Source organism: Lepisma saccharinum, chromosome 17, assembly GCF_977018435.1.
Source record: "Lepisma saccharinum chromosome 17, izLepSacc3.1, whole genome shotgun sequence".
Classification (NCBI taxonomy): Eukaryota; Metazoa; Arthropoda; class Insecta; order Zygentoma; family Lepismatidae; genus Lepisma; species Lepisma saccharinum.
The window spans coordinates 48236050-48303094 of record NC_139245.1 but is presented as its reverse complement, the minus strand read 5'-3'; the positions used below and the strand labels follow the sequence as shown (position 1 = coordinate 48303094).

The following is a 67045-nucleotide window of genomic DNA, read 5'->3' as shown; positions in this document are numbered from 1 at the left end:
CACCTCTTTCAGTGCTTGCCTGATGCACACAATAATCACGGTCTTACTTCAGTACCTAACATTCGGCGCTCGATATGACGACAAAACTTAATATGACACTCTAAGGGATAGCGTTTTCAATTTTGAACGTAGAGGATGCTGAAGGGGGTGCATACAAAATTAAGGGGTGCGCAAACTTCCACCTCGAGCCCCCCTCGCGCCGCCCCTGGTTATGAGCTTTAAAAGTGTGTATACATTTTATTGGAACACCCTGTAATGAGTCACAAACATTAGTCTGGACAAATATTTTCTTTGCACAAAAACATCCTTATTTTCTTACATGTACTCGCTGCCAGACAAAAAATGTTAGAGAGGATAGTGCAAATTTCAACAACAAATTAAGGATACGACTGTACTTCTTCAATCTTTTACAAACTTTCAGGTTATTTTTCACATCGACTTTCTCTGTTCTCAAACTATTAATTGTCCTACATTGCCAATCTCCCACATTATGTAATTTTCATTAAAAATATTTATATAATGTTATAACTGTAAGAAGAAAAATAAAACGTTAAAAACCTATAACATGGTCGTAAATATTCAAATTTTTATACTTGTATATACGCCAAGTTTAAAGTTCTAATACATATAATACATATTATCATATATCAAAAGATCCATTCAAATTACAGAATATGCTGTAACCGAACGAGAAATCGGAAGAACAATCCAAATTATAGAACATGCTGTAACCGAAGGAGAAATCGGAAGAATAATCCAAATTATAGAACATGCTGTAACCGAAGGAGAAATTGGAAGAACAATCTATATTATAGAACATGCTGTAACCGAAGAAGAAATCGGAAGATCCATTCAAATTGTAGAACATGCTGTAACCGAAGAAGAAATCGGAAGAACAATCCAAATTATAGAACATGCTGTAACCGAAGGAGAAATCGGAAGAATAATCCAAATTATAGAACATGCTGTAACCGAAGGAGAAATCGGAAGATCCATTCAAATTATAGAACATGCTGTAACCGAAGGAGAAATCGGAAGAACAATCCAAATTATAGAACATGCTGTAGCCGAAGGAGAAATCGGAAGTACAATCCAAATTATAGAACATGCTGTAACCGAAGAAGACATCGGAAAATCCATTCAAATTATAGAACATGCTGTAACCGAAGGAGAAATCGGAAGATCCATTCAAATTGTAGAACATGCTGTAACCGAAGGAGAAATCGGAAGATCCATTCAAAATGTAGAACATGATGTAACCGAAGGAGAAATCGGAAGATTCATTCAAATTATAGAACATGATGTAACTGAAGGAGAAATCGGAAGAACAATCCAAATTATAGAACATGCTGTAACCGAAGGAGAAATCGGAAGAAATTAGTAGGATAAGCCTGCTTGAAAAACTTCAAGTGGGTCTCAGTGTTGCCAACCCACCCCAAGAAAATTTCACCATCTGATATTTTACAGGCGAAGCTAACCTAAAAATAGGAGTTGGCAACACTGACTAGTTGCTTCTCAATGTCTTGGAAAACGTCTTAAGACAAATATCTTAATCTTTAAGAAAGTCGACTTTCGGTATGTCAAGATGTTACTTCTGGCCTGTCAAGAAAATTTTCTTAAGACAAATATCTTAAGACGTTTTCCAAGATATTGATTTTCTTGGCTCCTAATTGAGCTAGGATGATGATTTTAGGTTTGTTGGATAGGATTCGACGAGAACTATTCGACTGGCAAATAAAATCGATTTTACCCCCTCTATTTTTTTCTAGCATACTGATCTATTGCATGCTAACCAAACCTCTTGGGAGGCAGGGCTCTTGTAACGCCACGGGTCCTCCACATGTATGTATGTATGTAATGCAAGAATAGCATATACATAAATAATACACACCAATCCAGCACCATCGAGAATTACCCTTCCAAGGTTTTTATTATTATTATTGCAAAATATTTATTTTGTGACACTCCACTAAATATATAAAATAACATACCCCACAAATATTTTTTCAACAAGATGCAATCTGTGAAAATTTGCCCTATGTGTGAAACTGGTGTTTCAAGTAAACATTTCAAAAGACACTGCCGTACCTGTGTACCTGGTAAGCATGTGACCGCTACAGAACCATGAATCAGGTGCGGTAAACATATTACTATTGGTAATCTGAAAAAGCATATAACAACATGCAAAGTCGTCGGAGCACATGTCCCACGCTCGACCAAGAGAAAAGCGAAAGCCGACTTGCCACCATCCACCAAACGTGTCAAGCCTGTGGCGAAAGCGAACCAGTCTGCTTTCGAGGGTTTGTTAGAGGACTTTGTCCTCACTTCGGAGGGCACATGTGACGTGCGTAGCTTTTTGGAGAACGTGCAAGCCAAAATTATTTCCATCCTCAGCGATGCGCTTGCAACGCACTCCACCAAATTCTGCGCATCGCTACGTTGCCAATACAAGAAGCCGTCTGATGAAATTTATAGCTTCTACCACAATACCAAGGCGAAGACGCTGCATCTGGCGGATGTCGACAACCTAAAGACCATCTACAACGAGTTTGCCGAGGAGCTGGTGGCCAAGCAGGAGGAACATCAAGCTGTGGGCTCAGGAGATTCGCTGTGTGGTGAACCTCACGAACTGTGTATCAAACTTAACAAGGGCCTCCCCGATGGCGCAGTGGTAGCGTCGTCGCCTTGTAGTCAAGGGGTCCCGGGTTCGATACCCGGTGGAGGCACATGGCACAGTGGTTCGGATCCCACTTTAAACCGTAGGTCCAGTCCCGATTAGCCTTACTGTGCATAAAGTGGACTTAAAAACACCAACTCAAACCCAACTCAAACTTAACAAGTTTGTGCCTCTTTCTGCGTCCAGCTACGTCCCCTTACCACGTACCATTGTGGCAAAGAAGGCTGTCCTGAATATTCAGAACAGTGACGCCAAGTGCTTTCTTTGGTCGGTGCTTGCAGCGTTGCACCCTGTCCACCGGAAAAAACAACCACACCGAGTTAAGCAGTACGAGCCAGAGCTGGAAGATGCGAATGTTGGGATCGACTACCCGGTGGAGGTCTCGGATATTCGCAAGTTCGAGGCCCGTACACACAACTCGCAGTTGGCTATCAATGTTTATGGCCTCACTGAGAAAAATGTGGTGTACCCTATTCGGGTGAGCGATGTAGACGACGATGGTGCGCAGGAAATTCATCTCCTACTCATCAAGGACGAGACCCATCACCATTACACCCTCATCCGTTCCCTCTCCAGACTTGTTTCTAGCCAAACAAGCAAACAAAAACAACACATAGAAGTTTGTCGCAGGTGCTTGTCAATATTTGACGGACGGGATGAACGCAGTTACCAACATGTTCGAGGCTCCAACATCGCTGCCGAGAAGCTCGCTCGCCACAAGCTCTATTGCAGTAACAACGAGCCAGGGGTGGCAGTCTTGCCCAAACCTGGTACTGTAGAAATATTTCACATGCACAGTGCCATGGTAGAGCACCCTGCTATCATCATCGCCGATTTAGAGGCCTTCCTCAAACCTATCTCCACATGCGATCCCAATCCCAAAGTTTCCTTTACTACCCCTCACCAACTCCACGAGGCTTCGAGTTATGCTTATGTTGTGGTGTGGCGAGACCGACTTGTTGACCCCGAGCCCTATGTGTATCGCGCTCCCGACGCAGTCAAACATTTTCTAGAAAGAATGGTTGTGGAAGCCAACGAGATAGGGGAGTTCCTGTTGACCCCCAAGTCTATAGAATCGCTGTCTCCTGACGACGAAATCGAGCACGAGGAGGCTACTACCTGTCCTGTGTGCACCTGGGAGTTTAGCACCAACAACCGTAAAGTTCAACATCATGATCACTTCAACGGTAGATACATTGGTCCTTGGTGCAACCGGTGTAATTTGTTGGCCCGGGACCCTCCCTTCATCCCTGTGTTTTTCCACAATGGCTCGGGGTACGATTTCCACCATCTGGTGCCACATCTTGGGTACGACGACATGCAAATCAACGTCCTGGCACAGAACGAGGAGCTTTACATTAGCTTGAGCAAGTGGGTGCGAATCCCAGAATCAGGCTCTCGCATCGACTTCGTTTCCTCGACTCCCTAAGATTCCTCCCGGCCAGCCTCGATCCCCTGGCGAAAAAGCTCAGCGACGAGCAAATGCTCATCACCTCTGCCAACTTTCCAAACTTGGATGCCGGTCTCTTCAGGCGTAAGGGGGTCTACCCCTACGAATACATCGCCGACTCTACCAAGTTTGCGGAGAAGTCGCTGCCTCCTCGAGCAAAGTTCTACAGCAAGCTGCGAGGCTCAGGCATCTCTGAGGACGACTACAACCATGCTCAGTCCATGTGGCACGAGCTGGATTGCCAAAATCTTGGGGACTACCACGATGCCTACCTAAAACTCGATGTGACGCTTCTCGCTGATGTGATCCAGGCGTTTCGTGCAACTGCGAAGACCATCTACAAGCTGGACCCTGTATACTTCTACAGTCTTCCTGGACTGGCATGGTCGGCCATGCTCCTTGTTACAAAAGTTAGGCTTGAGCTTCTTTCGGACGTGGACATGATGCTGTTTGTAGAACGTGCCGTCCGGGGTGGAATGGTCCAGGTGTCGCAGCGATACTCGCACGCCAACAATCACCACATGGCTACCTGTTACGACCCCTCCCAACCGTCCAGCTACATCATGTACACAGACGTCAACAACCTCTACGGACACTCTATGATGCTGCCACTCCCCTCCGGAGGGTTCAGCTGGGCTGATCCCTTCAAATTTAATGTTGAAGGTTTCAGCGATGTGGAATGCGGTTTTTTGCCGAGGTGGACCTTGAGTTCTCCGACGAGCTGCAGGATTTGTTCTGCGACCTTCCCCCAGTCCCGGAATTTAAATGCCCGCCTTGCTCGAACCAACGAAAACTCGTCATGGACTTCAAGCCCAAAGAGAGTTATGTTCTGCACTACCAAAACCTCTGGTGGTTGATGGAGCAAGGGGTTACCGTTCGCACAGTACATCGAGTTCTTATGTTCGAGCATTGTGTATGGTTGAAACCATACATCGAGCTCAACACCAAACACCGCACAGTCGCTACTTCTGATTTCGATCGCGATTTCTTCAAGTTAATGAACAACGCAGTGTTTGGGAAAACCATGGAGAATGTGCGAAATGGTGTGGATGTGAGGCTAATATCAAACAAAGCACAATGTCGCAAGCTTGTAGCAAGCCCGTTATTCAAGTCACGTACTATTTACAATGAGCAGCTTGCTCTGGTGCATATGAGGAAGAGCGAGGTGATGCTCAACAAGCCAATCTATGTTGGTGCCACAGTATTAGACCTGAGCAAGCTGCACATGTTTTATCTATATTATAAGATACTACGCCAGCACTATAACGACAATATCAGCCTACTCTACACGGACACAGATAGTTTGGTGTACCACGTTCGCACGGACGACGCATATAGGGATATAGCCACGGTACCAACTTTTGTGAACCTTTTTGACACGTCAGGCTATTCCCAGCCGAACCGATACAAAATCCTAGCTCGCAACAAGAAGGTGCCTGGCAAACTCAAGGACGAGAAGGACGGAGATGTAATTCTTGAGTTTGCCGGTCTTCGCGCCGAAGCCTATGCTATTCGGGCAGAGGTTTCCATCACAAAAAAAGCTAAGGGTGTGGGCAGGCAGGTCGTCCAAGAGCACCTCAAGTTCGAGGATTACGTCGAGACTCTTCAAATTAGGAGCCAATTCTAGGAATGGAGCAGCGCATCCAGAGTGTGTTGACAACCAACAAGATGAGAAAGGTTGCCCTGGACGCACGCGACGACAAGAGGTGTGCTCTGAAATGTGGGATTCACACGCTCCCGTGGGGCCACTATAGTCTAAAAACTAGTAAGACATGCCTCAAATGTAGTAGATAGTATGTATGAAAAAAAAACAACCTGATGTAACAGAAGTTCCAATTTAATATAGCCAAGATACTAGAACAATAGTGTTTATCTTCAAATGCAAACAGGTGGAGGTTTGGGATTTTTTTTACGGAACTAACTCCCTGCCGTGCCCTACGGGGTGAAAAAGGGGCACACGCAGGGCCAAAAGAGGAAGTTTCTTTTGAGCGCTCAAGTGTGATTATTTCTAAAATGCATCAAAATTAAATTTTATTATTTTTTTCCAGATTATCCTCAAAAAAATTTCTCCACAAATGTAAGAAGATGTTCCATGAAGTATGCTCTTCGCAGTACATCCTGGACACTGCGTTGCAGGTTAACAAAAAATCTAATGTTTGAACCTACGGTCAGTATAATTTTTATAGAATTATGCAATTTTTTTTCTTGCATTTAAAACTGTTCGGTCACTCTTTTATTCTTGACATCATACACAAAAGTTTTCTCTGCAATGAGGATGACGCTGCACAGGGTGTTGGCGGGCAAGGCATCGTGGAACTCACAGACAATCTTGATGTTGGTGCGATCGTTAACAACCACCTGCTTTCTCTTCGATGTGTTAATGACGAACATGGGTCTGCGAGCTATGAACTCATTGGGGTTGTAGTACACGTCCACATTGCAGGAGGTCACTCTCTTGTAAGCTGTGTATGCCTCGTACAGTTTCAGGTAGTCGTTGTTTGCAATGTTCAGGTTGTAGTTCTCACGCGGGAATATCTCGTTCCCGCGATTTTTTGAGGTAGATGTTCTTGATCTTGCAGTTGTCGAACTGGCTCGAATCTTTTTCTTGGTTGTTGTCCTCCCCCGTCTGGAAGAGCACGACCACAAACTCTGGCATATCGTACCGGATGCTGTTAAACTGTGTGGTCACGTCAAATTCAAAATGGTTGCCGGAAGCAGGTTTCTGCACGCACTGGTAATCGTAAAATTGGATGGGTACTTGGGGTTTCTTCAAAATGTCTGCTTTGTACTTGAGAGCGTAGTTAGTTTCGTATTCCACTACGGGCATGCGCAGCTCCATGGACTGGATGATGCACTTGGCAGGATCGGGTAGTGTGTTGGGAAGTGCTGTAACGCATCAGCGCATCGTTGTCGTTTGCGCTTCTGCGAAAGTAACGCGCAAACCACCCTTCCACATAATCTCTGTGTAGTCGGAGAAGAAGCCAGGAAGCAGGCGCATGGGAAACAGTACTGTGTGAGCTTTGAGTTTTGATTTTTGTACCTGCTTCGAATCCCCCTGCCTGGTAGTATGCTGCGTCGGTCTTGGAGAGTTTCAGTGTTCCCACAGCTGTAGAGGTAATCCCGGGGTAGTCAACCCTATCGATGACGGTGCCATGCTTTCTAACTTCCACCTGCGAGAACAGGTGCGGCACAAAATTATCTACAAGTCTTAAATTTGCATTGGCAAGAAATGCTTCGCCGTTGTCGCTCTTCACAACATCAAACTTAATATACAAATCAGCTCTGTGAGGGAGAATGAATCCATCCCCGACGTCCACGTCGTATTCTATATCTCGATTAGCTTCATTGAGGTTGGCAAACGTGCGACGATTGGGAGGGAGGGAAGGACTGCAACTCGTAACTTTCGATTTGCTCCATGATGGTTATTTATTATATGTTAATCTCCACGACGGCAGTGGTCGTGGCTCCTGCAAAATCAACCACCTCTCCCTTCTCGTTGGTAATTGCCAATTCTATGTTGTCTATGCGATTACGAGATACAGGAAACTATATCGGTGGGGAGGGTGTGTAGATAATTGGCTCCATGAACTCAGAGTTTGGTTTGAACGTAGCGATAATACCTGTCTGCTTGTGACTCCCTGGGATGCCGTCCGAGGATTTGGTGATCATACCTTCTGCCACATTGCAATGTATGTTCAGAGTCTCGATGGCTAGAAATTTAGGAATGTTAGCACCGATGTGCTTGATGCCAGGTTCGAGCTTTGTGTTGTTCTCGAATCCCAAGAGCTCTCCGATGGTACCCAGGTCTACGGTTTCCGTGGCAGACACCAGTTCCACCCTGTGAGTTACAGAATTTTGCGACAGCAGCACACTTCTTGGCAATTGAGCCTGCAAGGTAGACAGATTGTACTGGCTAGGGGTGATGCTGATTTTTTCGCTGCCAATTTTGATGGTATTGTTGTGTACCGTCACATTAGGTATCAGGTACATGCTGTAGAATGCACGAAGCGCAATAGATTTAGGATAGATGATATCGTCATGCAATGTGAGTTTCAGAAGCGAAGTCTCGCTTGTGAGATGGAATACTCCCATAGTGTTTTAGGTGCCACAATGCTTTCTGGAAATCCTCGATTGTTGGGTTATTTAATTGCGAGAGGAAGACAAGCATGGAAACGCAGAGATGGCCACAGTTCACATCGCTGAAATCCTGGATGCGTTCGTCATTGTAGTAGAGGTTGACAACACTGAGATACTTTACCAACCCAGCAGGTGGTATGCCCCCGAATGAATCGAAAACAAATGCTTTGTTGTTGTTGGCTTTGAGGTAGCATATCCAATGTGTACCTGGATTTTCGTAACTGTCTAGGTTAACCAAGCCACACTCTTTTTTCTTCACAACAGAAGGTAGAGAATCAAACATGAAAACGCCCCTGAAGTGCTTGACCCCCAACGATTCGATCAAAGATTCAATATCGAAGTTGGACAGGGGCTCTTCTTTTTTTTAAACTTTTTTGAAGCTTCGAGGTTCTTTTTTCGCTTTTTGGTCACACCTTTCCCCTTCTTCTCCATAGCCAGGTTGTGGCGTTTCTGCTCTTCCAGCTCGGCCTTGTTCTTTTTTGCATCGAAGACAGTCTTGGCAATGGCGGCACTGCCTCCTGCCAAACTGCCTACAGCGCCCAAAGCTGCTAAGATAGCCGGGATGCTGAATATGAAACCTCCAGTCTTCTGCTGCTTTCGCGAACCTTGTAACCTCCTCAACTGAGGTATGCTAAGCAGAAATTTCATTCGATGACCTTCTTCTCGCGCTGCTTTTTGGTGAGCAATCCATCAAGCGCTCCGAGAGACTTGAGGTTTGCGTAGGGTATTTGGTAAACGACACCTTTGGGCTTCATGGTGATAGTATGTTATTTATATATCGTGAAAGGGTAAGGCTTTGCCCCCCTAATGCAATAAAGTGATGATAGGTTGGTTATACAAGTTGCTTTTTTTCCACAAGGGTTATTTAGTTACAATCCCCACCCTAATTTTTGTTTTGTGTTCATAGTGATGGTCGTACCCAATGCAGCAACCCGTTCACCTAGCGCGGCATCTCTGCTGACGAGTCTCCCGAAAGCTGCATGCTCCAACTTCCTGTCGGCATCGTGACGTGCGTCGAGATCTGTGTGAGTATTGTAGGCAATGTCGTGAGCCTTGCATGCTGCGTCCAGTGGGTTCACTCCCTTGTCTCCTCTTTCCAGACGCTGTTCGAGTTTGGTACCGGGGCCGCAGTACTGATAACCTGGCAGGTGCATCTCGAAGGGTAGCTTGTTGATAATATGGTTCACGAGACCTCGACCCTCGGCTACATTCCAGAATTTGGGAGGCAGGGTGTTGATGATTTTTATAAGGTAACCTATACCTTTGTTGTCGTTGACAATGAAGTTGGCAAGCTTGGTGCTAATCATGTCCACGATGCCCACCTTCTCGTTGTGGAAGTTGCGATTGCCTGCATTTTCTTCGCCTGCGATAACCAGCAATCGATCTACAAGCTTCCTTACGTCGTCTACCCAAACAAACTCTTTAGGTAGGGTATTGTAGAGTTTGACACCGCTGCCAGTCTTGAGCTGGGTCCATATTGGCTTGATGAGGTTCCTGTACTTTTCTCCACTGCTAGATTTCACGCGATTCTGTGTTGCATCGTTGTTTTGGTACAGGGCGTCCGTCATGATCAAAATTTCTGTGTAACTTTGGTAATCCTCGTCTGTATAATCTTTACGTTGCTTCTTAGTGATAAGTTCCCACAGTCCCACGGTGCAGGGATACCTAGTCCAGCTGTTCTTCTCGCCCAAATTAACTTTAACGTCGTCGCCCTCGAACGTGACTTTTGACTTTCCAATTTTCCAAACCACACCCTCGTTATGTTCCATGGTCGGGTACAATCCGAATACCTCGTCTTTTTCGAATTTCCCGGTGCTTAGGTAATCCCTCGCCAACGGACCCAGCTCGACTAGCTTGTCCGAAGAGGTACTGCCTAGGGCCTGACGTCTCGGAGCCGGAGCAAGTTCGAACGAAGTAGTGTGAATGCTGGATATCGGTGTGGGTATGGTATAATTTCGAGCAGTAAGTGGCACAAGCTCGTTGATTAACTCTTTGTTTTGCTCGGTGACATCTTTGATTTCTTTACCAAGTCCACTGATGGCATCGATGATAGGTTGGTCCTGACGCTTTTTCTCTTCGTAAATTCCACGATTCTCGGATTTCCAACCCTTAAACCGTTTTGCCAGGTAGCTACGCAGCTTCAGGTTGTCATCTGCAAGTTTGCGTTTCATTTTTTTTTTTTTGTATGTAGTTATTTATAATAGGTCAAGACGTTTCTTGCAACGTTGCAACGTTTAGAAAATTATTAATTTTGTTTCTGTATTTTCCGTTATTGGGTTTCCTCGTCATGTCTATTGTGGCAAATCCGAAATCATCTTGGTTCCAGCATGAAGAGCAAAATTTGGTAAACTGATTGTAGTTTATGTCCCCACCTACATAATCATCGTAAGCGTGTTTTAAATTGGTGTAGTCTTGACGAAACAAACAAATAAAATTAGCATTGTCTCGGAGTAGCTGCTTGGGGATTTTGGAAAAAATCTGAGCAAGGTAGAAGCAGTCCATGCCTCTGTGCCGACCCTGAGTAAAAAAATTGCGAATTTCGTTCTGGTTCTCCAGGATCACATCTTCAAAAACCACCACCGAATTCTCGAGACAGCAGTCTAGTGGTATCATTTCAGAAGCAAATATAGCTATGCCTAGTCCCTCGTACAGTTTCGACAGCTGGCGATACTTCGATTGCTCCAAACTTTTGGAGAAAACATACAGATGTCTGTTCTTCCAGTTTAACCAGTTGGGTGCAAGAAGAAAATTATCGATAAGTAACGTTGTTTTTCCACATCCAGAAATCCAACAATAAGACAGCGAATGTTGTCGGGTAGAAGCTCGCCGTTTTTCCTATCCTGACGTTCCGATGGAAAATCTGTGTGTCGCCGTACCACATCTCAAGCACCCGTTACACAATCACCTCGTTTGCGTCTATCCAACTTTTTTCCTCGAGTCCCAACCATTTCACCAACAGTTTGTCACCTTTTCTACGTAATACTTTTTCAATAAGATACGTGTAGGGGTATTTTGTTTTAGAAAGTTCCTCTTCGTAAAATCTTCCATTCAGAATTTCGTCGCGATTATCTTTTATTATATTCGTGTGACGGTTTCCGGGTAAGACTCGAACTACGGTGAAAAGTTCCGTACTCCAATTTTTTGTGAAGCCTTTTTCAAACGCACGTTTAACTTCACAATAGCCTGCCTAGACATTGCGCGAAAATAAAAATATAGCTTGGATGGGATTTCTGGCCGCAGACAATGCCGGGTTTTCTATGTACAGCTTATCACCTATTTCTATGTCGATAATTTGAGTGGCATCTTCGGCATAGGCAGTCTCGCGAGTTTCGGGGTGGGTGAAATCGGCCAGCTCCACTCCTCTTATTTTAGGCTCGTCACTGTCATGTTCGTCAAGGTCATGGTTGGGTAGTGGGTTGCGTGAGGCAAAGACCAGTATGAAACCTTGACGAACTGAAGTGTGCCAGCGATGAAAAACTGGTGATAGGCTTTGGCAGGAGTCAGCATGTAGAGTTTGGCACCCGGATGGAAGAGCGCGGAAAATTCCCTGTTTGGAATGCTGTACAGTTCGATGACAACAGTGGACTTGAGATTGTCGATGCTGGCATTCAGGGTGTTTACATTGGTTCGAACCTCGCTCTCCACATCCTCCAATCTACCGTTCACCGATTTCAGGTGTTCCTCGATAGCACGGACAACAGTGTCGTAATCGGGCTTGATCTTCACATCGACAATTAGCCTCTTGAATTTTTCGTTTAACTCATGTAGTTGGGTACTGAAATTGGTTATGGCCAATTCCTGGCTCGCCTCGATGCTGCCAATTTGCTCTTTCACATTGGCGATAATCTGCTGTAGACTTTCCACGAGTGTCAATTTGGAACTCTGGGTTGCTAGGTCGTGGACCTGGGTTCTAATTTCCGCAAACAAGCCATGTAGCTCGCTGATGTTCGGGTTGGTGGGTAAGGTTGCAACAGACTCCCGAAGCAATTCAATTTCGGTTTGGATGTTTTTGATGTCGTCGGATTTGAGTATTCGGTTGAGAGCCCTCTTGACACTTTTTAGTTCCTGCGAGGTAGGTAGGGTGGCCAACGTGTTTTGGAGCGACTCCAAAGCTTTTTTCATCGCGTCCAACTCTGAGGCAGCAGCAGCAGCAAGTATGCCTTCTTGTAATTGTGTTATGTCGTCCTGGGTGGGGGTGGATTGTTGCAAAGTTTCCAACTTAGCCTGTATGTCGTCGATCAAGTGATGAAAATGCGACAACTCTGATTCGGTGTTTAGATTTTCCAACTTGGTGATCTGCTGTTGGACGCTGGCCAGAGTATCCCTGATGCCAGGCAGTTTGGATTCCAGTGCTTCGTGTACGTTTGCCAGATCATTTTTGATGACGGCGAGAGCATCCTCAATATGGGCTATGGTGCCTTGCAACTTCCCGAAATCTTCGTAGGTCTCAAGTTGGAGTTTGATGTTGGCCACGCTACGGGCAATAGCGTTCAGCTCGCTGGACGAAGGTAGATTGTCGATGAAGTCCTCTAGCGTTTGGAGTTTAGTTTTGACTTCGTTGATGGCTGAATCCAAAGCATCCGTTTGAAGCTCAGCCTTGATGCTTTCCAACGTAGGAATTTCGAACGATTGAAACTGTTCTTGCAATTTGGCAATACTGGCATTCACTCGATCGTAGTCATCTTGAGTTTTTATACTCTGGATAATGTTTTGCAGTTCAGTCTGGATGGTGCTAGTTTGGTCCTGCAAGTGTCGCTTCAGCTGTTCCACATCGGAGGTCTGCGCTTGCTGCAGCTTCAAAAATTCGTTCTGCAGCTTGCCTATGCTCAGCGCCAAGCTGTCGAAGTTGTGTATTGACGCGAGGTCGGTGTACTTTTGCAGCAGCGATTTAAGCTCGGCGTCAATTTTGAGTACGTGGTCCAGGCACTGAGACTGCAGGCTGGCTATTTCTGACTGGAGACTTGAGTTGAGCGTTGACTGCAGGGCCTGCAGGTCGCTTCGCAACTTCTTGACCCTGACGTCGAGCATGAGAAGCTCGTCGCCGTGATCATCGCGTTTCGTGTGACCAAAAATATCGTTAGGCATTGTTACCACTGTGGTTATTTATTATAGGGTAGGTGATTTTCATTTCTATGAAAAGAGGGATGAGTTTGTCGTAGGCGTCCAAGAGCTCCACGTACAGGCGATCGCCAGCAGACACATCGTACGTTGTAGTCGCATCCATCCTATCATGCTTGATGCGATAGATGTTCTTGCCAGAGGAAACCTTGGCCTCCCCTTTGTTCTCGGGATTCATGTTGAACTTAAGTTTGCCGGAGATGGGGAACCGGTAATAATTCAGTTGTTGTTGAATACATAGAAAGTTTTGCCCACATCCTCGTCGTACTGGGTCAGAATGCTATTCAAGTGTATAATTAACAGACCGTTAAGTTTAGATAGCATGGAAGGCAGGAGTTCGTTGAAGTTCGTAGGCTGGACGGGCACTTCCATAGCTTGCTTTTTGAAGCCAAACAGATTCATAGGCATTGTTATTTTATAGAAACATTTCTAGCTGTAAGTTCAAAATTTTGGCCCCCTCTTCCCCTCCACAAATCGCATTACATACATACATACATGTGGAGGACCCGTGGCGTTACAAGAGCCCTGCCTCCCAAGAGGTTTGGTTAGCATGCAATAGATCAGTATGCTAGAAAAAAAATAGAGGGGTAGAATCGATTTTATTTGCCAGTCGAATAGTTCTCGTCGAATCCCATCCAACATACCTAAAATCGTCATCCTAGCTCAATTAGGAGCCAAGAAAATCAATGTCTTGGAAAACGTCTTAAGATTTTTGTCTTAAGAAAATTTTCTTGACAGACCGGAAGTAACATCTTGACAAACCGGAAGTAAACTTTCTTAAAGATTAAGATATTTGTCTTAAGACGTTTTCCAAGACGTTGAGAAGCAACTAGTCAGTGTTGCCAACTCCTATTTGTAGGTTAGCTTCGCCTGTAAAATATCAGATGGTGAAATTTTCTTGGTTTGGGTTGGCAACACTGAGACCCACTTGAAGTTTCTCAAGCAGGCTTATCCTACTACTGAAGAACAATCCAATTTATAGAACATGTTGTAACCGAAGGATAATTCGGAAGATCCATTCAAATTGTAGAACATGCTGTGACCGAAGGAGAAATCGGAAGATCCATTCAAATTGTAGAACATGCTGTAACCGAAGGCGAAATCGGAAGATCCATTCAAATTATAGAACATGCTGTAACCGAAGGAGAAATCGAAAGAACAATCCAAATAGAACATGCTGTAACTGAATTAGAAATCGAAAGATGCATTCAAATTATAGGACATGCTGTAACCGAAGTAAAAATCGGAAGTTCCATTCAAATTGTAGAACATGCTGTAACCGAAGGAGAAATCGAAAGATCTATTCAAATTATAGAATATGCTGTAACCAAAGGAGAAATCGAAAGATCCATTCAAATTATAGAACATGCCGTATCCAAGGAAGATATGAAGGATCGAAACAAATGTTGGAACATGCCTTAATCACGCAATCAAATGTAAAATTTTGGTTATACAATTGGAGAAAATTAACCCTAATTTTGAGGATGATGGCACAGTGAACCTTCTATACGTCTATATCCATTGAACATATCACAATTGTTTGGTGAGAATTGGTGAGATTGTTTCGTGCAATAGAAGCCTGTAATCGTCACCATGGAAAATATAAATCTATCCCTATATGTTTTTTTTATAATTTATATTATTTGTTAAAGATATAAATAAATTTTTACATTTGACAGATTGTTCATTTGTTCCTAACAGAAAATATTTAAATTATAAACCATTTTGTAAAATTTTGGTCTGGATGGATTAATCTCCGCTTGTTGAGGTAATACTTTTGTATTCTTTCTTTTTTGCGGTTGTTGAAAATTTTAAACATATTGTGTAAAATTTCGAATGGAATTATTAAATTTGTTTCATTATGCTTTAACATGTGTTAATTATATTTTATGTTTTATATGTATATTACCAGAGCTTTGGTAATTGTTCCTATATTTTATTATATGTTTGTGAGTTCTGGTTGTGACATCTGTTGGCTGCTATTCTTGACATCGAGGAATATCTTTCAATGATTGATTTGGTTTATTATACTTCGCCTTTCTGGAACTCTTGGCTAATCGCGAAGATGGAGATGAGTGATGACATGATGAAAATGATCAAGGGACACTCACAAGAACACCCATGCCCAGGCTGACCACTTTACCACGGAGGTCGGTCATCTTTAAATAAGTATAAAAGATAAATAATTGAGTTGTATTTTTCTTATGTGTTATTGTAACACTGGTCATATTCTAACTTATAATATTTGTTTTGTGCATGAATTAGTAATGAGCATTATTTACTTTAAATGCAGTCCTTTCCAAACTCATTGAGATAAAGAAATTGATTGTTATTACAACTACCATTGCTTTTATTGAGGTTTAATGCAGTAACTGGCTGCGACAGATGTTTGTTTACAAGGATTTCAACCATGTTGTAATGTCGAACTTCTTTATCTCCTCCTAAAATTCTGGGTTCGAATCTCAGCCTTGGAATTGGCCTTCCATTGCTCATTCAATATTCACCATTCTTCGTCACGATTGATGTGGAGAGGTTGAAAGGTGACAAACTAGGAAGCTCAAAAATTATAAACAAAGAATGTTGGGCACAAAATGCAATCCAAATCATCCATACGTTGCATTTTGTAGACTTATTCGTGTAATAAACATTATCTACCAAAATACATCGATCTAGATGCACGGGTATAGCATATAATATATGGTTTTGAACAGTGCTAGGTTTCAAAAAGTATATACAATTATTACAAGTAGGGCGTTATAAAATTTGTGCCCCAGACTGTCCTTTGTTTTGGGTACTGCAGACACTATTATTATTATTAACAGTTTTGTTATAATGGTATTCACTTCTACTAATTGCATGTTCTTTATTAATAACACTTGTATACTTTAAAATATACACAAAGATTAAAAAATATTCATTACACTCCCATATAGCAATATACCTCGATTTAACAAGCGAATACTGATCTAATACAGTTTCCTTCTGTCTTTCATGCCAGCACACTTACTAGGCATCAGCATTCGCTGTGCAGGATGCCAGAGTAGAAAGTCTGCTATCCAAGGCTGAGGCCATGTACAGTTTATGGCTTGAGATAAAATGAATACCGGGTGTTTAAAAAAAATTGATATCATTTCGTAATATAATAACTTTACCAATGTTCGTGCAAATGGTCTGAAAATTAACAGTATGTGTAAGTTAGAAACACCTAAAAAGTCAGTGTGTAATGTGGTATGAATATAACTTTGATACAAGTCTTGTTTTTAGTTATGAGGCCACAATCCACACGAATGGCAAACTCAACAAGCATAATGCTGGTATTTGGGGCGAAGAAAATCCCCATGCCAGACTCGAGCAACTGAGACACTCATTAAAAGTGTCTTTTTTCTGTGCCATCTCCAAGAATCATCCTCATGGCCCGTTTTTCTTTGCGGGAAATGTGACCGGCGATGATTATCTGCAAATGCTTCTTACCTGGCTCATGAATACACTAATTGCAAATAAACATGAACACTTCATTTTGCAACAGGACGTGGCGCCACCTCACTGACTGGAAGTTCACTGTGCGGGGATATCTCGTTGGTCGTATCTACTCGGCACAACAGTTCCGCAACTGTTGGGAGGCTACTGCAGTGGATGCACTTGCGGCTCAACTTTTGCTACTCAACTCTCCCAACTTCCTTTCCCTGCCCTACTTTTCTTCAACTCTGTTGTTTCAAAATGGCGGGGTGGAGCAGAAGACATTTCACCGCGCCCTAGCAGCGTTGCTAACCGTACATGTAAGAGAATTTCATAACGTCAGCTTAACCCCTCTTGAAAATTTGGTTAGGTCTAATTATAATATTGTTATCATTAGTGTATTGTTACGTATTATTATTATCTATTAAAGTAAGAAGTAGTTATGTACCCCCGTTGAGTCCGATAAATCAATTGATTGGAAAAGATCGATCAAAGATCAATTGATGACGCAGCAGTTTTTTTTTTTTTTTTTTTTTTTTTTTTTTTTTTTTTTTTTTTTTACGTCATAAAAGGGGCGGGGCTTATTTTGTAAGGATGAATTTGATTGGTCGTGACGTCATAAATGGGCGGGGCTTATTTTGTAAGGAGCGTTTTGATTGGTTGGAGGAATTCGGGTTTTTCCCGCGGGAGTTTCCGGCGTCTGAAAACAGATGGCGTTGATGTGTCAGAAAGTCTGGGGTGGGGAGGAGGAAAAGTACGGGGTGACGGTTGGTTTTCTCGGAATTGAAGTACGTGTTTTCGGGGTCTGAAAACAGATGGCGTTGATGAGTCACGGGTTTTTCCAGTGACGGTTGGTCGGTAGTTTCCGGTGTCTGAAAACAGATGGCGTTGATGAGTCAGAAAGTCTGGGGTGGGGAGGAGGAAAAGTAGGCGACGCGGTGACGGTTGGTTTTCTCGGAATTGGAGTACGTGTTTTCGGGGTCTGAAAACAGATGGCGTTGATGAGTCACGGGTTTTTCCAGTGACGGTTGGTCGGTAGTTTCCGGTGTCTGAAAACAGATGGCGTTGATGAGTCAGAAAGTCTGGGTTGGGAGGAGGAAAAGTTTTTGTTATGTTATTTTGGCATGTGACGTCATATATAAATTGGAGTACGTGTTTCCGGTGTTTGAAAACAGATGGCGTTGATGAGTCATTCTAGGGAAATTCCAGGAATTGGGCGTGTCTGTTTTCTGTCTGAAAGGAACATGTTCGAACATGTTTTAGGTTGATGAGCCATTCTTGGAAATTCTTGGAATCGGGTGTGGTTATTTTCTGTCTGAAAGGAACATGTTCGAACATGTTTTAGGCTCGGTCTTCTAGAGGACTATTTGAAGTATGTTTAACGGAAATTTGACGTAGAAAAAAGGAAGGTATAAATAGAAGGGATACATGATAATAGCGTCATGCGAGGATGGATGTGTGCGGTACAAGACTGTCTGATAATGGCGTGAATTTCTACGAGGTTAGCTACGAGGAGTTCTGGGAACTTGTTCGATCTTGCGGCGACCTGGACAACGATCGAACGGCCCTGCATCGGGTGCTGAGTTATTTCCCGTTTATGTATGTAGCGATACCTGAATCTCCCTGGTGTGGATGTTACCTGTTCAACGGATTAGGAAAAGGAGTCCATCATCACTGCGAGACGTTGAAGGAGATAGAAGAGAGGAAAAGAAGAGCGGACGAGAGAACAGGATTTCCAAGTCACAGGTGTATGTGCGAACTACGTCGCAGGAAGGAAGAGGATAAGATCGGTGAAGCTTTGAAGGAGAGAGTGAAAGAGTGGCTGTCTTTGTTGGCGAACAGAAATTCCTTGTGGTGTTCTGGCTGTGATCGTCCTTTGTTACGTAAATTAGAAGGACATCCCTGTTTCCCTGTGGTTCCTGCAGAAGGTTTCGGTGTCCGCAGACGTCTGTTCCCCGACGATCCTCTGGCTGTTCCTTTATCGCCGATACCTGGGACGCCGTCACCTACAGTATCCGATTACTTCACCTTTTATGACGTATGAGAGTGTTTACTTATCACGTCTGCAGGACTCACGCCGAGCCGTATGTTATCAATTACTTATCAGTGAATTCGAGATACAGAACATACAGAAAGTGGCCTATAGGATTACGTCAGACTCCGGAAGAATTAGTGACTGCAGGATTTTACTATTCAGGCTTTAGCGACAAAGTATTATGTTTTCATTGTTCGTACGGACTTTGCGATTGGACATCCAAAGATTGTCCGATTCTAGGACATTACATGTTGGTACCCCAGTGTCCTTTTATACAGAGTGTTGCGGCGTTACATCGTAACTCCAAGAGCTGCAAGTATTGCGACAGTATAGAGACTCCTGAGAAAACGTCCGATAAACCTAGTGTGGATTCTGTGTGCAAAATATGTTTTGAGAATCCTAGCAGTGTTGTAATTCTCCCGTGTCGACATTTTGTTTCCTGCGGATCCTGTGCTTCCCAATTGGACAAGTGCGCCGTATGCCGGGGTAGCATTGAAGATACGTTGACAGTTTTCACCTGATGAACAAAATGGATGTCTGTTTTTTGGACGTTCAAGGTCTTCGAGGAGCAGGAGGAGAATTTGTGTGGAAAGAAGTCGGAATTTTAAAATTTCCTTTTGACAATGCATTTGATTGTTTAGTGAAATCTCCATATGGTTTACACTGTTTGAGTGAAAAGTATCGCCGAGTGAATTACTGGCTCCGTGCCAACAAACACGGTCTCAACTGGGGAGATGGATGGCTGCCGTATGAGAAATTAGGAGATCTGTTATATGTTGTGCTTGTGAATCAAATAGTGTACGTTAAAGGTACGGAGAAAGTGAAATGGTTTGAAAAATTACTTGGAAAAAAAGGTAAAAATAAAATATCCGTACGTAACATCGAAGAACTTGAATGTCCAAAATTGAATAGTGTGAAAAACACTTCAGGAAGATGCAAAGAACATAGCAAATGTGAAAATGTAAAAAAAACCTGTGCAGTTGAAAATGTCTGGAAGATGTACAGTTGCTATTGTAATAAGTACAAGAAATAAAAGAGTTTTTTAAAATAACAAATGTTTTATTTACAATCGGTAATATGGGTTTAAATACATAGCATAACACAAATGTTGTATTTACAATTGAATATGAAAGGTTTGCAATACCTGAAGGGTTATACTACAATACATAAAATAACAGCGGTTGATGTACAATACATAAAAGAACAATGATTCATTTACAATAGCTATTTACAACATCAGATACATGAAAGTAACAGAACTTATTTACAATGTCAATGTCTGCCCAAGATTGTTCTCAAGATATATTTCAATCATCAGTTCGTTGTACCAAAGAATATAAAAGTAGTTCACTAAATTGGGCACTTCTTTTCTTTCTGAAACCATATTTTTCTTGATGCAATATACAAAAGCTTCCATTTCGGGTTGCAATTTATGATAACGTTCGTTCTTTAATTTCTGTTGAGGCCAAAAAAGGTTACACAAAAATAAGTGTAGTTCAGAGGCTGTGAAAATAAAAGCATCGGATGAATGATGCTGATACATCGAGATACAACGTTTCCCGAAAAAATTTACAGCACTGACGGTGATATTTCCTGTAACCAAGTAATTGAATCGACGACCTGTTTCGACGTAATTCAGTAAGTCAGATTTCAAAGCCCACAGTTCTCTAATCTGCTTAGAATCGATGCGTACAGGTGATCTCCCCTGTTGCGAAAACTCCCACATCAAATTGAAAGGGGATTGCTTTTCGAATCCTATTGCCACGAACTTGTTTTTTTCCTTGTTCAGAAAATATGTGTTAGCAAGATAGAGATCTAAACACGCCTCTACGTTGTGTAGTCCAGGACATTCGATTGTATCTGGGGAAAAGCCGATCTCCCTACGACGTTTCATGAAATCACAGTCAGTAGTCAAATCTATCCCCTCGTCCATCGGTTCGTTCTTGATAGGGACAGTTTCGATTTTGAGGGGCTGCACACGTTTGCGGGTTTTACGTTTGGAAGCATCATCCTGATGGGTCATGCGTTTCACTAGTTTATCGTGTTTTTCCATTGTAGAATCCTTAGTAGGCTCCATGATGTTTTCACTAGAGCTGTCTCGACGACACTGAGAGAAAGCTACAGCAGCACACATTTATATAGCTTTTTGCATAACACGACACCGGATCGTGTGGATGGAGCAACACGATTGATCCCCTCTCGGGCACTTGGAATGGGGTAAACATTTGAAGATCTGACGAAAACGGTGTAGGATATATCCATCTTTACTGACACCGGGCGGAAATGCTTGAATGAAATCCTTGGTCGTAACATGGCGTGCTTTGTAATAAGCATACACGCAACAGTAATGTCCGCACGTCGTGGCCAATACCCCCTGTAAGGGAATGTTGTTGTAAGTCCAGACCGAGGAATGACGGTTCAGGAAAGTTACGAATTCTGGATAGAAAGGATGAAATCCGTATGAATCGAAATATTCAGCAATATTGTTTTTGCCAAAATAGAAGGCCACCCAGTGTGTACCCTGGAAGTTGGAAGTGTCAGTGTTTGCGATTATCAAGGCAGGGGTAGGAAACGTCCGAGGTAAAAGATCTCTCGAGTAAACACCGTAGAAAATGTTCTTCGTGGAACAGTTTTGAGATAGAATCTCCCTGATCTGCGACGTGTTCATGCTGCCTATGTTTCCGAAAACGTAAAATGAGAGTAAGATGATATTCTTCTAATATTTTGGGGGACGGTTGCGTGTCAACAGGTTTGGCGGACAGTACTTCCGAAGAATCACTATTATAAATATCATCACAGGTTAACAGTTCGATGAGTTTTCCCATCTCACGTTACATATGTTTTCATATGTTTATAATAATATTTCTGTCTTTGGTTATTTCTATGCTCCCAGGGCTGTTGTCAAGTAGTTCGGGAAACGATTGTATGTTCACAGGTTTTGAAGTTGTCACTTTCGAAGAAACACTACTATGCTTAATAGTACGGGTTATCACTTTGGTAGGTTTCTCCATCACAGGTAGTATAATGTCTACGTCAGAACTGTCTCGATAACACTGCGAGCCAGAAACACGAGCACACATATTTATAGACAATTCGGTCTCACTGATGGAGGATAACACTTCTGTCTTTTGTTATATCTACTGCACATTCGAATTCAGCATACAGAAGGCATGTTATATTTTCCGACAGCTGGGGAGAAAATTGCATCTCGGCTCCGATGATACCTTGTTCCTGGAGACTGGTGTGCGTGTCGTTTCCTGAAGAGTCAGGTGTTATGTCGAAAATCAGGAAAAAGGATCCGTTCTCGAACATTTTCCTTGTGATCTGGTGTCCGTAATTGGCGTGGTGAATGCCTGTACCGGAAAATAGAGTTTGATAGGCACGTGTTATCAATCCTCCGTTTCCTCCTGTGGTGACCCGCAAGGGTTCGTAAGGTACGAGTTCTCCATTTTTCACAAGATGGAAAGAAGATAGATTGAAACTTCTAAAGTCGAACGGATTTTTCTTAGAGTCTCCGAGAAAGCTGGCGGTGGATACCATAGCAAAAAGAACAACATTCGGAAAAGCACCTTGAAAAGCATTATCGATCGAAATCTGCTGCGTTCCGGCAACGTAAGAATAAGTTTTGATGACGCTTCTGGTGAACGGATAATGGGCTGGAGCGTAAGAGAGTGCTCTGTCTATGGCCAAACTGGTGGTAGGAGTAGGAATGATGTGATTTATTTCGAGAACAGCCTTTAAAATTTTTATTCTGGTGGTTGGTGAAGTCTGATCTCCCCAGATGTAAAAAGCATCACGTGACCTGGCTAGATCGATACGTACTTCAACGCCGTTGACCAGGTATTTAGGCTGGTGGAAAAAATCTATGTGCAGTTTTCCCATAAGTTCGACTACGGCAGACACTTCCGTAGGACTTCCGGTTGTCGGAACGTGCTGGAAAAAGTCTTTTCTGGTGGTGAAACCTTTGTTGTCGGCTGTGATTGTATCTTGATGTCCAGGTGTGTCCAAGTACCACAAGGCATTTGTGAGATGCGTGTTCGCAGCATCGCTGCCGTAATTGATTTCTGCTTCGAAGATTGATTTATATGCGTAATTGTTATCGGCAACTGTTACAGCGATACCGTTGAGAGCCACTGTAACTTGTGAAAAAAGTGAATGGAGAGGATAATTTACGACCCCGCAGTTTTTTGTGAGGGCGTTGGAAGGTTCGGAAGCACTCATGGGAGACCCATCTTGATTGACCATCTGCGTTAGCAGACGGAGATAGGCAGATGAAAGATCTAGAAAATCTGTTCCTGCCGGCGGAACGGCAAATTGAAGTATGTTCTGATTATCGATGGAAGTGATAGGCTTGTAGGCGACCGTGTAAGTTTTTTCGACATTTTGCTGAATAGGTTTTTTGCTGAAAAGATCGAACTGTGAGATCATGCAAGTGTTATTCTCCATCATTATCCAAAAATATCTTTTCCTGCCGCCTTCTGTTTAATTTTCCTTTTGCGTGTTGTCCTAGATTTTGTGGATGTTTTTCTCCGCTTTTTGGATGCGCTTTTTTTACGGATCGCAGATGTTCTAATACGGGTGGCTGAACGTTTTAACATCGACTGAGCAATTTTTGTTGCAGGTTTTGTTCTTATACCGGAACCTACCAGAGAGTCGATTTTCAGTTGTGCTTTACTTTGAAGATTTTGACCCGCTTCACGTACACGTTGACGAACGATAGTTCTTGGAGTTTGCTGGCTTGTTGCAATGTCGGTGACAATGTTAGCGCCTGTTTTCAAAGCTTCTTTTCCGATCGCTTTTGCACCACTCCAGAGTAGAGGTTTCACCATTCTAAAGAGTCCTGCGAAGAGAGACCCCAATCCTCTCCCTTTTTGAATTCTAGTTGAACGATAGATGGGTCCAATTCCCCCACGGATCTGATTACTGTAATATTCGGTCTGCGAATTCATGGTGATTCATCAGCTTTTCGACATAGACTGAGCAAAATGATTCCTTACTGTTTTTTAAAAGGACTTTGCTTTCCTACGAAAATGTAAAACAGCTATTGTAGGTACGGAGCCGTTTCTCAAAGGCAGAAAATATCCTTTTCTATCATACATCGCAATTTCTATTGTTTCGAAAGAACCTTTATCCAGAGAAACGTAATGAATCGGATTAAATGTATGATGGGCTACGGGTACTGTGCAAGATGATTCTGTTTCCGAATACTGTTTTCGGGCAAGACGTAAAAGACGTAGCATTTCTCCTCCGACCAATTGCTGTTTCACGAGATCGGAATAAATGAATATGTAGGGGTTTTTATCCACGACGTTATTGGACACCACGTGCGTAGAATAAATAGATTTCAATACGTCATATCGAAATTTAGCGTAGTCATCAGTTTCGTCTATGGGTGTAACAGTATTTGTTGGAACACCTTCCAATTCAGGATCGGGAACCCCTATCACGGACAGATGTTTGTTCACAGCCTCTTTAAAGAAAAATCTGAGATGAGTAGGAACAACGGCGTTAGCAGGGTTTGTTTTCAGGAACTGAATGAACTCCTCTATTGTATATGTTGCTGCAGGAAAATAAAATGGCTGCTCGTTAATATAGAGTGTATTATCCGTAGAAACAGAAGATCCCGATGCGTCCCATTGCGCTTCCAACAGAAAATGCCAGAATTGCTTAAGAACGTTTCTCCGTATTTCCAGGTCGTTGGGGAGGGATTCTTCGATGGTAGAGATCAGGTCCTCAGCACTTGCATACGTCCGAACAGGAAAGGTCACCGTTCCGTAATCTGTTTCCAAAACATTGTCGTATAGAGTTGAATAATGCAGTTCTGCTAATCCGACTTCCCACAATTCTGGAGGCAGATCGATCCGTTTTGCAAGTTTTACGTTGAAATGGGTCAGCGTGTTGTTCGGAAAATAATTCTCCGATGCAGATGACGGAAGGTAAACATAGAAATTATCGTCCATTCTCGTCGAACACAAAGAATTCACTGGGTCGTGGTGACGATATATTTTGATATAAATATGTTTTGGAAATTATTTTTCTGATAACTGTTTTACGGAAGATGCCTTGATCCACGAATCGAAACTAGGTGGATATCCGAGCCAGCGAACCAGGTATTCCAAATTTTTACCTTTTCCCCGGCTGTTCAAAATCTTATCAATTTTATACTCTTCGTCAGGATCCGAATAAACTTTTTGCAGTTCATGTTTGTAAAATGTACCTTTTACAGGTTCTTCATTTAAATCGTCTAATATGTATACAGGTACAGGTGATCGCTGAACAAGGGAGTGGATTTTGAAAAGTTCTCGTGACCACGATTGTTCGTATCCCTTCTCGAAATGTCCTTTGACGACGGAGATTCGTACGATATCACCAACATTCAGATCTGAAGATGGCTGTGAAATATGTTTGTCAGCTTTGTTGAGACGTTTCCACACGATGTAAACGTTAGACTCGTTCACATCTCGAGGTGCCATTCCTATGGAACTGTGGATAGTTGTATTGTAACCTTCGAGAAGTTGCGGTAAAATGTCTACGTAACGTCTTGTTTGTTTCGATGTGAAATATTTCCACATTCGTTCTTTCAATGTTCTGTTGAAACGTTCCACTACACTTGCTTTCACAGGATAATTTGAAGCGATCGAAAAATTTACATCTTTATTTTTTAAGAACTTCTGGAATGTAGAATTCGTGAATTCCGTTCCTTGGTCGGTCTGTAGTGTGACGGGTTTTCGTCTGCTTCGTCCGAAAATAGTTTTGAAAGCTTCGGTTACCGAATTGCTTGTTTTATTTTTAGCGGTAATGCAAAAGCATATTTTGAGAATACATCGATCACTGTCAGAAGATATCTGTATCCATCGTTATGTTTTTGTATCGAAGTCATGTCGTTGAGATCAGCTTCCCAAAGCATGTCTATGTTCCACACATTGTAATGATTCCGGAGGAACCTTTTTCTCGCAGGTTTGTGGAGAGTGTACGTTTCCTGGTGCATCAGCCATTTTTTCACCGTATTGCGGGATATATTTTTATCCCGTACCGCGTTCCATAAACGATCTACAGATGAGAATGAAGCACGGTGTCGGGGATCGTAATATATTTTGGTGAGGATTTTATCGTGTTTTAACTTAGGGACTCCCATGACTGATCTCTCTGTCTACGGCTTTTTCTCAAAGGAACCAGCTTGTATGCGTCAGGTGTTCTCAGAAAAGGTGTAGTTTTTCTGGAAACACGGACGGCCACTTTCTTCTTCTTTTTCTGTTTCTGTCGATGAGACGGTCCAGGGCTTTCCGTTGACGACGCTGAGAAGTTCAACGTCTTCGGATCAGGAAGTGTTTTTTCCTGACCTTCGTCTATCAAATGTTGAGCCGTAGATTGGTACTCGTCGATGATATTTTGTAACTGATGACGTGTATTACGGGGTAACGTCTCTGCTAGGTTCGGAGGAAAATACGTCGATCCTGGCGAAATAGTAGAAGAACCGTCGTTATCTTGAACAATAGGAATTTGTAATGGTTCTTGGGATTTTCGACTCAGCCATAAATACTCGTCCAGTTATTTTCTATAAAGCCGCCATTTTTGATCGTCTGTTATATTTTTCATTTTCAGAATATCATTCATTTTCTTATCCAGAACGGATAATTTTTGAGTTACAGACAAGTCGGAACCGCGAATACGTGCTAGTTGTTCCGGTGAAAGGACGATCATCTTTTTGTAAGAAGATGCCATTTTTCAATGAGGAATGAGAGTACCGAGAAGACCCGATAACAAAGACCCTAGAAGTAAGGGTAGAAATCCTCCTTTCTGCACAAGAAGCTTTCTTCTTTTTTCGATGTTCACTTTCGGTTTCACGAGATTGCGTAAGACCGTCTTGTAAGGGGCCAGACGACGTTTTGTGGACGGTTTAATCTTCACGTTTCCTTTTAAAACGTTTAGGCAGCATTCGCTGATGAAACGGATTGTCTTCTTCGGAGCACTTTTCAGCAACGATTTACGGAGTTTGGTCGGTGAATTTTTCAACACGTGCAAAAAAGGGGAATTTTTCTTGAAAGAAGTCGAATTCCTGTTAGAACGTGATTTGGTACGTGTCTTCCTCGTTCTCCTCATCTCGATGTTTTAAACATTCCTGAGGAAGATATGCAGTTGAGTAATTCTGGTTAAAAATGTCTGTCTGATAACGTAAAGGATCCGGTGTTGACTGTGAAAGATCAATATACAAATAACTGAAAGGTTGAGTGGTAGCATCTATATATACTTTTTCGAGTTCCTTCATGCGGTGAGGATGAAGTTGTCGTGCAAACACAGTGAATTGGCTCATATCTCGCGGATTCTTAAAAATAACGAAATGCTTTACGTTCAGCGATATGTCTCTGCAATTTTTCCCTTGATGAAAAAGATTCTGTGTTATGAACACCACCGAAATGTTTTTGTGATGACTGCCTTTTGTGAAAAGGTCGGCGACTTTTTCTCCTTGAGCAACCATCATAAGATCATCCAGGATTATGAGAATAGGGGTTTTTCCGTTCCACGACTGCCAATCGACGATACCTTTATGATATTGCACATCTCGAAGATTTTGCGGAATACTGTTCTCCTGATCGTAACACCATATGATTTTCTTCACGGTTCCATAGACGAGATGAACGATGGAGTCCACCATATTTGCCACAAAAGTAGTTTTTCCACTTCCTGATGCTCCGCAGACCATCATGGTGAAAGGATGGGAAAGTTTAGGAAACATGTTTTATACTGGAGATTTGAAGAAAAATGAAGATCTGGCACATTGTAAACACATTTTATACACTGACGGTCCGAAGAAGGGTTCAAACTCTGGACCACTAAAGCCATATTTTAGTTAGCACAATATCCGAAGGGATACGATAAATGTTCATCGTCGAAACGTCGTTTCAACAGTACAGGCTGAAACAGCTTTTTTTCATATGTACTGATTACTTGGAACTGTTTTGTTCTTCTGATCCTGAAAATATTTTCGACCATAACTTCAGGTTTTTCATCGTTTATCATATCGCACATGGTATCGAAATTGACCAATTCCGATGTGGAGGTATTCAATGTGATTCCTTTCACTTTACAGATATACTGCGGTTCGGAGAACGGTTTTGTTATTTTCATGCTGTAACTTTTCGGTCCCGTTGAGACAAACTGTTCACAAACTGCATCGGGTCCGAAATCTGCCAATTCATCGGTGAGTTCTCCTAGTGCGTCACCTGTCTGTGGGTGATACTCCATTTCAGGACTATCTACGTAAATTACAGAGTCTGTATCACAATAACATATCCTATCACCCAACTTTTCGAGAAGTTCGTACAGTTTCAGACGAGCATGGCATGTTGTGAAGGCTCCGATAGGAACATTTACTTTCCTGTTCAGACTGACAGCCTCTTCAACATATTTCCAGTTCACTAAAACGGTGTCCTGATTGATGAATACGACTCCTCCGATCATTATATTTGGATCAGTCATTTTATCGAGAAAATCTTTCGATTCATTGATGATGGTCGTCTGGGAAAGGTTGTCCCGTTGGCAGAACTTGCCCCATAAAGAATTAAGGCAAAGTTTAGCCAGAGTACGTTTACCAGGATTGACTTCGATACTGTTTTCTTCCAATAGAATACCCTCCTTATCGAAATATTTCTGTATGTACTTCTTTTTATCCTCGTCGTTCTGACACCATGAAGGCCAGCCGCTTGCTTCCTGTTTTATTTTCAAGAAGGTGTTGACATAACCGGCAAAAAGTCCTCCAGTTTTTGTGACAGGGTCGTACATCGATGTTTCATACTTCCACACTTCCGACACTGACAGTACTCTGTAGCCTAAACTGTAAGCTTTACGCACCTCGGCGATGACCCAAGTCCCCGAAAATGTGCGTTGTTCATCGGAATGGCTGCATGTACCTTCACATTTTAATCTGATAGCACATTCGTTACACAAGACAAACATCAGTTTTCCATGCATTTTTGTAGGTAGAACAGGATGTAAAAGGGCTTTTGGTGGCAGAATAGTACATTTTATGAGCCCCTCCATGTTCAGAACCTCATTTACCGAAGGAATAGAAGTTCCTAGAAATATATTAGGATGTCCGACAGGATAGGCACAGTATTTGTTCACATAAGGGTACAAACTTGTAAAATCATAGTACTGTAATTTTTCATTTTCCTTGATTTTGTAATACGTCCTGACTGTTTCAACTCTTCCTCCATATAAGGCGTCTCGTGGATTTAAAGGAATGCAGCAAACGATAGGATGCGTCGATAGATGTCTATCGAGTTCAGGATCGGCTTTCAATGTTTTGTTAAAATCACATTCCCACATTGTAACGACACGGTATCCTTCAGAACGTAGAGCCTCAAGTTTACGGCATGTTGTCTCGTATCTGAAGGCTGCTGTGTTCAACATGTCGTTATATTTCTGACTGTTACTATCCTGACCTGTTTCTTCTTCGTCGTCGTTTTTCGGATACATATCTCTGTTAATTGATATGCAGCGTTGACAACCATGCCAGTAGCATCCAAGCGCCTCGTACACTGTCTGCGTCTCCTCGTGATAGCCGTCCACTTTGTAACGTCCTCCTATGACATATTTTTCACGAGTACGTCCACCGTGAAGAAGTATTAGATGATTCTGTTCTTCCACGTAGGTTAACCATTTCAATGCGAACTTGGACATCTGATCTGCATGATGGTAACCTCCTTTAGGGATTATTCCTATAGTGTTAGACGGCATAAATTTCTGCCTGTAAATTAGTGAACAGGCAGATGCTATTGTGAGGCAATCCTTGAAAATGTCGATCTTGCATATGTCTAGGAAATTCTGTCTCAGCTTCAAACATCCTTGTCTCAACAGGGTAACATCCTTGATGCAGTATTGGAGTAGTTGGTTTTTGTTGTTGAAAGGTACATTTTTGCTGCATTCAATGTCATACCAAGACATAAAACGGTGCTGATCTTCAACTGTTTTCATATATTCATAGCCGTATGCAGAAGGAGGAGGCATCGGTCCTATGTAATTTCTATTCTTGTAGGTGTTCCACAGATGCGGATAATAGCCTTTCTGAACAGGCAAACCGAAAAGTTTGGAAAATCCAGCAAGATTTGTCTGAACATAGTTGAGACTGTCCACAAAATGAAGATTTTGGTATGACATACTGATGATTTTGGTACCGTCTAAGATCACACGAGGTTTCATTTCTCTTTCCAGCATTCTTCGTAATAGAAAAGTGCAATCGTAACCTCGTGCATTGTGTGCACAAATGGTTATGTTGGAAAACTTATGTTGCAATTCTAGGTAGGACAGGAATGTGTCTACAGGGTCATCCCAGAATATAAACTCTCTTGTTCCACAAACAGAACATGGAACCGTTAGATCCTCTTTTTTGTAACATGCGTGACAGGCCGTCTGCACCACAATAAGATTAGGAACATGAAGAAAAGTTTTCTCTTTCTCGGAGTGAGGAATATCTGTGTAACATTCAAAATCGTAAAATATATATAGAAATTTTGAATACTGTTTAGGTTTTGGTATAGCCATGTAGCAGAAATGATTTATAGGTTTCACGCAGTTGCATACGGTACAGTATTTCATGTTACATTTATGCACTTTTTCATGTGTATTGTGTGTTAGAATAATTCTGAAACATCGGGGACACTGCTGGATTTCACTACAGACTGTACCGTTTCGGAATGGTGTAGAAACATGATTTGTGAAGCAGTTCTCATTTTTGAAAATTCTGTGACATGTCTGACATATTCTGCGAACACCTTGTTCAGGCACACACGGTGGAGTTGAACGGCACATAGAACATAATTGTTTACACAGATGGTTATGAGCTTTTTGAAATATGAGTTCGTTACACCCGCGACATTCTTGTTTTGCCGCAAATGCTCCAACACGGTTCACTATCACATCATAATGCTGTCTGAGGTTATCATAAAGAAGGTATATAAATCTGGAAGCATTTTCAGCCACTCCTTCAAACAAAACATCTTTAACATCACGAAGATTGTTGTATACAACAATTTTATATTCTGTAAGAACTTGTTGAAATTTTCTCAGTTCAGGAATTCCACTTCCTGCACACGCATTGTCTGTGAGATCTACATCTGCTTTGCGCATAAGTTCAAAAACAGGTTTGAGAAGATTTCTATTTTTTCGATACTGTGAATAGGACGGGTCATTATCAGCATAGGCCTTCCCTATGACCAGAGCTTCAGCTAAACAGAGTGGTTTCTTTCTATTTGGTACACCGACGATACTTCTTTTTTGTGTGCTTAATATGTAATTAGGTAAACAATATGTTCGCTTACCCCCACCTCCGACAGGTATGTTGACATGATCAGCTCGCAAAATTAAGCGATCTGTAGCAGTGAAGGTTTTCGCACTTTGCAATATTTTGTACATGATGTTCCACACCATATCACTTTGTAACTGGTCACACCTATGCCACCCGATGTAAATATCTTTCACGGTAGGGTCAGATATGTTAGATAGAGTTAAACCTATTTTGTCTTCATCCTTGGTGTCTTTTTTAATGTAAGTGAGAAGATTTTCGACGCCTTCACGGATCCATGTGTGAGGATCGACATTTTCTGGAGGGTGCGAGAAACTGAATTCCACACGGCGTCCCTTGGAACGGAATTTGGGATATTCGCGTTCTTGAATGTTATGTAATATTATGTTCCCTATTTGTTCACGAGGCACTGTATCACGTTTTCTTTTTTTACCTCTTCTATCTGATACAGAAGCACTTTGGGATGACGGTTCTGCTGAGGGTAAGGGATCCGGCCTCCATGACGGTCCTGGTAAAGGTTCCGGGTCTGATCCGGATGCGGTGTTTCTGGAAGTTCCTGGTGATGTGACGGCTATCTGCTTCTCCTCGGCAACTCTGGATACAGGATCGGGTGTCGATGACAGGCCTGGCGACTCTTCGGAAATATCTCTCCATCCTTCTCCGGTAAGATCGGGTACGAATGATGTCACGGTCTGTAGTAGACGGTCATACTCCTCTACTAGGGAGATACTTTCTCCCGCGATGATTTTTTGCGCGATGATCGTCAACACTTCCCGCAACTGTCCATGTGTTGTGTAATATCCATCACGATAACGTGCTAACAGATCGTCAGCGGATAACTGTAGATCCATGATCGTACGATGACTGTTTCACGAACACTGTGTTGTGGAGAGAACGCCTTTCTTTATATACGCAAGCATGACAAAGCAGTTATTTCCGTTCCTAACGGTTCTACTGCGGCTAGTTAACCGTCTTCACCAGATGTTTTCCTGGCAGTTATGGCAACTCATGGAAAATTCTCAGAAATCGTCAAACGTCTTCAGCAGATGTTTTTTCTGACTGATACGAAGGCTCATGTAAATTCTCGGAATCAATTAACCGTCTTTACAAGATGGTTTTTAGCAGTGACACATTCTGTTATTCAACGCAGATGTCTTCCTGACTCATATGAGTTGCAAAAATCGAAATTTTCAAATCGCTCTAGCTCCTACGATTGAAAATAAAGAAAGTAGGAAACCGCCGGTCCTAGAACAATGAAACCTGGTTCACCGGAAAGAGGACTTCACTCCGAGTCCAACAAGCTATGAATCATCCTCCTAGCTCAATTAGGAGGCGAGATACAGCGATTTTAAGTTTTAGCAAAAAAAAAAAAAAAAAAAAAAAAAAAAAAAAAAAAGTCGAAATTTTCAAATCGCTCTAGCTCCTGCCCTAATTGACGTAGAGCGAATCTGATTACATATTCGTAATCTGCACGTCGAGACCTTTCGTTAGAGTATTCGGAAGGTGGGTCTACGATTGAAAATAAAGAAAGTAGAAAACCGCCGGTCCTAGAACAATGAAACCTGGTTCACCGGAAAGAGGGCTTCACTCCGAGTACGACAAGCTATCGATCATCCTCCTAGCTCAATTAGGAGCCGAGATAATGCGATTTTAAGTTTTCGCAAAAAAAAAAAAAAAAAAAAAAAAAAAAAAAAAAAAAAAAAGCTGAAAAAACCAAATCTTCAAATCGCTCTAGCTCCTCCCCTAATTGACGTACAGCGGATCTGATTACATATTCGTAATCTACACGTCGAGACCTTTCAGTAGAGTGGTCGGAAGGTGGGTCTACGATTGCAAATAAAGAAATTAGGAAACCGCGTTGCAAAAAATGATACCAGATGTCCGTCTCTATAAGGAAGTCTTGTTCGTAGAACATGTGCTGACACGGAACAAGGAACTTCTGTGAAATTCATCAAGGAACTGTTGTGCCTCACAAAAACGTCGTGATCTCATATGCAGACTTCTAACGTACGTTGCAAAAAATAATTGCAGATGTGTGTCTCTATAAGGAAGTGGATAGAATTCCTTCTGCACGCATCCTTCCCTCCAGTTAATCTCCTTTTCATCTGGGCCGCGTTGCAAAAAAATGATACCAGATGTCCGTCTCTATAAGGAAGTCTTGTTCGAAGAACATGTGCTGACACGGAACAAGGAACTTCTGTGAAAATTATCAAGGAACTGTTGTGCCTCACAAAAACGTCGTGATCTCATATGCAGACTTCTAACGTACGTTGCAAAAAATAATTGCAGATGTGTGTCTCTATAAGGAAGTGGATAGAATTCCTTCTGTAGGCATCCTTCCCTCCAGTTCATCTCCTTTTCATCTGGGCAGCAACATGGATGGCCAAGATTTATTACATGTTGTAAGTACTCTTTTACATTTTACAACCATACCTGAGCAGAATCAAACATGTTTTTAGGGAACCTTAGTTAATTGCAGGATTCGAATCCAGGGTCTCCGTCGAAATTCGCAACCATACCTGAGTGGGATTCGAATCCGGGTTTTCTTTATGCAAACATTGGCAATTCCAGGATTCGAACCATGTCCGGAGAGTTTCGAATCCGGTACCTCTTTTATCAAAACATAGTTAATTTTAGGATTTGTGGTACTTTTTTCATTAAACTTTTAGGGTTTGTATCCTGTCTTAGGTATTCTAATATAATACTATTTATATACAAAAACAATATTGTTCTGTACAAAATCTTTTATTAACACATTGAACTTCTACAGAAAATTACAAGTTTTCTACATATACAAACTTTTTATTTCAACTCGTACTACAGGTTATTAGATATTTTTACATATTTTGTTACACTACTGGTAGATGTTAGTGTATTAGTATGTGTTTGTTACTCGTTCAGTTTTCTTTTTTTCAACATCTCCATCATTCGTTCATGTATATTTTCCCCTGTTTCCCCTGTCTTCTTATTTTCACCCTTCTCATTTCTCACACCTTTAAACACCTCCATCAATTCGAAACATATTCTTAAAGATAGATGGGAAGGTACATATTGCGCTCTTTGTATATTCTCTACAAAATCGCCAAACACTGGCGCATCTCGTTTCTTGTCAACAATGTAAGTAAATATTTTGACCAAACAGTCCACCGATACCTCGATATCTTTACATGTCTCTTCTAATTTTGCCAATAACTCTTCCGCCAGTCCATTTTCTTCACAGAAATTCACATAATTGCCGATGTGTTTTTCAACCTGTCTTGCATGTGTTTTGCTCCACAAGTTCCTTCGTTCTGTCGGACTTGCTGTCGTCTCCTTGACATCGCCGTACACCAAACTGAATCCAAGTGGAAGTGTCGACATCTGAAATTAGACAGAAAATATGTTAATTATGTTTTACACAAATTAATCACTTTCATATATTAATTCACACATATTTTTAGGAACACATAATCCATCACGGGGAGGCTCTGCGAAATGCATATTATCGACATCAGGTAGGCACTGAAGGCGCTGCGCATTTCGCAGAGGCTACGAGGTACATTGAGCGGTACCTGGAGGAAGAAAATAGAATTGAGGAGGCCCAACAGCGTGCCTCCGCTATTTTCCGGGATCGACGTACCCGGAACAGGGAAAGGCTCCACGCCAATCTCCGTCGGTATAGAGCCAGGTAATTATTTTTTCAGTTTATTTCTGATAACATCGTTTATTCTAGCATGCTGTTTTTCCGATTATATATGCTACATATCTGATAACTTTTCTTTCTAGCCGATATCTACATGGAACGAAATATATTTTAATTCTTATATTTTGTTTTTCAGAATGCGTAACCGAAATGACGCTAGAGCCAATCGGCAGCGCCAACTGGTGCCTCCTGTTTCTCCTTCTATTTCTCCTACTGTTTCTCCTGTTTTGTCAGAGCAGGAAGAAGAGGACGACGTCACCGATGTGGTTCAAGAAGAGGAGGAGGATGGACGCTATACGCCCCCTCTCCCACCCCCAGCAGAAGAGGACCGGGAGCCGACCCCGCCACCATCGATCACTGTTAAACGTCATCCTCTTCTGCATTAAACTGTTGATGACACAGGTACCGTTTTTATTTTCACACCTTTCAAGCTGTCTGCTTCAAAAGAAAGATGTATTTATGTTTACGATTCTCACTGTGTGAAGGTGATGATAGTCTTTGACCAGCGATTTGCATTGTTCTAGGTAGAACATTAAAACTAAATATTTGTCTCTTACCTTTTCAATTTTCTTCACTCTCGCAACAGATGTGCCAGTCTCGGTTATGATCTCCGGTCGGTAGACTTCGATCAACAGTTCTGTGGTACGGTACACAATTTTTCTTTTTTATATAGTACTGTCTCCGTGACGTATTTTCGAATTATATTCGGTACGCATCGTTTTGCGCAGAGCATCCAACGCCCACGTGCCTCTCCTATCTTCTTCCTGCCCTGGTACACTATGCACAGTCACCCCCTCCGTGAAACCTACTTTTTTTACTCTATTTATTTTCTTTACATCTAGACGCTCTCTCTCCTTTTTCTCTTTTTGCCGTTTCTCCATCACTCAAATTCATCAACGACCGCCCGAGAAAAACATCTCCTCCCCAGAATGACTCATCAATCTAAAACATGTTCGGGCATGTTTCAGACCACACCCAATTCCTGGAATTTCAAACTCATCAACGCCATCTGTTTTCAGACACCGGAAACACGTACTCCAATTACGAGAAAACCAACCGTCACCGCGTCGCCTACTTTTCCTCCTTCCCAACCCAGACTTTCTGACTCATCAACGCCATCTGTTTTCACACACCGGAAACACGTACTCCAATTCCGAGAAAACCAACCGTCACCGCGTCGCATACTTTTCCTCCTCCAGACTTTCTGACTCATCAACGCCATCTGTTTTCAGACACCGGAAACTACCGCGGCAAAAACCCGAATTCCTCCAACCAATCAGAATCCTCCTTACAAAATAAGCCCCGCCCATTTATAACGTCACGACCAATCAAATTCATCCTTACAAAATAAGCCCCGCCCCTTTTTCAAAAAAAAAAAAAAAAAAAAAAAAAAAAACTGCTGCGTCATCAATTGATCTTTGATCGATCTTTTCCAATCAATTGATTTATCGGACTCAACGGGGGTACATAACTACTTAAGAATCTCAGAAATAATACATACAATAAAATGAAATATGATCTCCTGCTGTCAAAATAATTATAATCTCGGTACAACAGCACGCTTCTGACCAGCATTTTATGTTAGCGCTATACTGAAGTTGAGAAATGTCAGAATTATTTATTATTCGATTATTTGTGGAGCAGTGAATGAGAACAGCTTTATACTTCACCAGCCGTTAATAAAACTCCCGAAAAAATCTGACACAAAGCGAGAGATGTCTTTGGAGTTTCACATTGTTTCAAGACGGATTAATTTACATTATTAATGCAAATCCATATTGAAACTGCATGTTCGTTTCTTGGTCATGCTTATGCACTGCTCTACGAATAACGGAACTCCCACCAAATAATACAACTTATTTTTTAGCACGAAATGTAACAGTACAGGAAATGTCTCAAATTTAGACTTGGTTTTCAAGCTAACTCCTAGACTTTTATAAAACGGGACAAATAGTGTTTTTAAATAATATCGACGGGACGACCGGGACACGACTCTGAAACCAGGACTTTTCTGGTCAAAACGTTACGTATGGCAGAGGCGCAACCACGAATTTTTGTCTGGGGGGGGGCAAGTACCAGAATAAACGTACCAATAATAATAATAATAATAATTGTTATGATTATTTTAAATAATAATGCTAATAATAATAATAATGTTATTATTATATTGTTATTATTGATTTGCTTTATTCTACTTCGCTTATTGTGCCATTTTTGGCAAATTTGGGGATGAGTGATGATATGATGAAACATCCACGCCCAAGCCGAGATTCAGCCATGATGGGACTACGGACGTCCGAGGACCAAAGACCGCGAGGTAAGCGATCCACTATCGGTTACTTTCACCTCTTGTGCCTCGTGCTCTTGTGCGGTGACATCCATGTCAACCCGGGACCCTCCCAAAGGAAATGATACTGTTTTTTCTGTGTATTTCCAGAACGTGCAAAGTATAAAAAACAAACTTTCTGACTGTGACATTCACTTAAGCGAGCTACTGCAATATGACTGCTTAGTTTTCACCGAAACTTGGCTAAACGACACGGTGATGGATAGTGAATTTCTATTTTTAAAGCATTTCAATGTATTTAGAAATGACCGTGCAAGCCGTCGTGCTGGAGGAGTGATGATCTGCGTTAATGTTAAATGGAATTGTAAAATACGAAGAGATCTAATCAAGGACTGTGAAATTATTTGGATAGAACTCAATTTTGTTAATTGGATCGTATTATCGCCCACATAAGAACTCTCCCATTTCCATCCTCGAAGCCTGCAGGGATTCGGTATTAGCAGGAATGTCAAGTGGTGATATTATGCTATTTGGTGATTTCAACCTGTCCATCAATTGGGAAAGCTCAAATACGGGAACTATAAACTGCCAAAATGATCAGTGGTTTATTGATACGTTCATTCACGGAATAGGGGCTATCCACGAGTAAACAAAAAAACATATCGAACGGCACAATCGATTGTGGAACTGTAGCACAACAACTTCCGGTTCACGGCGGCCTGGTAATTCAAGCGCGTACTTGTGGCATTTCTTCTCGTTTTGTATACCGGATGAAATGAATCATATAAAAGCACTTGACGACGAGGAGAATAACAGATATCAGGGCAAAGTAGAGGCATTTGCATGAGCAACTAGGAAGTAATACGGCATTATTCCAGGATGAGATCCATTTGCTGATCGTTGTTTCATTGGCGATATTTGTGGCCTACATATTTAATAGAAATTAATTTTTCCTACAGAGCGAGAGCGCTTAAATGCATACATTTATGTTTTAAGTGAAAAAGTGCGAGATGTACGGAGATATAAAAAACGGGAAAAGGAGCTTCTTTTCTTCTTTCTTCAGTCAGGGCGAGTCAGACGGGTGTGGTAATGCACACTTGCTGGTTTCGTTCCCGTTTGAACGCAGAAATACAAAACGTCCATTGTTATTTTAAGTCAATTTTCTGCTATTTGTGTTAAACATGACGATGAAGATGAATAATAAACTGGAAAAATTAATGATGGGACAAACACAATGACACACCATTGCCTCACCATGGTGTTCAAACTTAGGACCTCTTCTCTATCAATGTTGATTTGATTGATTGAGTTGGAATTGTAAAATACGAAGTCCCCTTTGTGCACAGTAAGGCTAATCGGGACTGGACCTACAGTTTAAAGTGGGATCCAAACCACTATATGCCGCCACCGGAAATCGAACCCTTGATTACAAGCAGGGTTGGCATGTTTAAAACAAAAGTGTTTAAAACACTTTGTTTTAAACGTTTAAAACACACGGCTTTGTTTTTTTTACAAATGTTTTAAACGTTTAAAACAATGTGTTTTAAACATGTTTTTTTTAGAAGTGTTTAAAACACATTTTGGTGCTTGATATTTTATAGTCTGTGATATTTTTTTTGTTTGGCAACCCTGTCTTTTATTTAAATCTGTGTAAATTAATTTGTGCTTTACGTGTCTCGCTTATCACACAACACTTGAGCAACTTTATGTACTGACGTCATGGGAGAAAGCTTTTTAATTTTAGGCTAAATGCCTACGTTGTTAGGTTAGGCAGGCTAGCTATGTATGCACAAGGTAGCAAAACTGTTGTGCGACAAGAAAGACCCGTGCTTTACTGTAGAAATCGAAACTTCTCAGTTCTTTGTTTCCTACCGTCCTGTAAGTTTGAGACTGGTGGAAGCTGGAAACTAATATCTGAATACACAAGGCGTGCTTTTGATCATGAAGTGATTTTTTTTTCTCTTTCGATACGATTCATTGGTTTGTATAACTGAATGAAGCGCAGATGCTTACTTTTGGTAACATACTTTTTTGGCCGAGTCTGCTGCCACGCACGTGTCAGCAGTAAGAATAAGCTTCAAATTTGCTCCTGCCACGTAATTCGTCTGCTAAGAGGATGTTACAAATCTTAAGAACAGGTTGAGACGAGAGACATTCAAGTTTATGATTAGTGAGAATTAATGTACAGGTAATTTAGAACCTTTTTCTTTAGAAAGCATTTAGCGATATTATTTTAATGCTAACAGAACCTAACCTAACTACGAAAGCATTTAGGTTTATTATTAGAAGAATGCTAAGGGACATAATCTTATTAAAACATTTTTGTGAAAGTAATCGCTACAACTTCACAGTATGCGTTACAGACGTAATTGTATACATAGCATGATGAAATCACGATAAGACAAAGACCGAGTCTGCTGCCTTTTTTGAGGTTCCAGCACAAAAAGAAATTGGCAGCAGAAACTACCTATTTTTTTACTTGGAAAGATAAATTGATCTGGAGAATCTATTATGGCACTGCAGGTTGTTTTCTGCTTTATAAACTGTTCAGGCAGCAGGAAATATTTCACCCTGATTTTTCCAGAACGAGGATAGTAATTATATAATATTTAGTTTATTGAAATTTAGATGAATATGAATCCTAACCTACTTCAGCAGTGGGGGAAAAAAGGGGGCTATTACCCCCAACTTTTGTCCCTGCAGTAGAGGTGTGCGAGATCCCAAAAAGTCGGAACCGGGATCGGGGGGGGGGGGGGAATTCCCGTCCCGATCCCGATTTCGGAAAATGACTTCCCGACTTTTTGGGATCCCAAGCAGTCGGGAAATACCGAATGGTCATTTTAAAAAGTCGTCAATTCTCGACGTTTTCTGCATTGTAAATGTTTGGTACTTATCGGATATTGTTAGTTTTTGTACCAGAAGTGCAAAAACAAGCACTTAAGGTGGAAATTACGTGTAGAATTCGAGATTTGAAGAGCTTTGGGAAATTTCGAACATATCCCGTCCCAATTTCTCGACTTTTTCGGGAAATTGAGAATTTTCCCCGTCCCGAATATCGGGATTTAAAGAATTTCCCGTCTCGACCCAAAAAATTATGTCCCGCACACCGCTACCCTGCAGTGTGGTAAAGCTTATCTCCAAAGGTAAATAAACTGTCCTTGCCGTCACTGTACTCATAAAAATGAGTATTTTTTTTATAACGACTTTAACTATAATTTACTGGGAAAAGGTTGACTTTCTTTTGTTTAAAACATATTTAAAACATGTTTAAAACATGTTTTTTTAAACTCATGTTTAAAACTATGTTTAAAACAAAAAAAACATGTTTTAAACAAATAAAACAATTTGTTTTGTTCTTTTTAAAAGAAACATAAATTTTGCCAACCCTGATTACAAGGCGACGACGCTACCACTGCGCCAGCGGGGAGGCACTCTTTATCTATCAATGTTGAAAAGATTTCCATTGCAAAAGACGAAAATTAATAATAGTACCCGCACTTAATTTTCTGGCTACACAAAAAAATATTTCCTCTGGTTGCACAAAAATTTATTTCCCCTGAATACACACACACACAAAAAAAAATCTGGTTACACAAAAATTTAATACAGTTCGTGTGTACTTCAAGAACGTAACGTGTAACCTATCTGACTATGACCGAGCATCTTTTGAAAGGAAAAGTAATATTTTTGCTCATATCACTAAAACAAAGATAAAATCGAGATTTGAATGATTTCTCTTCTACCTTTAATGAAGTGCAAGTAGTGCGGGACGCAAATTTTTTGGTTGGGACGGAAACAGGACGGGGTATTTTTAAAGTCCTGACGTTCAAAACGGGAAAAATAATGTTATTTCCCGACTAAATTGAGAGATTATAGGAGCGGAAAATATTCAACATTACCCGATACTAAAAGAAATGTTAATTATACACATAATTTCACCCTCGGGTGATGATTTATTTTGCATTTCTGGAATAAAAACTGCTAATTTCAATAAATTTCGGACATTTAGTACAAAAAAAAAATATGTAGGGAATAAACTACTTTTAAACTCTATCGATCGGAACGGGATTTTTTTCAAGTCCCGACTTTTTGGGTTCCTACACATCCGTTGTCATTACTGCGGAGTCTACTCCTGCTAATGGGCTTCCAATTTTCACGCCTGACAGCCCTGATCGTAGTTTACAGCCTCCTTGTACATACTCATTCGTTCCTTTCATACACGACACAATCTCAGCTCCCTTTAGCGGCATGTTGTAAGTCTACGAACCGGAAGTTGTTGTGCTACAAGTATGGCGTCCGCGCGAAGGCAAGTCCTTCCGGTGGATAGCCCCTATAGGGTTAAACCAGTTCAACTTGCATAAAACACGTGGTAACAGCAACCTTGACTATGTACTGGCAACCCTGCCTAATATGCAGGTAACTACAGGAAAAATCTTCTAGACTCTGACCATGACTCACTCGACGTCACAACGCACCTGCCTATCATGAAGAAAGACAAGGAAAAGACACGAAATCCGTCAAGCATAACCAACAAAAACCAAGGGTAGTCCCCCACCACCTATGGCGAAAAGCTCCGTGGAATGTCATCCAGCGTGCGATCAACGCCTATCCTTGGTTTTTGTTGATGGAAGAGGAAGTGAATGAAGCCGTTGAGAACTTTGTTGAAATTCTGCATGCCATGATAAAGGACTTCGTGCCCACTTCGAGACCGAGATCTACCAAATACCCCGTCTGGTTCGACAGAGAAGTTCTCTATGTGTTAAAAAATAAAAAAAAAACAGGCTTGGTACCTACGGAAGCAGCACCCTAATGTTCACACTCAAGGTAACTATTGTGATATCAGACGTCATTCAAAATACCTACTCAGAAAAAAATATAGTGAACATATAAATAACATAACAACCGAATGTACTACAATCCCTAAGAGATTCTTCACATTACTACGAAATTCAAGAAAAAAAAAGCCCACGTATACCTACAGAAATTTTTCATAATACTGATATTGCTAGTGGAGAAGAAAGAGCCGAACTTTTCAATGCTTTTTTTCATCAGAACTTCTCACCTCCCTCAGTTTCCGACCCTCTCCCCCCACTTAAATGCTGTCTGTCCTCACACACTATCTTCAATCAAAACATCCCCCGAGGAAGTAAAATACCTTCTCGCTTCATTGCCCCTCCACCTGTCCCTAGCTCCAGATGAAATCCCCACAATATTCCTGCTTAAAACTGCCGACTCCTTGGCTCTTCCTCTGTCTGCCTTACTCAACAAATGTTTCTCTGAGGGTGTGTTTCCGAAAAACTTCAAACGGGCCAACATTGTGCCCATTCACAAAACTGGAGATAAAAAAATGTGTAAAATCCTATCGACCAATCTCACTTCTATCGCCACTATCAATTATTTGTGAAAAAATCATCAAGAACAGGTTACTTCAGTTTACGTCACCATATATCAACACAGTACAACATGTTTTTTTTCCAGGCAGCTCTTGCCTAACAAATCTTTCCGTCTAACTTTCGAATGCTGCCAGAGCTATTGATAATAACTCCCAACTTGACACTATATATCGGGTGGGCTGAAAAGTTCGTAGGCTGACTCATAGATGGCGTTACTAGAATTAAATCCATGTGATTTTTACTTAGTACTAACCTTCAAAAGATACGTGTATACATTTCACAGCTGCCGGATAATTAGTTCGTGAGATATAGCATTGTGAGTGAAGCAGCTTTTGTTATTGTGAAAAAATGGATAAAAAAGAATTTCGTGTGTTAATAAAGCATTGCTTTTTGGCGAAAAAAAATACTGTTGAAGCCAAGGCTTGGCTTGATAAACATTATTCGGACTCTGCACCAGGAAAATCAACCGTTGAGAAGTGGTTTGCTAAATTTAAACGAGGCGAAATGAGCATCGAAGACGATGCACGCAGTGGACGCCCCAAAGAGGCTGTTACCGACGAAAACATCAAAAAAGTCCACAAAATAATTTTAAATGATCGTAAAGTGAAGTTGATCGAGAAAGCTGAGACTTTAAAAATATCAAAGGAACGTGTTGGACATATTGTGCATGAATATTTGAACATGCGAAAGCTGTGTGCAAAATGGGTGCCGCGCGTGCTCACAATCGATCAAAAGCAACAACGTTTTGATGATTCGGAGCAATGTTTAGCGATATTCAACCGTAATAAACACGAATTTTTCCGTCGATATATTACAATGGATGAAACATGGCTCCATAACTACACTCCAGAATCCAATCGACAGTCAGCCGAGTGGACTGCACGTGATGAACCGAATCCAAAGCGTGGAAAGACGCAACAGTCGGCTGGCAAGGTTATGGCATCAGTATTCTGGGATGCGCATGGTACTATATTCATCGATTATCTAAAAAAGGGCCAGACCATCAACAGCGATTATTACATAGCGTTGTTGGAGCGTTTAAAGGATGAAATCACGAAAAAGCGGCCCCATTTGAAGAAGAAAAAAGTGCTGTTTCATCAAGACAATGCACCGTGTCACAAATCAATGAAAACGATGGCAAAATTATATGAATTAGACTACGAATTGCTTCCCCATCCAGCATATTCTCCAGATCTGGCCCCCTGTGACTTTTTCCTGTTTGCAGACCTTAAAAGAATGCTCGCTGGAAAGAAATTTAGCACTGATGAAGAGGTAATCGCCGAAACTGAGGCCTATTTTGAGGCTAAAGAGAAATCGTACTATGAAAATGGCATCGAAAAATTGTATGACCGCTATAATCGTTGTATCGCCCTCGAAGGCAACTATATTGAATAATAAAATCGAATTTTGTCAAAAAAATATTTTTTACTATGTTAGCCTACGAACTTTTCAGCCCAACTGTTATTTGGACATTTCGAAAGCCTTTGACAAAATTAATCATAAATTAATATAAATATAAATAAATATATAATTATAAATATAATAATAATATATAATATATAATAAATATATATTAATATAAATCATAAATATAAAATATAAATTATGGCCGCGGTGGCTCAGTCGGGAGAGTTCCGTGGAAGCCTACAGAGAGAGCGGACGCGGAAACTAGTTGCTCCGTGAAGGTCAGTGAAAAGTTGCCTTCAGGAAACAACGAGCGGGAGTGCCGTGTGCGTGTTGCTTGTGGCGTTTGGTGCAGTTGGCTGGCGAGTAAGTAGAATTGGAAAAGTACTTTAGATTAGTAAAAAGATGAATATCATTAGACAAAATACCATCCAGATACGCTTTCCGTTCGGGGCACCGAGGCCGTCGGCGCGAGAAATTCATGACTTTATACATGGACAATTTCAACTCCACGTAGATAAGATCTTGGGAATACAAATACCTACGCATTTTCGATGTGTTTTCGTAAAATGTATCAGAGAAGCAATAATGAAGCGAATATTAGAGAAATGTGGTCCGGAAACAAACTTTTGCTATGATAATGGTGAAACTGTAAAAGTGCTTTTGAGTGATGCGGGGAGGGAAACAAAAGCGGTAAGAGTGTTTAACTTACCACTAGAATTAGATGATGACTGTGTGAAAGAAAAAAATGACGGAATTTGGGAAGGTGAAATGTATAGACAAAGAAACATGGTCTGAAAATTTCAAATATCAAGTTTACAACGGGGTGAGAATAGTGAAAATGGAACTAAAAAAACCGATTCCGTCGTTCATTACAGTAAAATCTCATCAGTGCCATGTGATATACGACGGACAGCCGAGAACGTGCAGGGCGTGTGGAAAAGAAGGACACGATAGCTGGCAATGTGATAGTCGACAGATAACAACGCTTCATGTGAATAAAAACAGAGAGAGAAATTATAGCATGCTACTACTACTACTATAATAATAATATTAATAATGCCGTTATTATTATTATTATTGGTACGTTTATCCTGGTACTTGACCCCTCAGACAAAAGTTCCTGGTTGCGCATCTGAGGGGGTGTATTATTTTCTATGTAAGTGAAAACTATCCTGTTTCGTTCTCTGGCAAATTTCTTATTATTAACACACTCACATGCTTTATTCGTCAGTTATGCTGACCCTATGTTTTATTATTATTATTATATATATATATATATATATATATATATATATATATATATATATATATACGTATTAAAACTAAAACAGTAAGATAAAATTATGTTTTTCTTTCCCGACTGAACTTTCATCAAGGATTTTGCCCCCCCCCCCCTAATCTGCGCACGCCTATGAGCTGGAATATTGTTTCAGTAAAGTATATTCGGCTTCAAAACTGTTATCTTTGTTGTTAGAACAACCCTCCCGGAAAAGTTTGGTGGAGGGAAATTTTAGGACAAAATCTTTGGTGGGAAAATTTCTCCCTGTCCCGCACGGAATTTTGCTCCCTGCGAAATGATTGAAGACTGGTGGGGGGAGGAAGATCTTAATCTACACACACACACACACAATATATGTATACACACACATACACATTTGTGTATTATGATATGGTTATTTATAATGTTACTAGCTGATTGCCCGGGTATTTATTTATCCCAATCTTCTATGAAAGTTGTCCGTGGGAGAAACATGGCGATCTTAAATCCACTCCGCAGTACTTAATAGACTACCCCTGTGACTTGACTTGTTGATCGTAATCGAGAAAGCAAGTATACGTATATATCAAAAATGTCATCATTAGGGAGCGGAAGTTGATGGCCTAAAAAATATAAGTATGTGAGATATAGAATGTCCTAAAAAAATAGGGAAAATGACGTAAAAAGTGCAAAAAATGACCATTAAATTTGTGACTTTCATTTTAAAAATTGACATAAAAAGGAAATTAAACAAAATGCAATTTTGCTATAAAAAAAGAGCACCAAATGATACCACGTGCACATTCAATTAAAATATGCAACGAAGATTTCCAATGGAAACAACCTAATAATTTAAAAACAATTTAATAAAAAAGTCTTATACACTGAATCAAGAATATTACCAAAATGAAAGAAGTGACAAAATATGACAAAACAATACACCGAATATTGCGAAAAATGACTGAAAAATGCCGAAAATTGGGGAAAATGACCTAAAATCTGAAAATTGGCAAAAAATGCACTTTGAAATTCCTTTTTTGGGGGGTTCTAGATGAAGTGTAATATTGTGTGTATCTAATGGGCATCGTGTCCGAGATGTCAGAAAAAAGATGACATTTCATCAACTTCCGCTCCCTAGTCATCATGAATGTCACCAATTAGCTTAGCGACTCCGGAAACTATGGATTCGACACTAGTGTAGGTCATTTTTTACATTTTATTTTGCATCCCCTCTCGCCGATAGGTGATGAACTTGAGTTGAACGGCATTCGTAGTGTCACCATTCATCTTAGCAACCCCCGAAAACTATGGATTCCACACTAATATCTGTCGTTTTCGATTTTGTTTACATGTCATCCCCTTTCCACTCCTACCCGTAGGGGTGCCAGGGGTTTGAAGGGCAATCGCAGTGTAACTATTCATCTTAGCGACCCCGAAAACTATGAATTCTACACCAATATCTGTAGTTTTCGATTATTTTTATATGTCACCCCTTCCCACCCCCACCCATAGGGGTGCCAGGGGTGTCTTACCCCCACAGTATTTCTTTCCAGATTGCAAGTCATATGTGTACCAAGTTTGGTTGAAATCGCTCCAGGCGTTCGATAGTTATGCCTGAACAAACACACACACACACATACATTCATTTTTATATATTAGATTACAATTAAAGTCAAGCTTTTGTTTAGTTTTTGCTCCCTATTGTATTGTAATGAATCAATTAGAATTTATAATTATATTTCACTTGCATTCTTGATTTATTTTTCTTGTATGCATATTATTGGTGTAAAGTAGATCTCTCTTGAGAGAAAGAGACAGAGCATTCTGCACTCACAATCATACTATTTTGTGTGTGTTTTCGTTTTTATCCTTAGTAAAGTACGTAGGAAGTCAAAACTAATTGCTAATATTTTGTTGTTGTGACGTCCCCCTCCCAGGAAATTTTGGTGGTGGGGATTTTTGAGGTCAAGATTGTTGGTGAGGGGGGGGAATATCCCCTGGATTTCGCACCCTGCATGATAATATACTACAGATATATTTATTGGGACTTCTGGAACAGCTACAAAGGAAAAAATTTCATTCTCCAACTATTTTGTGTCACTAAAGAGCAATCTTACTATGCCAAAAAAGAAAAATTCGAAGAGTCAACATGCCTGTCAGTTGTGTATTATCCAGTAGGGGACTGATTTTTAGATGCTAAAAAATATATTATTATAATATCATATTATATATATTAAATATAACTACATTTATTATAAACTCCATATTAGGACTTATTATAAATTAATAGGCATAATTATTAATTCATATTAATTTTATGAAATAACAACTGGTTTTAGATGCAATTTGTATGTCATCCGTGAGTGGAGTCTTGTACAGTCACAGACACTTCTGGATTGGATTGTAAAAATCCCATTAACTTTCAATATGATCGTTACAACCCAGAAGTGTCCATGGAGAAATTTCTCTCCACGCCGCAGGAAGTTATTGGAGCAAACTTTATAAATGCACCTGCTCCTGATTCCCAAGGCGTAGTGATAACGTCATCACCTTGCAACGAAGAGCTTGTAGTTTTGATATCTGTTGGAGGCACATAATGGTTTAGATCCCACTTTAAACTGTAGGTCAAGTCCCGATTAGTCTATCTGTTCATACAGCATGCTTTAAAAACTCAACCTAAAAATTCAAACTGCAGGCAGGTTCGCAGTGGTCTTCTCTCCTTGATGAACAACCTCTATACTAGGGCAGTTGTAGTTTCCGGTGCAAACCCTCCCCTTTCACCTAACAGTTGTGTCATTGGGGGAAATTGGCAACGTCATTGTTCACTTGCGGTGTTACCTTTCCTACTCGTCACAGCAGGCACTCGAAACAGCCAATCAGACGGAGGTATTCTTGGAATCTTCCCAAGCTCTTACAATGTAGGAGGCCGGGAATATAGCTGGCCCTGTTTTAACAAATAAATTATTTTGTAGCTAGGATTCTCTTGCCGCTCGGATTCGTTCAAGGTCTCAAAGTTCAAGGGTCTCAAACCATTGTGGTGGAAATTAAGGGTCGTTCTTAATAATATTTATTTTTAAAGTTAAGCGAATGGTTTAATAGGCATTTTTGAAGTCAAATTGGGCTTTTAGGCATTTATAGGAATTCATAGTTCATTTAGGCAATTATAGAAATTTATAGTTCATTTAGGCATTTTTAGGAAATAGAATTTCGTAGAGGTGTGTACATGAAACACAAGGATCTCTAAATAGCATACATTTAGGACGTAACAAATATAAAAAATAGGTATGGCCTAGAAATCCGTTCCCTTATTATCAGTTTATACAGTTCTATTTTTTCGCTAGAACAGGTCATCTCCTCTGTATGATGGAGTACTTGTAATACCTTCATAATACGTAACCATTTTTTGTTGTTTGAATGTAGCTACTGCATAAGTTATGGCTTGTTTCCGTGTGCGATGCTGCCAGCTGTTCAGCCTGCTATGCCACTCATAGGGTATTCCGCTCCCCACTCAAATGGTTTCAAAAGTGGCCTCTAGTGTTTCTATATAGAGCTTGTTGAATAGCACTGACCAAAATATATTATTTTATTTTTCTAATTTTCAGTCTGCCACTGACAGGAGACAAATTTAATAAAGCAATTTCTATTTTTCTATTCATCTATATTTACAAGAATTAATGTAACAAAGAATGGTATTTTGTATGGTGCATTAAATAAATAAAATGGATGTCCAGTGTCAAAGCAGAAACTGAGTTCCAGCTCACTTTATACCCTGCCACACTGGGTATGTGGAATTTGAATGTTCATCACTGAATCTAATTACTGATCTAATTATATCTTGAACAAGATGAGTTGTGATCTCTTTGTGACACATCTCTAAGGGTATGATGGTCTCATCATTCTCTCAGTTTTTAAATAGAGATCTCAATTTCTGTAAATGAAACCAAAGCGTGTCTCTTGTCAGTACCAATCCTATAGAATTTGACTTGTAATACCATCATGAGCCAGGAAGTCATGACTTTTTTACTAATGCCTGAATCACTTCATGTTTATTATATATATATATATACCTGTGTATATATACAGGGTGATTCTAAAGGTATAGTACAAACGAAAACCACAGATACCTCCCATGAAATAGAGACGAAAGTTCCCCTTCCACTTTGCCGAGAGATGCCTCCGTGAGGAGCTAGACAACGCCGAAAACGTGTGAAAATGAACTTCACACTTCTGTACAGCCAGTACCAGTGAAGATAGAAAGGCGGAACAAACGAAGTCAAAAGGAACACCAAAGTCGCCCATCCGAAAAACACTAGGCGGCAGCTGCGCAACGCATGCGCATGGGGTTCCACAAAAGAAATAGGAGTGTCCCGCAAGACAAGTGAAGGGAATGGGTAGCGATCGACAACGGTAGGGACAAAAGAAGCAATGAAGCATGAAGTAACAATTGCACAGCGGGAAACAAACACATGCAGCGCGTGGGGAGTCCCCAAACACAGTGGGGAGACGCCGCAGCAAGAACAAAGCACGGTTCAACAAAAGAGAAAGAGGACCGGACGGGGAATGGTACCTGTCAAGGAGACAACAAATGCGGGACGAGGGATTCCCCGTTGCAGCACAGAGGGGATGTCACACATAGGTCGTGCGCCAGCAGGACAAACACAGCAACTACGGGCACAGGAGGTTTATTGCCACGCAAAGGTGCACTTACAGATAGGAATAGTACGTAGTACGTAGTCGTACCCCGGACTGACGTTGTTACAAAAGTTGCTCAAATTGACGACCACCACATTCAATGCAGGCATTGCAGCGTCGCAGGAAATTCTGGCGAACCCTATCAAAAATCCCTGGCATGGTACACACCTCGGCCGATGCTGCAAGTATCCGCGCTACCAATGTTTCCTTGTCAGGCACCGGGGTCTCGTAGACGAGTGTTTTCACATGGCCCCACAAGAAGAAATCCATTGGTGTGAGGTCAGGCGAACGGGCGGGCCAGGGGACGGGGCCCTCTCTGCCGATCCAGCGCTGTGGGTAGGTACGGTGCAAAAGGGTTTGCACTGTGCCATCAAAATGTGCAGGCGCTCCATCCAATTGAAACCACATACAATGTCGCACGTTGAGGGGTACATCTTCTAGCAGCTCTGGAAGGACTGATGCAAGAAAGGTGCGATAGAGGCGGCCATTTAAACGTGGTGGCAGGAGGTATGGACCGATAATCTGTTCATCGATGATACCTGTCCAGATATTTACTGCAAACTGAGTCTGATGGTGCACCTCGACTGCTGCATGTGGATTTTCATAATCCCACACATGGCTGTTTCGGCAATTGAAGATGCCCTCACGGGTGAATGTTGCCTCGTCCGTGAAAAGCACATGGCGCAAAAAACGGGGATCGTCGGTACAAAACTGCAACAGTCGTTGACAGAATTCCACACGTCGTGGGTAATCCCCAGCCTGCAACGCGTGGACTCGCTGTGGATGATAGGGATACAGCAGATCATCATGAAGGACACGCCACACTGTCGACTGTGATACTCCCACTGCACGTGCAATGCTACGGGTGCTAGTGGACGGTGTGTCGTCCACGCGAGCAAGTACGTCCTCCTCGACCGCCGCGGTGCGCACATGTCTTGGGTGACCGACATGATGGCCTGCACGTAACACACCCGATTCACCAAGGGTACGGTGCACGTTCGAAAACAACCTGCAGTCGGGTTGTCGCCTCTCCGGATACCGTCCGCGATAAAGGCGTGCAGCTGCTCGGCCATTGCCATCTGCAAGGCCGTAGACAAAATGCATGTCCCTCAGTTCTACAAATGTGTAGCGTTCCATGGTACGGTGAGGATAGTGCCAATTATGGAATACTGTACTGCAGTGCACAGGTGGCACACACACACACACACACTGGTCACAACGGCTTCAAAACAACGTACTCAATTGTCGTATGTCAAGCACACCACCACCGCACCGGCTCTTTCACTGACACGCTCCCTGACGCTGCACTTCCAATCAGCCCACACGTCCGCACGGCGCTGTGGTACAATCAGCTGACGTTCCTGAGCCACCCGTGCCTGTGCTCTTCACTACCTGACCACTGCCGTCAGGTGGGGCCATGTACTCTGGGGCCTTGTCATCGTGGAACACATGTAGCGTCCTTCATTCTTGCCCCATTCACCCACAACACGTACTTCGTCCGTCTTGCTCGAGCCGACGGGGAGCACTACGTACGATCGTGTGGTGTTTGTGTACACCAATGTGGGGTAACCCAGCTGTTGAACAGACCTGCATACCCCCACGTAGCTTCATTACACGATTGTCCCACGCAGTTTATCTGTCCAGCCTTGGTCGGCCCGGTCTCACACCCACGCGGCAGTGTGCGGCTGCGGTGGTGTGAGGCCACGCTTGGTTTTGGAGCGGAAGGCTGCGGCCGAGGAGGGACTCGAGTTGTTCGGCTGGGGTTGCTCTCGGAAGCAAGCAGCCGCGTCAGGTCTGGGAACGGTGGACCTGGTGATCGGGATGGAAACATTCCGACCTCGTCCATTAGTGTCGTCCACCGTACGGAGTGGTGGGGTCCGTACGACACTCCAGCAGCCTTTCGCCCGCTCCCACCCAGCGATGTGCCTCCGGCTTCATTTCTAAGAGGCTGATTGGGCCCCATCACGACGTTTGTTACAACGTCAGTACGGGGTACGTGGTCCTATCTGTACGTGCACCTTTCATTAGCAATAACCTCCTGTGCCCGTAGTTGCTGTGTTTGTCCTGCTGGCGCACGACCTCTGTGTGACATCCCCTCGGTGCTGCTACGGGGAATCCATCGTCCAACATTTGTTGTCTCCTTGGCAGGTACCATTCCCCGTCCGGTCCTCTTTCTCTTTTGTTGCACCGTGCTTTGTTCTTGCTGCGGTGTCTCCCCACTGTGTTTTGGGGACTCCCCTTGCGCTGCCCCGAACCATGTACGCGTCTGTTGCCTGTCGAGTGTCACGGACCACTTTGCTTGCATTCTCGGTGTGTTTTTACATCCTACGTCATCCTCCCGTGGTTCTGCAACCCCGCACTACTTTTCTCGACTGCACTGCTTCAGTCATGGTGTTTGTTTCCCGCTGTACAATTGTTACTTCATGCTTCATAGCTTCTTTTCTCCCTACCGTTGTCGATCGCTACCCATTCCCTTCACTTGTCTTGCGGGACACTCCTATTTCCTTTGTGGAACCCCATGCGCATGCGTTGCGCAGCTGCCGCCTAGTGTTTTTCGGATGGGAGACTTTGGTGTTCCTTTTGACTTCGTTTGTTCCGCCTTTCTATCTTCACTGGTACTGGCTGTACAGAGGTGTGAAGTTCATTTTCACACGTTTTCGGCGTTGTCTTGCTCCTCACGGAGGCATCTCTCGGCAAAGTGGAAGGGGAACTTTCGTCTCTATTTCATGGTAGGTATCTGTGGTTTTCGTTTGTACTATACCTTTAGAATCACCCTGTATATGTGTGTGTGTGTGTGTGTATATATATATATATATATATATATATATATATATATATATATATATATATATATATATATATATATATATATATATGTTTTTGTGGAGGTGACAATAAAATTGTACCCAAATTCTTGAAACATTCACCAGAGAACAAATCGAAGTACAAATGCTACGATCTTGGTATATTATTCACCACTCCAGACCATATCAGAGAATGTGTCTTTAATAATGAGAAAAATGGAGAACCTGATTGGAGAACTGTCAAGAATTCTCAAGGCTGGGCAAAGGCCATGGCAAAGAAGCTAGACCCAGATATTGAGAAAAAATGAACAACTTTCTAATTTCTGGAGGAAATTCCTTGGAGGAAGTCGCCCCTTCGCTACATATGGATATGTCGCTATTACAGATAATCTTTCTGTGAGTAAGCAACTCTTTGCTAAATATGGAGCACCCTTAAAAAAAATAACAGAGCATGTGGCATTCAAGATTTATTCAAAAGATATTTTGGGGGGGCAATGCACCTTTCATTGCTTTTATTATTCTGCTTGTAATGATGTATTGTTCTCTATGAAGTGCAGACTAGAAAATATAAATGAATGGGCAGTTGTAGAAAAATGCACTTATTTTCAAAATAGACATTTAAGTTAAATCACATATTATAATTGTGTAGCAAAGTTTTGTCATAATCACCCTTGGTATGTGAATCGAACATGAATTACCTTTACGAGTTTGGTTGTTGCACAACAAAAATATTAAAAACCAGTGGCGCAACAATTTCAGTTCTCCGTATTAATACATTTCACTTTTCCAATAGTTGTAGCTAACTTCATTTTCACAACAGCTTCCCAGATGGCATAGTGGTAATTCTTTGGCCTTGCCCCAAGTTTGATTCCCAGTTGAGAAACACTGCACTGGAGGTACAGATCCGACTAGTTTACCAGAACATAAAGTTGACGAAAAAACAAACTTTCGACATTTCACAAATTATTCCATAAGAACATGCATTTGTAACAAAGTACAGTGCATTTAGTGGTGTATACTCTGATGCAGGCAACTTGCACTGCAAGTGTATGGGTGTAGAGGGGAGGGGTCATCAAGAAAAGCTGATAGAAATTAGCAGGGATTGAATTCTGCTGCTGTGAATTTGTGGCAATTTGATTCCAGTTCCTAGAAATTGCAGCAGCTTACAAATATCTTGCATGTATTTCCTCAAACTTCTTTGCACATTTATGGCTCCTTTAAGGAAGACAAAAACTTTCAATATTAGAAACTTTTCTTACGTATGTCATTGAGTGGGGGAAATGCAAGGGCAGTATTTCATAACTACCATCCATGTTTTCACCACCAATTGTACCGTGGTATCTGCTAGAAAAGTTGAAAATATTTGAAGTATTGACCTTGGTTCAATTCATGTTCTTACACTTTCTAGTGCCTTAGTGTGAGTTATATTACTTGTAGACAGCTATAGAGTGGGTACCTTTCCTCTGTGGTCAGCAACTGCGAGACATTTTGCAAGGTTCTGTGTATACAAAAGTAGGGCTAATATGTTTAATATTATTATTATTATTTATTATCTTAATAGAGCTATTGAGATATGTATGTATCCATAAATAGCTCAATAACAATATTATTATCTGCATTATTGCAGAGATATGTTTCATAGTAAAAACTTAATGCACATAAGTGTTAAATGAAAACATTACTGGTATTATTTATTTATTTATTTAAAGTTTGGGTGACCAACAGGTATTTAGCTGATTTAAAAGTTACAGCAACAAATACATGTTACGCACATACAGATAAGTTAGAGGTTGATTACATTATCAGAATTTGACATACGAAGCTAGAATACGCTTAGTCAAGAAAATCACATTATGTAAAAATAAAGCAGAGAATTATTGGTATGTACAAAGAAAAATAAAGAAATAGAAATTCACCACACAGGTATTACAATACATGATCATTATTTTTTCTAACTTGAGAATTCAACTAATGGTCATTATATGTATGGAATATACAGATGGGGGACAAAATAATACGAACACCTGTGAAATTAGAGAAAATTTATTAATATGGGGTTGGACCACCCTGTGACTGAAGTACACTTTGTATGTGACTTGGGATGGATGCATAGAGGTCATGCACAATGTTTAAGGGAATATGGAGCCATTCTTCCTCCAGAGCAGTCTCCGATTCCAAAAGTATAGCTGGAGGCGGACTTCGAGCATGCAGTTTGGACTCCAAATATCCCCACAAATGTTCTATAATGTCAAATCAGGAGACTGTGGGGGCCATTCAAGATATCCTACTTCATCGTCATGTTCTTCAAACCGTGTTTGGACAGACCCGGCAGTGTGGATAGGAGCGTTGTCGTCTTGAAAAAGCAGCCGCTCCCAGGAAATAAAGTCTGGACAAAAGGATGGAGATGATCCCCCAGAATGCCCCGATAGTGATTGGCGTTGATTGTCCCATGCAGAAAAACAAGTGGTCCCACACTATCGCATCCCATACCATAATGGACCCACCTCCATGCTTACATTGATTGATTGATTGATTTAATTTATTTTACTTCGCGTTTTGTGCCTCTAGGCTAATTTGCGAAGATGGGGATGAGTGATGAAATGATGAAATTGATGAATGGACATTCACAAACAACCAAGCCCGACTGGGATTCGAACCCGGGACCCTTGGCATCGCAGCGCGATGTGCTAACCACTCGGCCACAGGGTCGGGCCCCTCCATGCTTACAGTCTGCAAAATGCAGTCAGGATGAAACTCATCTCGGGGCATTCTCCACACATAAACACGCCCGGTGGTCTGAAATAATGTGAATGTTAATTCATCAGACCAGATGACTTGTTACCACTGATGTGGGGACCAACTTCTGTGAGCTCTGCACCATTGTCGTTGCTTGACAGCATTACATGATTTCACCAATGGCTTACAAATTGCCACTCTGCCAGGAATGTTTGCAGCATGGAGTTTCCTTTTGATAGTTTTGGTTGAACTGGGGTCCTGGAAATGCCTGTTCATTTCAGATGTTATCTCGGATAACGATTGCTTGTGCTTTCGGGCCACTATGCACTTCAACACCCTCCTATCCTGAGCAGAAAGTTTTGTTTTTCGCAAACTTTTATAGTATAAAAATTGATGTATCTGTCCTTCACACAATTCTACATAAACACATTCTTTTCACTATTTTAGACTAATAATTCATATTTTCCAATAAAAATAAGTGCACAAAGACAATAATTACCTATCACTGATGGTTAGTTATGTGTTATTTGAACTTATGAAGCTTATATCTGAACATACTTGTCTCTGTCTACTTGATTATGAAGTGAGTTTATCTCTCTTACAATACGATTTATTGATTTTTAGACATATACATGTACATATCTTTGGTTCTATGGATCTACTTGTTGAGGTAGAAATTTCTTTGCAGATTATTTGCAAATATTGGGAACAATATTTAAATCTACTAATATTAATACTAATATCAATACCAAATGTATTTGTTTAAAATGCAGTTGACATTCATTGCAACTGCAGTTTTCATGAATAGTATATACATGCATGTGTAATATCATTATATTAATTCAGTAATGTGTTATGTGTACCAAGTGTATTCACTTACTTCCCTTAATTCCTGTTGTTTCCTGTGGAACATAGAGCATCAACAAAACATCTCCACCTGGTCCTATTGATGGCAATTCTCTTTACTGCATTCCAGCTCTCTCCTTCCTGCAATGCCTCAGCATGAAAGATCTTTGCCACGTCTGTCTAGGCCTCCCTCTTTTACTTCTTCCCTGTGGGTTCCAGTCTAGTGCCTCTCTCTCAACAGCCTCATTTTCCTTCCTCAATGTATGCCCTATTCAATACCATTTTCGGCTCTTTATTTGTATGGACACCTCGGTTTCTCCAGATTTTATCCAGAGTTCTTGGTTTTGAATCATTTCTGGCCAAAAGATATTCAAAATTCTTCTCAGGCCGGTGCCTGAGAAGGTCTGTAGTTTAGAGGTGATCGTTTTTGTTACCTTCCATGCAAGGGCGCCGACTTTCCAAAATTTCTGTGGGTGCATATCAATGGCGGTTAGATCTGTAATTATCAAGTATTGTATACTTTAAACAACTTACATGCAAAATGATTGCAAGAGGCAATGATATTATCAACACGTTACTAAAAGAATATACCACATTCATACAAATTAAAATGAAAAAATCTTCATAAATGCAAATAATTTTAATTGTATTGCAGAAAGAACTTTGCAAGGATTTTGTTGTGAACAGAAACTACAAAATGTCTGTGTACCAAATAATAATAATAATAATCATGACATGTTAACTTTCAATATAAAACACATTCCTTCTTACGTCATTTGCACTTATGAATTTGTTTTCAATTTTGGTAATGTCAATATGTTTAGTCATTTCTTTATGAACATGCAAAATTGCCAAATCATTCAATCTTTTTTGGGTCATTGTTGACGCAAAAAAAGTTTTCAATCGTCTAAGTGCTGAAAATGACTGCTCAGAGGTACAAGAAGTAACAGGTATAGTTAAAATCACCCGTACAAACTTCACAAATTCTGTGAGCATTTCACGCATGGGACCATTGTTTTCTCTACTTATAATATTTGTAATGTCTGACAAGTTGGCCACTTTTTCTTTGTTCATTCTGCCCACATCTAGAAACATGTCCCTGTGGAATGTTAGATTGTCTTTATCAAAGTTTGTCCCATATAACTGCAGAATTCGATCAGCCCCAATTTGACCGATAGCAAAAGCTTCAAGTTGTGAAATAAGTTCCAAAAGCTTTGCTTGAAATCTACGATTTAGCGAATCCACAGCCACATCAATTATTTCAAAAAAATATTTGTCTGTATATTTCCTCCGGCGTTTGATACGTATGAGGATCACTACCTTCGTCGTAGCGTTTTGGCATCTTCCTTTTTCTAGGCAAAACTGGTTCATCAATGTTCAATTCCTCCGCTTTCCTCATGGTTTCATTGCACAACTCAAAAAAAAATATCCCTTTGTGAAGCTAAACTTGCAGACAAAGTTTCCACCAAAGTTTTGATTTCTCGGTATGACAATCATTTCTTCTGAAAAGAAGAATGAAGTTGTTCAATCCTGCCGAAAACTGAAACAAACACATTTGAAACAATTATGTTTTAGAGGTTAGAAATTTGAACTTCCATCTCAATGTTTTAATTGCTTATTATTTTTTTGATAATGGCAAGTGAGAAATATTTATTTTATTTTGTTTTTATCAAACTAAAAATCTTGTGGGTGCGGTGCACCCACAAGATTATTTATGTGGGTGCTCGAGCCCCGGAGCACCCACGTAGTCGGCGCGCATGCTTCCATGTCTCAGACCTATATAAGAGTAAAGACTTAATATTACTTCGAGAAATACAAAGTTTGGTCTTCATAGATATCTTCTTGTTTTTCCTTACTGGATAGAGCCTCACAAAGGTGCCATTTGCTTTTTGGATACGTTGAGAAACATCCTCTGCAGCCCCTCCATCTTTTGCCATCACACTACCCAGGTAAGTAAAGCTATCCACATTTTCAATAATCTCTTCACCAATACTAAATGGGTCTGTTTTTGAGGAGTTAATCCTCAGTGCCTTGGTCTTCTTGGAATTAATCACAAGTCCTACTTTTTTTGCACTTTCTATCAAATCTGCTAGTTTTGTTTGCATATCAACATGTGCTTCGGACAAGAAGCACAAATCATCTGCAAACTCAAGGTCTTCTAGTCTGTTATTCAATCCCCATTGGATACCACTTCTTTTCCCTCCTATTACATTTTGCATCACTGCATCGATCACAATCAGGAACATTGTGGGTGATAATATACAAGCAGTGATCGGAAGTAGCATGCTACTTGTAGCATCGCTACTGTAGATAGCTACAAAACTTGTTGTGGTAGCTGTAGCAGAGCTACATTTTGAAAATTGTAGCTACAGCTACATTTTCTCTCTCCATTCTGAGGAAAATTTTGAATGTGACCATGGAGTCAAAGAGAAATTCGACAATAACACTTACTTTTGCAGGAGGTTCATAAAGACAAAGTCTATTACATGGAAATACATGTAATCTAGATTATAAATATCTTGATATCACATATTATAGATATCTGCGTAATTTATTTTATTAGTATAGAATAAATCTAATATCCAGATAACTAAACTGAACTGGCATAAATTAATATATTCTGGCTAACAGCTACGTTTTTTGAGCTGCATCGTTATTTTGACGAGAAACATGCCTAGTTTGCTTAACCCATGGGGGAAAAAGCCCCATTTGCACCACCCCAGAAACAAATCCTGTGGATATCCAAAGTGTAAGAGAGAGGTAAATGTCATTAATTACTGTGTAAAACACATCTTGTAGAGCAAAATGGCGATCAATGGATGGACAATGGCAAAGCAATAATGCCAGAATTCAATGGCTCAGTACGTTAACAGCATTCATCATTGTTAATACATAGGATCTCACTCGCAAGAAATGATTGTTACAAGAATGATATACATGCACGTTCTGGAATTACAATTATTTTCGTCAGAATATTTGTTCACAAATTTTAAAGTTGCAATATGTTTAGAATACTCGGGTTAACACATCAGTTTCCTCAGTATATTTTATGATATTTTAAAAAGTATGTACGAGTTATTGACTTTTCTGCAGAAACGATAATTTTCTTTAGTTAATATACAGTTTCAAAATGTATGTATTTCTTCTACTTTTACTTCATTTTGCTGTAATATTTGCTAATCATGACAATGAGGATGGATGGTTTATTTTGTTATTCTGTTATCTACAGTCCACTTTCTTCCACTTTTGACGAATTGTAAGAATGATGAATGTTGATGATGAGTAGTGTGGGGAATGGAGAAGCAGGAGAATCCCATCCTCCCTATAGGCGTCTTCCCTAGTTTTTGTTTTGATTCCACTTCATGCACAGATAAGCTAATCAAGATTGGATCCAAATCACTAGTGCCTCTGCCAAGTATCGAAACTGGGTCCCTTTGATTACAAGCTGACAAAATTTCCACTGTGTCTTCAGGAAAGCATTCCCAACAGAAAACTTACGTAAAACCTCGCTCCACCTTTTGATCACTTAGCTTTACCAAAGATGCATTCCCCAGCTATCCGCAATGTTAGAGCAAACATCTAATGAATTACAGGAATTACGATAATAATAATTATCTATTTTCCAGTAAGTACAACTATCACATTAAGGGCTTCTTTTGAATATCCATGTGGTTGTTTCAAGGTTGTTTTTTTTTTTATGTAGAAGTAGCGCAAAAGTAGTGAAGTAGCGAGTAGCACACATGAGTAGCGTAGCGAGCTACTTTTTAGTAAATGTAGCTGTAGCTGTAGTGAAGCTATATATTTGGACCAGTAGAGGTAGCTGTAGCAAAGCTACTTTTAAAATGTAGCGTTATGACCACTGTATACAACCATGCCTCACTCCAGACTGCACATCAGATACAGATACACGGCCTTCATGTATAACTCTACATGTATAATCACGATAAGTTTCTCGAATAAGATCAAGCATTTTTGTGGGCACTCCATATCGTTTCACTTCCTTCCACGTTGACTTCCTGTTTACCGAGTCAAATGCTTTCTCGAAATCAATGAAAACTGTATAGACGAGGTGTTAATTTGATCGATACAAGAGCAATTTGATCGAAAACCTGCCTTCTCTTCTGAGTCTCAAGTTAACATGTTCCTTAATTCTGTTTAGGATAACTCTAGTGAAGATCTTACTCGGAATGGAGAGAAGTGCTATACCTCTCCAGTTGTCACACTTTGATGTATCCCCCCTTTTCGATAGTGTCACCAACAGGCCACTCCTCCAGTCCTTAGGCTTCTCTCCCTCTATCCATATCTTCTCAAATAAGGGCTGCAACATATTTTCTGTGGTGTTTATGTCACTTTTCGTCACATCTAATGGTATGTTGTCAACACCCACTGCTTTACCATTACGTATCTCTTTCAGAGCCTGTTTAATTTCTCCTACTGCTGGAACATCAGTCCTAATTCTTACACTGTGGTCAATAGCACCATCATTATCATTTTCCTCTTCCTCCTGGTCTATCTGAGCATCCACGGAGCGATCAAGGATTGCAGAGAAGTGTTCCTTCCAACGTTTCAGTTGGTCCTCAATATTTGTAAGGAGGGTACCACCTTTATTTCTCACTGGTCGGTTTCTCTGCATCTGTTTCTTTGACAGAACTCTTGTGATGTTGTATAGTTCTTTAAGATTTATCTTTTTTTGCTGCTTCCTCTGCCTGTTGGGACAGATTGTCTACCCAATTTATTTGATCCCTACGAACACTACTCTTTACTTCTCGATCCTTCTCTGGATACTTTGTTTTCAATTCTGCCTTTCTTGCCCTTGTCCTGCTTGATTTCATTGCCTCCTAAATTATTTTTCGCTCATTAATTTTTTCCCAGGTCTGCAGAGACATACAATATTTTTTCCTCCTATCCTTAAAGCCCAGAACCTTTTCACTTACTTCTGTGAAAGCAGATCAGATTTTTGTCCATTTTCTTTCAATGGTTTCATTCTCCTCACTTTCATTGGTCAATACTTGGAACAGATTTCTCAGTTCAATCCTGAAGGTTTCCTGGAGATTCTTATCCTTCAACTTACTAACATCATACCGCTTTCTTGTCTGGTCCGTTCTCTTCTTCTGAGCTTGAATTTTCATTTTAAAGTTAGCCACTACCAAATGATGATCACTCCCAATGTCTGCACCTCTCGTTTCTTACATCCTGTAGTGAACATCGCCACCTCCATCCAACTGCCACATGGTCTATCTGATTTTCTGTTCGTCTGGTGACACCCATGTTACCTTATGGCATTTCTTGTGAGGAAATATAGTACCATCAATAACTAAGTCATGGCTAGCACACAAGTCCACAAAAAGTTGTCCATTCTCTCCTAAGCCATGTTTACTCATGACATGCTCAAGGCCTTTGTTGTCCTGCCCTACCTTTGCGTTTAAATCTCCTCCAATTATTATGATATCCTTCCTTTTTTGCTTCTTTATCGTGTCATTGAGCTGCTTCTAAAACTCTTGATTATCTTCAGGCTCTGCTGCTTCTGTGGGTGCATAACACTGTAACATAACGATGTTTCTGATATTGGTTTTGAAATGTGCCACAATTATCCTCGCAGACACTGGATACAATTGAATAAGGCTCCTTTTTGCTTCCTTGTCCATCAATATACCCACACCATCACGGCTCACCCCTTCACTCTCAGGTCTTCCAGAATATACGAATGTAACTCCTTCATCGGTATTTATCTCACCAAACTCTGACCATCTCACTTCACTTATACCTAGGATGCTCAGACAATAGCTCTTCATGCAGGCCACTGCCTGCTGTAGTTTTCTACTCTCCCACAGGGTTCTTACATTCCATATTCCAATTCCCATAATCCTTTTCAGGCCAAATGTCGTCATCTTAGAATCAGTTCGGCTTCCTCTTGTTGATGTTTCTTTAATATTGTGATTTAAAGTGTGCGGGTTATTGGCCCACAGCATGCGAACTTGATGATGGGGCTGCCACCTAAGCCTCCAAGCAGGCTAATTTTCTGTTGGGGTATTTTCTCCTAGTCTTTGAGGATTCCTCCTATCCACAACAAGACAGTGGCTTTCTCTCATATTTATACGCGATGAGAATGAGTGCCTATTCCACCAGCTATGCCATTCTGAAGGTCTCCTTCTTTGCCATAATTGCTGTTGAAGTCTTAACAGTAACCCTGGTAAGAAGCCCTTACAAGGTACTACCAGCCGGTGCCAGCTGGTGGACCAAGGTTTTTTAAAGAGGTGTTACTCCTCCTGTTTCCTAGTTCTTCCGCCTCCTTTGCTATTGAGATGGCCATCCATCTTCTTCTGCCATTGGAGCTGCTGACCAGCATAGTGTATATTAAGCATGTGTAATATCATTATATTAATTCAGTAATGTGTTGTGTAAGAAGTGTATTAACACAGTATTAATATATTTCAGTATGTATTATTCTATTGCGAAAATTAGAGGCAAATTTTTGCATTGCTATATCTAATTTGTAATTTCCCATTTACAAAATTTTTCATACAAGGGTAAATTAATTTTTGCACTTTTGGACAATAAATATATTATGAAAGTTCTCTTTCTGATTTAATTTTCCAGTAAGATACCAAACATCTAAGATGAAATAATTCATTGAAGGTACTCTACTTGGCTAGCTTTTATCTAGTATATCAGCGAAATGCATTGCTTGAACACATAGACATAACTGGCGGGAGGTGGTTGTAGGGGATCTGGACCCCCTTTCCCTGACCTGCCATCTGACTCCCTCCAGGAGATCCGGATCTCCTGTCCATTCAGAAGTGAGGGTGTCCGAGAAATGATTACAAAGCAAACTCGCCACTACTAAGAAAGGCGAATGCAAAGAATTAGAAATCTGGGAAATGACTTCTTACTTAAAGCTTTGTCTATGTTGAGAACAACTGATTCACTTTGAAGCAATTCTGTATATGCAGGACCATGTGCATTTTCTTTGGACCAAGACAGTGCATGAGAGGGCATTCAACATTCTTTCTCGTAGTTTAAATTAGGCTAACGGTAACCTGTGCCTATTCAGGCAGAGATCAGTTTTTGGCTCAAGGATTCTGTGGAAAATTCTGCCCACACTCTTTGGTCTTTATGGACTCCCGCAGACTAGAAAATCATTGGCCATGAGAAAAAGTGCACATGGTGCATACATAATTCTTAGAATTTCAAGCAGGATGGCCATTAGGAAACCTGTGCGAACTATACCCATGAGGCTGTTATAATTTAAAAAGTAAAAATAGTTATGCCTTCAATTCCCCATGAAATTCTACACCTCAACCAATGTAATTATTTTCTTCCTTCCTGTAATGATAATGTCATTGCCTTGTAGTTAAGGAGTCTTGGGTTCGATACCTGATCAGGCAAATTGTGGTTACAGTCCCACTTAAGCTCTAGGTCCAGTCCCAATTACCCTATCTGTGCATAAAATGGACTTAAAACTCAACTCAGTTCTTCCTGACCTTCAACACAAGGATTTCCCGTGAACTGCCGATGAAATCTGGAAGCATGTAGAGGAGTGGTGCTCAACCTTTTTGAAATCGCAGGCTGGTAAATTCATTTTTTAAGACGAGGGCCCAATCCCAACAAATTTATTCGTAAATACCTTTCCATTTTTTAAAAAGTTCATAGTAATATAAGTATTAATAATTAATTACAGCATAATCATAAAACTGACAAATATAAAGTTACATGTAAATTAATTATCTATCACTGGACTAATCCAATAATGTAACATATTGTAGCTTCCTCAGGTCAACATGCTGGTTTTTATTGACATATCCATTTCTGATAAAAAATTTGTAAGATTATTCAGTGTAAAACATGTGTAATAAATATTAAATTGATTGATTCAATGATGATGGTTTAAAAAAACAGTACTGAGAAAAATATTTATGCATTGTATCCCCCCCATGGAAGTCAACTGAGCAGGAGAAGCAGCAGAAGTATATCAACTTGCCAGCAAAACATTTTCTTTTTTATCAGATACACATGCTAAATAATCATGTGTGCAAAATATGTAAGTCAATAAATACGTCACAACACTAACTAATATTTTGAATTTGAAAGCACCACACTTATTATCTTCTTATCAGACACATACCAAATATTTAAATACACAAAGCATGTAATTTAATCAATGAATTAGTTCCAACACTAATGTTGGGTAAGGCACCCAAAAGTGAGAGTCTTTTGATCCATTTCATTTATCACCATTCATCCTCATCTTTGCAATTAGCCAAAAATGGCTGAACAACAAAGTAAAATAAAACAAATCAATCAACACTAATGTTTTGAGTATAAATATGCAACACTTTAACACAGAAATTATAAGTTATTGATAAAGTTAAACTTAGTTTCTTTTATTTCAACTGAAGGTAAGTTACGCTACTGAGACTTTTGTGGCTGTTTTCTGTCCGTTACATTATTTATTCTGGGATGAATTGAAGTGACAGCCAAACGGTGACAGATGCAAAGTTGTGGGTGGTTAGGGTGACCAGACGTCCTCTTTTATCCGGACATGTCCTCCTTTTTAGGTGTCTGTCCGGGGTCCGAGCGGATTTTTTAGAAATCGGTAAATGTCCTCCTTTTTTGGAAAGAGTATAGCATCGACCATAGTAAATGTGCTGCATACAGAATGCTTCACTTGGGGCGCGTTAAGTATTCGAGCAATGCTCACCTAGCATCTGGGAGCTCAACACGATCATTTTCCCGACTGAGTCATTAGTAGGATGCGTATTTAAGGCACTAAAACCCCTTGAAATAGTTTCCAAAATGATGAAAATAGGCACTTAAAAAGGCACCATAAACTAAGAAAAGGCTCCCTAAAATTAAAAAAAAGACTAAAATAGGCAATGGATGTGAACTTATTTAAATTTTCTTCTTATAATGCACAGTTATACTGTATTAGCACTTCAGTTTATACATAAAAGTGCGCTAACGATTAACATACTATAGCACTCTTTTGATTGAAATTCACATTTTCTGGGAATCGTCAGTAAAAGTAATTCTCACAAAAAAAAGTTTGTGCTAACGACTGTGCGAATTTGAACAAAGATGGAAAAACAATTTGCACCATTGTAACAAAAAAGATATTTAAAACAATGTTCCAATTCAGACCATCAAATCTGGCGAATTCCAGATTTCAGTCAATACAACATCAACAAAGCCTAATATCTTTCAATATAGGGAAAACCAAAGGCACATAAAAAAAAGCTTAAGTATGCAAAAATTGCAGAATCTCCATTTTTTGCCATGATTAAGCAAAATAGGCACTAACCATCAAAATAGGAATTTATAGGCACTATAAAAATGTGTTTTCTGAATAGAAACTCCATGAAACGAACTTTAATGTTTAAACATGAAAGTCTATGTTTTACTACAAAGGAATAAAAAAGGCAAATAGGCAAATTTCCGCACCCCAGTCATTAGTATTAACTACTGAGACTGCTGGAACGCATGTAGTCTGTGCAGTTCCTTTTCGGTTGATTGATTTGTTTTATTTTACTTCGCTCTTCTGCCGCTTTTGGCTAATCGCGAAGATGGTTATGAGCGATGATATGATGATTTTGATGAGGGAAACTCACAAAGAAGCCGGCCCCTGTGGCGGAGTGATTAGCACATCGCCAGGGGTCCCGGGTTCGAATTCTGGCCTGGGCATGGATATTTGTGAGTGTCCATTCATCAATTTCATCATATCATCACTCATCCCCATATTCGCAAATTAGCCAAAAGTGGCACAAAAAGCGAAGTAAAATAAAGCAAATCAAATCACAAATCACTCACAAAGAATACTCATGCTCAGGCCGAAGATATTTCAGTCTAATATCCAAGAATTAGAAAAGAAGTAAAATTCTTTGTCATTTTTTAAATAACAGATTAGGAGATTGCTTTCTTTGAGAGATCTTCTGAAAAGCATCTGTGAGCAAAATGTTGGTAAGATTTTTGTATATTGGTTAAATTATGACTAATGGCAAATGTATAGCCATTTTTTTTGCGGTGTCCTCTTTTTTATGACTTTGTCCTCCTTTTTCGCCATGCTCTGTCCTCTTTTTTACATGTATGTGTCTGGTCACCCTATGGGTGGTTCCTCTGTTCTGTTTTAATCACAGGTGTGGGAGAAACTGCAGTTTCACATAGATATGTGGTATTAAAACAAACAAGAAATTTAATTAATATTTCATGTAAATTTGGGTATTCAGTTTTCATTCTTATTGATAATTTCGAATTGTACATAGAATGCAAAGTACTTTCCAGTCCTTTGTCCAATCATAATTCAGGTTTCTTCATGAGAAAGGGCTGCTCTCTGGACGTAATAAAAGGATTCAAAATCCACATCCTTTTAGGATCCTCATGTTCAGGATAATGCTTTTCAGACGAGAACATCGCCATCTTGAAATGAGCTGTAGTAGGGCTTGGATTAGGTGGGAGAAGAGCCACAGGCTAAACCTCGCACTTTAATAAAGAAAATTTAAATTTGAATTTGGATAATATCTGCGAACAGAGATCATCATCTGCTTCCATAATATAACATGAATAAAACAAACATTTAAAGTATGTGACTTGGTCAGTGACAGTTGCTATGCAGATGTTATTTATGCATTCTGAGTCTGAGCTTTTCAACACAATCACTAATACTATTCTCCCCTGAATATTTCCAGTAAATATTTATTAATGAAAAATGCCTAGAAAACAAACTCCAGAAGTTCTCACAGCTTCAGCCTGCTATAACTGCTGCCATGGCCCTG

At 40.7% G+C, this 67045-nt stretch overlaps 2 protein-coding genes across 2 annotated transcripts; both read right to left on the bottom strand.

Annotated features, from left to right (window-relative positions):
- Positions 1–34421: 34421 nt before the first annotated feature.
- LOC146001400 (uncharacterized) lies at positions 34422–61510 on the bottom strand. Its single transcript, XM_083138716.1, has 4 exons — positions 61470–61510; positions 60486–60985; positions 58177–58500; positions 34422–34534 (listed from the first exon to the last, which is right to left on the bottom strand). The coding sequence occupies exons 1-4, from the start codon at positions 61508–61510 to the stop codon at positions 34422–34424; spliced, it is 978 nt and encodes a 325-aa protein (XP_082994842.1).
- Positions 61511–61768: 258 nt separating this feature from the next.
- LOC146001399 (protein CFDP2-like) lies at positions 61769–62167 on the bottom strand. Its single transcript, XM_083138715.1, has one exon. It carries the CDS (start codon positions 62165–62167, stop codon positions 61769–61771), a length of 399 nt encoding a protein of 132 aa, XP_082994841.1.
- Positions 62168–67045: the final 4878 nt, after the last annotated feature.

Excerpts from the sequence above, each read along its gene's own strand:
- LOC146001400 (XM_083138716.1), bottom strand. The coding sequence starts at position 61,510 with ATGTGGCAGTTGGATGGAGGTGGCGATGTTCACTACAGGAT. Across the intron at positions 60,986-61,469 it reads GGCGATGTTCACTACAGGAT|GCAGAGGAAGCAGCAAAAAA; the intron begins GTAAGAAACGAG and ends CTGTCCCAACAG. Across the intron at positions 34,535-58,176 it reads TGCAGAGGATGTTTCTCAAC|ATGTCGACACTTCCACTTGG; the intron begins GTATCCAAAAAG and ends GTCTAATTTCAG.
- LOC146001399 (XM_083138715.1), bottom strand. The coding sequence starts at position 62,167 with ATGACGACATTTGGCCTGAAAAGGATTATGGGAATTGGAATATGGAAT.